The sequence below is a fragment of the Elephantulus edwardii genome, unplaced genomic scaffold (assembly GCF_000299155.1).
Source record: "Elephantulus edwardii isolate Elephantulus edwardi_28Jun2011 unplaced genomic scaffold, EleEdw1.0 scaffold00040, whole genome shotgun sequence".
Classification (NCBI taxonomy): Eukaryota; Metazoa; Chordata; class Mammalia; order Macroscelidea; family Macroscelididae; genus Elephantulus; species Elephantulus edwardii.
This window is the reverse complement of record NW_006399790.1, coordinates 1,542,727-1,614,815: the sequence shown is the minus strand read 5'-3', so window position 1 is coordinate 1,614,815 and position 72,089 is coordinate 1,542,727. Positions and strand designations below refer to the sequence as shown.

Sequence of the window (72,089 nt, the reverse complement as noted above, 5' to 3'; positions counted from 1 at the left end):
TAGCTGAAAGCAGGGAATACCAGAGGAACGTATATCTGTGTTTCATTGACTATGCAAAGACGTTTGACTGTGTGGATCATAACAAACTGTGGCTGAGTCTGAGAAGAACGGGAATCCCTGAACATTTGATCGTGCTAATGCAAAACCTATACTTGGACCAAGAGGCAGTCGTTAGAACAGAGCAAGGAAACACTGCACAGTTCAAAATCAGGAAAGATGTACAACAGGGATGTGTCCTGTCTCTAACTTTTTGATCTATATGCAGAACAGATCATTCAGGAGGCTGGGCTCTATGAGGAAGCATGTGGGATCAGGATTGGAGGAAACCTCATCAATAATCTGCGTTATGCAGATGACACAACCTTGCTTGCCAAAACTGAGGAGGACCTGAGGCATTTGCTGCAGAAGGTCAAGGACTGCATCATTCAATATGCACTGGAGCTCAAGATCAAGAAAACACAGATCTCACCAATGGGCCAATTGGCAGCATCATGATAGATGGTGAAGATATTGTTAACAGCTTCAGCTTGCTTGGCTTCACAATCAACACTCTTGGTACCATCAGCCAGGAAATCAAAATATGAATTGCACTGGGAAAATATGCTGTCAGCAACCTATCCAGAGTACTGATAAGCAATGATGTCAGTCTCGAGATTAAAGTGCACCTGATCCAAGCCATGGTCTTTACAATTACTTGCATGCATCAAAGAGCTGGACAGTGCCTAAGTATAATAGAAGAACCAATGCCTTTGAGTTTTGGTGCTGGAGAAGAGTACTGAATATTCCATAGACTGCTAAGAGAACAAATAGATTCATCTTGGAGAGGGTAAAACCAGGTTGCTCCTTAGAGGCAAGGATTTTGAAGGTCTGTCTGACATATTTTGGACATGTTGCAAGGAGGGACCAGTCCTTGGAGAGGGACATTATGCTTGGGAAGATGGGGGGACAGCGCAGGAGGGAAAGACCCTCGATGAGATGGCTTGATTAGTGACTGGAGTAATGGAGGTAGGTCTGTTGGAGACAATAAGTTTGGCTCAGGATAGGGCAGGGCTTAGAACTGTTGTACATAGGGTTGCTATGAGTAACAAGCAACTTGATGGTACATAACAACAATTCCATTCTGAGAAGAGTCTCTTCATTAATAAATGGTGCTGGGAAAATTGGATTTTGACATGCAGAAGAATGAAGCAGAATCTTTGCCTCACACAATATACAAAAACAAAATCAAAATGCACTAAGGACCTAAATGTACAAACTAAAACTACAAAATTCATAGATGAACATGCAGGGACAAAGCCATCAGGTCAGACCTAACTTTCATTAATAAATTATATAACATAAATAAACAAGACCTTACAAAAATGAAAATCTATTGTTCATTTTAAAAAAAGGTTTTAACAACAGTGAAAATATAAGCTAGTAGTTGGGAGAAGATCTTCGGAAATTACATATATGATAAGAATACACACACACACATATATATAAGCTCAACAACCTAACAACAAAAGACAAATATCCAATCACAAAATGAAGCAAGAACCTAAATAGACATTTCACCAAAGAAGACATTCAAATGACCACCAAACATGAAAAATGAAAAGACGTTCATGGTTATTAGCTATCAGAGAGGCAGTAAGTCAAAACCACAGTGAGATATCACTTCAGCTCTACTAGGGCTAAGAATAAAAAACGAGCAAACAAAAAAGCACATGCTGAAGAGGATGCGAGAAAATTGTAACCCTTGCTCATTACTGGTGGGAATGAAAAATAGTACAGCCACTGTGGTAAACAGTATACCTACCATTCCTCAAGAAAACAAAAATTGGTGGCCTAGTGGCAAGAAGCTGCACTGCAATCCTGAAGGTGCGCAGTTTGAATCCACCAGATGCTCTGCTGGAGGAGGGCAGTCACCTCCTGTACCAGTCGGATCCGATTCCACAGTACACCACAAGAACGAAAGAAAAAAGACCCAAATAAACCCCAAAACCCTCCCCTAAAATTAGAACTACCATGTGATCCACAGGGCCAAATATTGTATAACTTCATTTATATTAAAAATTGGTAAATATATAGAGACTAACGTTCATTAGTGGTTACCAAAGTTGCAAGTGAGGAGGAAAAGGGGAAACTAATAGTGATAGAAAGCTTGCATTAATTAACGGTAGGATTGGACAGTTGATTATCATAACTGCTGTCAATATATTGTACACCTGTAAAAAGTAGAATTATCTTGTGAGTCATGCGTCTTTTACAACCCTTAACCAAATGCTTTGCTTTTCTTGCTCAAGAGGTCTCATTACCTTAGACTACATGGACTTTGGACCGTCTTGCAAAACTATCACTTTTTTTCACAAGTGAGAGAGGCTTTTGATTTCTAAGTCTGCCTGATTTTGCCCCACAAAATATGTTCTATGAGACATCAGTGAAATTATGATTGACATGATGTCATTGAAACAGACTAACCCTTGATCTTCTCACCAAAAAATCACATGGGAGGAGACTGCCCATCTTTCTTCATTGAAGCAGCAACTTCTTACCACTAAGACACCAAAGGTCCCTGATGCTGAAATGCTGTTGTTGTTCTTTCTCTCATGGAGTGGCTAGTGGATTCCAATCCAACCGTGTGCCTTTGGGCTGACATTGCAGCTTCTTACTATTAGGCCACTGAAGCTTCCTTGTTCTAGGTTGCATCTTAAAGGATCTAAAGTAATTTTATCTTGGTCAATACTTTCTTCAAGCATTGCCTTTGTTGCCTTGTGCTTTCTTTTGCCATTAAGAAGAAATAATAGAATAAAATAGTTCACATTTTCTTCAGGATGTATTTATTTAGCCAGGATAGAGAAACTCTTCTATATTCAGTACTTCTTATTTGTTTGAACTTGTCAATCATTTGGAAATTTAAAATTAAAGCTGAAATACTCCAGGGCAGAAGCAAACAACAGATTTCCCAAGGCCTCAGACTGTGATGTCATTGGAATTTTAAAAATCTTACTGCTTTGGAGGTGGCTTTTCATTGGCAATTTGAGTTTATTGACTGGTTGTTAAAAAATATCATACTGATTATCTATACAGTTTGCTGCTTTCATATGCATCACTTTTGTCTTGTTTTAGGTGGTGTAGATTTGTGCCTAACCCTCAGAGTTTTTTAAAGTCATTTTGTGCTATCACTTAAATTTCTTTAATTTTGTACAGGTAAACCCTTGCATGTATTTGAACCGAGAAATTCTCCTTTACATTTTTTTCTCAGTAGTATTTTAATCCATACTACTGTTGAGTAATGAATAAGGATGCCAGAAGAACCGATGCCTTTGAATTGCAGTTTTGGACATGGCATACTCTCTGATGAACTGGAGTTCCCACTTTTAAGAGTTGTAGACTAACCAAAACAAGTAGTTCTTTCACTATGGTCCCACTCCATATTACTGTTACAGAAAACCACTGAAGACTGAGTAAAGCCATGAAGAAATTAGATGGTGCCCCAACTATCAGTAACAACAGTGTCTGGGGTCTTCCAAGCTAGTCATGAAACAAGCAAACATCCACCAGTCCACGCAGAAGGAAGCATACCAACTCAAGTATGATAAAAGGATTTTGAGTAGAATCTATGAACAGAATAAGGACTGTATTAAGAGCTTAAACGCTGAAGCGCTTGGTTTGTGGAAGACTGAGGTCAGCAGAGATAGCCCTAATCCTACTTTGAATCTTGACACAAGTTTATCTGACTTATGAGTACTTTCCAATCCCTCAGCTAGCCTTTACTGATCCTTTGCAAATTCAAAGTAAATTGAGGGAGTGAAGGAAAGTTAGCCAACAGAAAAAGTGAAGCTAGAAGTAGATTAGAACTCTGTAGGCCCAGGAAGGTCAATTTGACCTCGGGTTTGCAAAAAACCCAGGGAATTTGCCTAGGCATGCCCTTAGCTTAACTATCCCCAATATCTGGTTTGTGTTAAAAGTCGGTGCCCTTGGGGAGAGAGGAAACTGTGCAACAATGAAAGAATCTTTTCAAAGAAAAAAGAGAACTGGGGAGGGGATAGGGAAGAAAATGGTGCAACAATGAATGAATGGAAATCCAAGTTTTCTGTAAACTTTTGTTAAAATATCAATAAATAATAATAATAACAACAATAATAATAATGATGTTGGTGTCCTGGTAATTATATCTAAGGGTCATATAGTCATCAATCTTATACCCTGACCAGCACATAGCCAAGTGGTCAAAGCCTCAGAAACAATCCTCTAAGCCTTTCAAATCTGCACATGTGTACATTTCCCAAGCATGGCCCTTTTTCTTCTTCTATAGTCCGGCTTGCAGCAGGAATGGCTGACTGGCCACCAGTAGACACAAACTAGTGATGATTTCCTTTGTTCTCTAATCATATATCAAGAATTTTACAGCTGTGAAGGAGCACTCATTGGCATCATGATGACAGGTTTCTTCATTCTGGATGATTTGTCTATATTCTGTTTAAAGTTTTAAAAAAGAGACTCTATAGAGAGAAAATAAATTGTGTGGCAGATATGCTTATAACAATCACAACACACACACACACACACACGCAGAATAGCTACTGGGGTGCTTAAGCACAACCAAATACTTTATGGGATTTGGTTTCTTGGTTTGGGATTTAGGGTCATGATTTCATGGAACATCCCAGTTAACTGTGTAGTTGTGTTCTATCTTCTCATTCCTTGCACAGTTCCTTGCACTGGTACTGGTACTGACTTAAAAAGTCAAGGTTCCATTCACCTGGAATAATGAAGGAATTTTAAAAAATCAGGACTAGGAGGGAAACAGGGCATGTACAGCTAACTGCCTCCATGAACAACTGCCTTCTGTGCCATAAGACCAGACCAAAACAAAATTAAATGAACAATCAGACATTATGTGTATTGAAATTAGCAATCTGGAATAGGACATCTACTTTGAAGAGATGGGGGAAAAGGGGAAAAACCCAAAATGTGTATGACTGAGTGGATGAAAAACCAATTTCTTTGTTACTTTTCTTTCAAATAACAATTTAAATTAAAAAAAAATCCTGATCAGATGGAGGAAAATAGCTAAGAGAATTTCAAATTCTCATGGACGCTAGATTTCCTGCTATGGAAGGTGGACAAAGTCCTGAAACTACAGTTCTGAGATAATCTTCAAACCTGAAACTGAAAAAATTCCCTGAAGTCTTTTTAAAATCAAAACATAGCTTAACTCAGTAAGAGTTGCCCTGCTAACCCAATGGCTGTCTCTCCGGAGGTTCTAATCTACTAGTGCCTGTGAGGGAGATACACAGTCACCTCCTATTGCAATTTACAGCCTTTTACAGAAAGCTGACAGAGAGTTGCTGTGAGTTGGAAATGACCTGATGGCAGTGAGTCTAAGTTTTGAGTTGAGTGAAGAAAAAAAAAACCGGTCTGCTTTGATCATTATTCCCTTCTAAGAAATAACTATATGAGACCAAACCGACAAGTGCAATCCAAGAGTGCACTTAGTGGATAGTGAGTTTATGTTACTAAGGAAAGAGCAACTCAGAAAAGGAAAGTGAGAAAGGTAGCCGACCTTGAAGAGCGCCACTAACTTGTACATGTAAAAACTGTTGAACTTGTGTATGTTTTGCTGTATATATTCTCAACAACAACAAAACAAATGAAATTTAAAGAAAAGAGAATAATTATAAAGAAACATTTGAACTAAGTAATAAAAAATATCCCACATGGCACTTTTAATATTATTGGTGACAAATATATTTTCTTTCATTATATTAGTGAGGCCATATCAGAATACAGTGCGCCCCAAATCGAATCATATCTGAACGGAAAAAATAAGTGCAGAATAGACATAGATACACAGGGAGAAGACATTAACATAGAAACATAGAAAATCTTCTTAGAATCAGTACCCCAAATTTTACCTTCTTGCCTATTTATTGCAAGAAGATAAATTCTATTTATTAAAGTCATCATCTAGGGTATTTCCGTTATAGCAGTACTGGATAACTAAGACATACACATACTAATATGACTGTGCTATGGTGGTTTCTTTTTTAAAAAAAAAAAACCAAACAACCCCAAACACATATCCTTTTGTCCAAAAAGAAAAATTAAGAAACTGAAAAAAAAAAAAAAGTTGAAACTATACAGGCCATACTTACAGCCCAAGTCAAGAAAATGAAAAAATTACCATTAAAGAGATTTAAAAAAATTTAGGGAGCTCTGGTGGCCTAATGGCAAGAAGTTGCACTGCAACCCTGAAGTGACGTGGTTCAAGTCCACCAGATGCTCCCCTGGAGAAGGAGGGGAAATCTCCTATGCCAGTAGGGTTCTATTTGATGGAATACACAAGGGGAAAAAAAGAAAGTTGTTGTTGTTGTTGTTATGTGCCGTCGAGTCACGTGCGACTCATAGCGACCCTAAGTACAACAGCCCTAAACTCCGCTCTGTCCTGTCCCAATCGCACTGTCTCTGACACTCCCATCCCAATTATCCCAGTCACTGAATCAATCCACCTCATAGAGGGCCTTCCTCTCCTGCACTGTCCCTCCACCCTCCCAAGCATGATATCCCTCTCCAGAGACAGGTCCCTCCTCACAACATGTCCAAAGTATGTTAGACGGAGCCTCAGAATCTTTGCCTCCAAGGAGCCACCCGGTTTGACCCTTTCCAGGACAAATCTCTTTGTTTTCCTAGCAGTCCATGGTATTCTCAATACTCTTCTCCAGCACCACAGCTCAAAGGCATCAATTCTCCTTCTATCCTCTTTGGTCATTGTCCAACTCTCTGATGCATAACAAGTGATTGCGAAGACCATAGCCTGTATCAGACGCACCTTAGTCTCCAGAGAGACACCATTGCTCTTCGGTACTTTTGTACTATGTACAAAAAAAAGAGAGAGGAATTAAAAATTCTTTTCTTACTACTTGCAAAGTATACACTCTTGTAAGGAAGAAATTAAGACAGGTAAAGAAAACACTCTAGAAACTTATGACTAAATAATATGCAATGAGAACACATATAAAGTTGTATTCCTAAGAAAATGACATTAAAACAAAAGAAATGTGAAAGAGATATTTCAATTAGGTAACAAAATGAATGGATAGAAAGTAGGACAAGAAAATTAATTAAGTTGGAAATATACATATGTACAAGTATTAAAATATAAATAAAATTATTAAATGCTTCTTTGAGAATAATCTATTCATTAGCTAACTCTGTGATGGTTCATAGTACGTGTCAACTTGGCAAGTTGCTGGTAAAAACTAGTTATTGTTGTTGATTGCTGTCGAGTACAACTCATAGCAACCCTACGAACAAAAGGCCTGAAGCTCCTCTACAACTATCGGCATTTATCAAAGTTCATAGAGTTTCCAGAGGCATGCTGTTTAGGAAGTGGATGCCACTCCTGCTACATATGACTTAATTAATCAGTGGTAGAGTAGTTCCTAAAATGCGGATGAGCCTCAATCAGTTGAAGGCCTTAAGAATGAGCAGCTAGTTTGTCTCCAGCTAGCAAAATGATATTTTGCCAAAATACTCTTAGTCTTCTGACCTACAGTTTCAGGACTTGGCAGCTCCTACAACGATGTGAGCCAACTTCTAGAAGTAAAATTTTCCTTCTCTCCCTTTCTCTTTTTCTCTCACTGGATCTGCTTCTCTAGAGACCGCTAAGATGACATCTTTTTGTGATAGGACTACACACACAGAAATTTAAAAGCTGGCTAAGGCACAATTAGAATTGGGAAGGCAGTGTGGCTAATTAGCTGAATACATGAAAAAAATACATAGAATTCAATAGCTTTTTATTATCCTTTAGCAGTATCTGGTTAGCTACAGAAACTTGTAATAGGACTTATGTTGGAAACACAGTAAGTTGCTGTTTTGTTATAAAATTATTTTTTACACTCCCACACCCATCCTCACCCCTCTGCTCCCCACCTTGGATCCTCATACTCATTCCACAATAATGGTCTTATACAGTATTTGTCCTTATGAGACTAAGTTCACTTACCATAATATTCTCCAGTCCCTCTCAAGTTAGGTAGTAATTTACAAAATCATTGCTTCTGCTTGCTGCATAGTATTCTGTGAATGTACCATAATTTCTCAATCCATTGCATTGTGGTTGGACATTTGAGCTGTTACCATGTTCTTGCGATGGTGAATTACGCTGCTATGAACACTGGTGTACAAGTCTCTGTGTCCCAGTTCTCATTCTCTTGGTCTATATTCCAAGCAGTGGAATAGCTGGGTCACATGGAATTTTTTTTAGTTTAATATTTTATTTAATTAGATAACTTTCTTTTATTATTATTATTAATGAAAATTTACATATATTTTGGATTTCCATTCATTCATTGTTGCACTTTCCTCTCTGCCCACCTCTCCCAATTTGTTCTTCTCTTTAAAAAGTAAAAGAAAAATTCTTTCATTGTTATACAATCCCTCTCAGGTCCACTATACTATGCAGCCTCCGTTCTGAATAAATTCAGTATTATTGTTGTTGTTAGGTGCAATTGAGTTGTAGACAACTCAGCGACCCTATGAACGAAAGGCCTGAGCACTGTTCATAGTTTCCGGAGGCAAGCCGTTTTGGAAGTGGATGCCACTCCTGCCTCCAAGCTTGTTTTAATTGGGGAGCGTCACCAAACACTGTCCACCATGGGTAACCATTATCACATTTGACACATCAGTGTCACAGTGTTCAGCATGACAGCAACTACTAGTTACCTTTGTACAGCAAATGGACAGACAAGTCCTATATTACATAGAAGGAAGTTTGACTGAAAATCAGTCAAAACCAGGCCTTCAGACCACAGGCCCTGGGTGGGGGTGGAGGGCGCCCTAACTGCCTTTAAATACAAGGCAAATCCAATCAGCTGACACTGAAACAACTAGAACAAATGTAGAACCTTAGGGGTAGAAAAGCCTGGGATTTTATAAAAATTGTTTTGCATTTAATCATATGTATTATACTTGGTAAAACTGTCATTGCTCTAAGCCTGTTATCACCCCATCTTTTCAAGCCCCCATTGAACCTTTCCTATTATTTCACCCCCCCCTCCACCTACTAACTTCTACTATCCCAGTCATTTTCTCTCTTCTCCTCTGCCTCCCCTTTTCTCCTTTCCCTTTTGAACACTTACACTCCATTATCCTATTTTCACAATAGTGGCCTTATGCGATATTTGTCCTTATGTGACTAAGATATTTCACTCGCAGGATAGGATACCCCAGTAGTCAGAAAGCAAAAAATAATCGTATTTAAAGTTTTGAATATTAAAAGATAACAAATGAGACAAACCATGGACTAGCAAAATGTATAACAAGTGTTAAAGTTAAGAGACCTAATGTAAAAATCTCTTTGCTACGTAAACTTTCACTCAAATAAAAATGAAAAAGCTCTCAAAAGCTAACAGATCTAATGTACAAGAAACTCTTAAATAGAAAACCAAACAAAAAACCCCAAGCCTCATTGCCACTGGGTGGGCACTGACTCTCAGCTGACCCCTCAGCGGGTTTCCGAGGTTGTCAATAGCACAGGAGAAAACTGTCCATCTTTCTCCCAAGGATCAGCTGGTGTCTTTGAACCATGAGGTAGAGTTTTGGCTTATAGCCCAACTCACTATGAACTATGCTACTAGAACTCCCAAATAGAAAACAAATTTTAGTATCAGAGAGAAAAAAAGAAAACCAACAAACCCTAATTCAAAGGGCCATTAGACATGTCAAGATATTGCTTTAACTTCATGTGGGGTCAGGTCAATTGAAACAATGACAGCACTTTATTTTCAACCTGTGAGATAGGTTATTTTAAAAAAACCCAAACCCCAGACCCACTGCCATCAAGTTAATCCCAATTCAGTAACTCTGTAGGAAAGGGCTTTCATGCCTGGGATGTCGTTACTGATCAGAAGCCTTTATTCCATAGTTTGCCTGCAGAGTGGCTGGCGGGTCTGAACCTTGTACCTTTCAGCTGGTGGTTAAATGCTTTACTCACTGCCCCACTAGGGCTCCTTGGGATTGGCTGTCACACTCACAGATTGCTGCGGATGTATGGTTTGCTGGGGATGCTGCTGCAACAACATCTCTGGGGGGAGCTAACCAGTCTACCTGGAGGTCGGTCTCATCCCTTCCAGTCCCCAGCTGCACTAAGGAGAGGACAGCAGAGTTTGCCTTGGTAGCTTAGTGGATAGGGAGTTGTGCTGCCAATTCATAGACAGCCATTTCAAATCCACAAGGAGCTCTGGGGAAGAAAGATGGGCACTCTCCTTCCCTGAAACTACAGCTTCTGAAAACCCAGTTGAGATGAGTTAAGTTGGTTCCAACTCGATGGTAGTGTGAGAGGGGAGTTTGAGAGTTTTCTTTTTTGAGAGAGGCAAGTATCAGGTAGAATCATTTTGGCCTCCCGAGTCTCCTAATCCAGCTTTGCTTGCTTAAGAAACCCCCTCAATTAGTGGTCTCTTTGATCTATTTTCTATGTAGTTAGAACTCAGAGGGGTGAATGGATGTGATTAGTCACCTCCCAAACCCCAGCAGATGGCTTTGCAATCTCGATACTTATTTCAAATCATCTCAGGCAAAAGGAAATGGATTCAATCATGAGGGGAAAGCAGACACTTACCTCCTTTGTAAAGCAAAATAATATAGGCCTAATTAACTCTTCCATCTGAGTCAACATGCCTTGAAACTTCTGTGACCGTGCACATGGCTGAATACCCATTTCCAAACAGGTTTTTGGGCTTTTCACTTATCAGCAGGTTGCTAAGATGCCAACATCTTTGTGCCTACTCTTACCAGTTATTCACGTAACACAGGGGACCAAGTGAATGGGGAAAAACATTCTTGGTTCTGACCTCCCTCCAGTAATGGCCTAAGTATTTCCTACTCATTAAAGATTATTTTAAAATCTAATACAGATGCCACAGTGACATGTCACAGTGATCGTTTCATTGGTGCTAGAAGTGGCCAACTACTTGAGGTGGCATCAAATTCACCTTGTGATGTGTTGAAGCTTTTATTGGTTGTACAAGGAAAGCTTCCTCATGTGTGCCTTGCCTATAACAAACACTCCAATTAAGCTAACTTAAAATTGGAATTTTCAATAGCAGCAAAGATGTAAAAAACAACAGGAATAATAGATAACAAGAATTATTTGATGCAAAAGGCAAACAATATACACACAATGAAAGAGCAGAAAACAAAACTGCCAAGGACAAGCTTCATTTTAACCTTACCTGAACAGCTGTAGAAGGTACCAACATGACTGTTTACAAATATGAACAATGTTAGCAACCCTAGAACCATTAATAACACATCCATATAAGACACACAATTAATTTTACTGTCATTCTTTACTTGCCAAGTCTTCCTTCCTCCGATTTACCTTTGAGGTATGTAACTTAAGGAAGGTCAAAAAAGATACACAAGCCTACACTTTAAAATGGGCAAACCAAAGGTATAAAAAGAGTCTGGGCCCTTTTGTTCTTTCCCTACTCATCTCTGGTGTTTTGTTTCAGTTTTGTGATTTTCCCTATCTTCCACACAGGATACTGCACCAGTCATCAAATCCCTCAGGTGCTCCAAGACTGTTTTCCAAACATGAGAGTCGATCTATCAGAAACACTTGGAGGACAGGTTTAACACAGACTGACAGGCCCACTCCCAGAGTCCAATCGAGGTCTGAAAGGAGACCTGAGAATCTGTATCAAGTTCCCTGATGGCCACTGATGCTGCCAGTCTCCAGGTCACACAGTGAAAGCCACTGCTTTGAAATACCACACTTTTAAGATGATGACTGTTGATGCCTTTTAGCTGTGGAGCTGGAGAAGAATATTTGAATATACTGTGCACTGCCAGGAGAACAAACAGGTTCGTTCTAGAGAGGGTGAGATCAGGCTGCTCATTGGAGGCAAGGATTCTGAAGCTTCGTCTGACATACTTTGGACATATCCAAGGAAGGATAAATCCTTGGAGAGGGACACCATGCTTGGGAGGGTCGAGCAACAGTGCGAGAGAGGAAGACCCTCGATGAGACGGATTGATTCAGTCACTGGCGTAATGGGAGGAGGGGTGTCAAGAGACGCTAAGGGTGGCACAAGACAGAGCAGGGTTCAGAGCTGTTGCGCATAGGGTTCAATGAGTCGCTAGAGACTTGACGACACAAAACAACAAATGCCCTTTCTCACCCAATCCTAGCACCTGTGGGTAACAAAAAGTGTTGATCCTGAGATCTGCAGATCACAGGCCTGCTTAGATGCAATTTGTAAAAACAAAACAAAACAAAACAAAAAAACCCCAGACAACCAGCCAAGAAGAGTGAGCAGAGTGATTCTCACCACGTTTTATCATTTAACTCAGCCTTTGATGATTTACTGTTTCAACTACTAGGCAAATACTTAATCCTACATAGTTGAAAAAGAAGTCTCCTCTCCTACATCTACGATGGCTCAAATCTGTATTATTTTTTGACTCTTGAGAACGTTTACCTGACTTTGTATTTCACTGTTTATTTCTAGCACATAAGAATCATTCACTCATAACCATCAAGTCATAGGGATGCTCTTTTGGGTTTCCAAGGCTGTAAACCCTAAAGGGAAGGGACTGCCCATCTTTCACCTATGGAGCCCTACTGGATTTGAACCTTGTGAGTCTTTGGGTTAGCAGCACAACTATCAATTACACCATTAGAGCTCCCTACAATCTATTTTTGTACCCTTGAGTCGCAACCAACTCATAGCTGACCCTCCAGCCAATTTTCTGAGGCTGTAAATAACCCATGGAGCGGCTGGCTGGTAGTGTAATTGCTTACCACTTAGAAGTCTCCAAACTGGGCACAGTAACTCTAGGGCAAGGTCTCCTACTGTGGTGGTGATGATAGTCCCTGCTGACTAAATGTGCTGGGGATTTATACGAATGGAACCTAAGTACTCTTAAAACCCACTTTATGCATGGGGAATTTCTCTCAGGTGAACGGGAGATGCTAATGATCAAATTCTTTATGAAGGTAAAAGAAAAAAATACATTTCAAGGACATACTCATCAATGGACTCACCAATTGCCTCTTAACTTCTCTGAAATATTACTAGCAAATTCACAGGACTGAAAAATTACCTGTATTTGCATCCATGTCACAAAATTCAAAGCAATCAAGCCTTTTTGCATTTCATTGCTGGGTAAAATGAATTAAGAAATGGGGAAATGAAAATAATCCACTGCTTTTGATGTTTATTAGGTTTACAAAAACTGTACATTTTTTTTGTTCTTAAGAAAAAAGCATTAACTTAGTACTGGTATCAAATAGACTAAACATTCATTAACAGGAAAATATTCTGATTTTTATTTTTGCACGTTATTCTCAAGTACACAATTACAATAATGTCACACATCCCTATATGATTTTCTTTTTAGGTATTTTTACTTTTTTTTTACAAAGTGTACAGAGGGAGGGACATACAATATTTAATAGGATATTTCTACAGAACAATAACTTATATTATGTCCTTGTAAAAATTTGTACCTCTTTAAAACATTTAACTGAAACATCCATTTTTTAGCTTTGCTAATCAAAATTGTTTTAAGAGTTAAAACTAGGTTGTAACTAATGTCAGTACATAACAGTGACTACAATTTCATTTTTTCTTTATACAGACAAATACATTTTATCATATCCACTTGACCAAACCCTTAAATACCTTTTAAAGGTTTTAATATTGTGCTTTAAAAACAAAAATGTATGATTCCAGACTATGTAAGGGAAATATAAAGTGTGTAAAGTGGTGCATTCTTTATGTTTCAGTTTATTTAAAAAAATATAATTAAATGACCAATTATTTCTTTTTTTTGTATGAATTTTACAAGACTTTTTTTAAATGCTTCCATTTTCATTTTAAGTGTTTTCTATTATTTCATGGAGAAATAAAAAAACTAAGGGAGATTTTAAAAGAAAAAAACAGATTTCAAGAACAGTATTGCAGGGGAATGAATGACATAACTATAAGTTACTTAAAAAACAAAAACAAAAGCCATGTATGGCAGCAAAGAGGGCATAGCCAACTAGGTGCTATTGATTCAACTCTAACAGCAACAGCACGTGTGTCAGAGTAAATTGTGCTCTGTAGGGTTGTTAATGGCTGAATATTCGGAAGCAGATCACCAGGCCTTCCTTCTGAAATACTTCTGGGTGGGCTCAAATCCATCAGCTCCATGTTAACCATGTGCACCACCCAGGAAGTCCTCAAATGGGTACAGGAATGTCAAGATTCATCCCTTGCCCTTGACCGGCATATAAACTGAAGCTCCAATCAGCCCAAAGCACTCGATTTAAAACTAGACTGAATCAATTTAGCAATTCAAAGGCTTTCCAAATATCAGATGTTTCGATCTCTAACCCTGTAGATACAACTCTTACATAAAAATATCAGTGGCAAAGAGAAAGGTGGAAGGTAAAACTTCGACAGCAAGGAAGGGTGCAGCACCATAATGAAATGACAGAGTAACTATCAAGTGATAAGAAAACTTCAAATCTCTTGAACTGCCAGATACGTATGTGTCAACGGCCAAAACACAGACCTCAAACAGCCTCTTCTGTTCTCCAAGATTTATACTAACATAATCAAATTTGTTAACCGTATTAGCAAAACCAAATTAACTGAGTTGATCTTACAAATTATAATTCCAATTCAGATTTGTTGTTTTTCTTTTTACAAAAACAACCAAAAAGCCAAAATCACCCAACTCTCAGTGAAAAACAAAACTGTGAAAGACTTGGTGGTATTCCAAATAAGGCCTCAGATTTTCTTTATGCACTCAAAGACACACCTTTATCTTCTAATCAAAGCCACCTCGAGTGTTAAGTTTTCTAAGATAGCTAACTGTAACGGGCTAAGAAATAACAACACAGGCTGGACGTGCCATGTGTAAGCTGTCATTAGCACCCATTCTCTGGTAGCTGGAGCTGATACTTCCTCTCAATCCCCCTCACTTGGTGAGACACAGAGCTCTTTCCTCGGAACAAACCCAGGGAGCTGTGTCTGGATACTCATTAGCTTTTCAGAAAAATATAAAGGCATGAAGCTGAAACTGTATGAAAACATTCTATCTAGAATCAACTTCTATTTTTCAATTACCAAAGATAATTAAAGGAAAATACCTTTACTCTTTAAAAATACTAGTGTCCTTATTTTCCTTCTAATTCTTCACCTGAGTAGTCTCTCTGAAGAGCATAATTTACAAAATGCTCTCTCATGCATCCCTGGCTCTTTCATGTTATTGTAAATTTAATACTTTCATTATAGATTTTAAACAACTACTACTTGGGATTGTGTGTATAAATATGTAAAATAAGCAATACACACAGATACATGTTATATATATGTGTATTTATATATAATTCAGGGTACATTTACATATATAAAGTTGCAAAAGATTCTATGAGCCACGAATTACCTCTAGGAGATTCCAGAATTCAGTCCTCAATAAGTCTCATTGGTAGCACACAATCATTCCAAGACAAAGCAGCACAGACAGAATAATAAAAATGCAACAAGATCAAGCAAAAGTTATCAATAAGGTTTTCTAAACACTTACTACGCTGACAAAAGATGTGAATACTCCAAAGAAAGTCAAAGGAAGTATATTTTGTTTGCTAAACAAAAGGAAAATTAAACATGAACCCAGCCAGTCTTTTGTTCAGTAATGCTAGGGATGTAAAAGCTCAAATGGAAACTCTCATTGTCACAAGGTTTGACAATAATAAGACAAGTAAATTATTTCCATGGTATGGTCACTAGGTCCAACTGTAAAATCTCCCATTTATATTAAATGTCTCTTGGTAATTTTACTGTGAGAAATGCATATGTAGGGGGAATGAATCAACATGAAATACTTGCAGTTACCAATCTAAAGTTACCTTAACTTTAAGTTAAATGGTCTTAGAAGAGTACCATCAAGGTAAGCAAGGTAAATATTTAAATAAATAGAAAACTTCTAAGATAGAAAACTTCCATATAGAATCAGGGATTATTTTATTAAAAGCAACTTGCTTGTTGCCACATTTACCCATTTATTAAACAAACTGGATAGAATTCAGAACACACTACTGAACAAACGGTAAAAAAAAAAGTCAACTAGAAGCAGTTAATTCTATTTGTACACAGCATAAATCAATATACAGTATTATAGGTGGACGACACTGATTGGCTTTAAAATGAATTTCAGCTTTAGAATGAATTTCTGCTTCAAGGCCAATATCTTTACAGAAGTCTGTAGAAGTACAGTTAGGGCAGGCCAACTTCTTTATGATGTCGCATTATGTGCTGGTTCTTCTCCGATGGTCTCCGGAACCCTTTCTTGCAGTATTCACAACGGTGCGGATAGTCCTTTGTATGAATGGAAATAACATGCCGCTTAAAGCCAGAGGCATCCGTAGTGCTATACTCACAGTACTCACACTGATACACTTTCCTGCCACTGTGGGTCTTCATATGCTTTTTAAGCTCATTCTGTTGTCGAAATCCCTTTCTACATCTCTTACACCTAAATGGAAGGTCCTTTGTGTGCACTGAGAGGATATGGCGACTTAGAACAAATGGATCTGCAATCTTAAAGTCACAATGTCTACATTGGTGCATTTTTTTGCCCTTGTGGGCAGCCACGTGTTTCTTGAGTTCTGAAGGCCTGTGAAAGCCCTTATCACACATGTCACACTTGTGGGGATAGTCCTTTGTATGAACTGAAATTATATGGCGTTTCAAGTCACTTGAATTTGAGCTCTTGTGGTCGCAATGCAAACACTGGTGTGTCTTGCTTTCTTGGTGAATAAGAGCATGTTGCTGCACCTCTTTGGTATCCGAGAAAGTCAGAAGACAAATGTCACATTTGAATGGCATCTCTTTGCTATGCTTTGTTTTCACATGAGTTTTCAAGTTAGAAGAGTCTGCAGACCTATATTCGCAGTACTGGCACTGGTATGGCTTCTCCCCAGTGTGGATTCTCATGTGCTTTTTGAGCTCTGATGGGTGTCGGAAACCTTTACCGCACTCCACACAAATATGAGGGAAGTTCTTGCTGTGGACTGCCAAAAGGTGGCGATTCAATAACCCTTGCTCAGCTGTCTCGTATTCACAGAATTTACATTTGTGCATCTTGTTGGCTCCTTTTTCTTTATGCACCATTTTGTGGGTAAACAAGGCGCCAGTGTGGGAGAAATGCTTCCCACACTCATCGCATTCAATGGCCTTTTCGGTCTTGCTGGTCAGCTTGTGGCTCTCCAGGTGGTTGTGTAAACTTAGCTTCTTGTTGGTAGTGTAATCACAGTCAGTACAGCGGTATTTCTTCTTGGTCAGGTGTTCAGGATGGTTTTTCATGTGCCTTTTCAAGAAGCCACGAGACTTAAACTTCTTCCCACAAATCATGCAAGGATAGACAGTCAAGGGATGTCCGTCTGGGCCAATAATTATTGCTAACAAAAGGAAAAGAAAGGCACATGAGGGATCAAAGTTCTATTCTGTTTTCTTTAAGAATTTAAATTGTGTTCTGAACCTAAATTATGCTATTTGCTGCTTAACATTTCTTTTACCATTTTTTCAACATATGAGATATAGCCACCTAGACGTAATAAGAACCTGGTGTGGAAAACTCATTCAGTATTACTATAAATCTAACTCCCTCTAGTTGTAAAAAAATGGTGAATGAATATGTAACTTCTATCAATGAGTGACCAAAGCGTTATCAATTTAACAATCTGTGAAAAATTATTCATCAAAATTAAATTCAGTTATCATGTTTTTGCTTTGGTTATTGCAAAAAACCAAGACTTATGCTAATTTTTGGCTGGATCTCCTGTTTCTTTAAAGACTAAAGATATCTAATCAACTTTAATATGCAAATTGGTATACAAGAACAGACAGGACCATGTCACATGAAGTACTTGTCCTGCTGCCGTGTAAATTATGCCTGCTTTATGGCAGCATAATTAGAGTCCTGGACTACATTCATTTGGTTTCTTGAAAGTCAGTGCTTGCTTGTAACATATTTGAGGGATTTCTTTGCATTCCCACTTACAATTACCTAAGTTTAAAAAAACCTTTTTTTTTCATCCCTGTTTGTTCCATCTCCTGTTTCTTTTATCCAAGGAAATCATTCATGAATATCAGTGAATTCTTAAAATTATATTTTCAAATTCAATATATAAAAGTACTACCTAAGGTCTAAAAGCTAAAATGCCATCACATCACCTCTGTGGATACATACTAGAGTGCGGCCTGGTAGCTGGCAGAGAACGCTGCACTGTGCAACTCATGTGCCCTCACCTGTTTGGTACTGCCTGGAATCAGGTCTTCTCCTTTTCTTTGGTTTTTGTTTAGCCAGTCTGCCGAGCCCAGCAGACTCATCTATGTGCAAGAGGGCACTTGCAGTGCCATTCCGGTTTTCAATTCCATCAGAATTATTACCTAACAATGCGCATTAGAAAACAAAATTATACAGTATTATAAATGATAAAGAATAAGGGATTCTTTATTAAATATAACAATGAAAACTAAGCCATGATACTCATGAATGACAGAAATTCCCCATTCTAGGTAATGGGTTTTATTGAGCGCATTTAAAGCACCACTGGAGGAAATGCCTAGCTTCCAAATCTAAAACCCGTATGTCAGGATTTTGCCCCATGAACTCTCCTGTTTTCTCCCAACATTGTAAAGTCATGGGTCAGATAGAGTCAAGAGGAAAAGCTTCAGCCTGAGAACCTCTTCTTGCAATACTTCCTTCTACATAATAGACCCATAAAACAAATGCTTGTTAAAAATAAAGATCAAAAGTAGGCTTTATAATGTTCCTCTACTCTAATTTAAATCAAATAAGCTTTACAGGGTACAGATATTTCCGATTTCTCAAACCTAAGATCACAGAAACTGTTTATAACCATGAACTCACGCTGAAGAGCCAACCAGCTCAAGCCTAGGAGCTGCAAAGTGACTTACCATAGGCAGCTGCCCATGCTATAGGCATGAAGGTTTTTATTTCATTGTCATCTATTTGCTGTTCATGGGCAGCGGCGGCAGCAGCGGCGGCAGCAGCATCCTCCTCTCCCACAATCACTTCCATATAAACTTCATCGGCAATTTCGGCAACATCTGTGCAGGAGAGTATAAAAAGCTTCTGTGAAAAGATCTACATACCACAAGGAAGATAATTTGACTTGAATTCAGGCAATAGACGTAGAAGCTTCAAATGTTATATACCTAAACATTGCTTTCATGGAGTAAACACACAAATATATGTTAATGAATCATAAATTTCTTGATGACTTTCATAACAATCTGTTTTTCAAGCAATACTCTATGTATACATAAAGAGTCTCTGAGGTTTCCCCCTAGAATAGGGCAGTACAACTACCTCTACAATAATGCTACTTCTTTTAAATACTGTGGTTTTTATGTACCAGCGAGTCAGAGTTGACTCATAGCTGAACCTCTAGCATATTTTCAGGGGCAGTATATTGCACAGCAGGAGAGTGGCCATCTTTTTTCCATGGAGCAGCTTGTGGATTAAAACCACATACCTTTGCATTAGCAATCCAATTCTTTACCACCAAGCCACCAGAGCTCCCCTTCAATACTATTTACATTTAAAACAAAACAAAAAAGACCTTATTGAAGCATCAAGTTTCTTCCCACAGAACGGCCATATACTTACTTAAATCTTCATCTTCTTGCTGAGAGTCATTTACAGTCATATAAACCATCTTTTCCCTTGGAACACGAATACTGTTGTTCTGATCAAGTAGTTCAACTCCATGGTCATTCTCAGACTCACTCTCCACAATGTCTACTGTTCCACCTATGAAGGAAGATGACAGCTCTAAGAATTAATCTACAAACTTCATTGCATGCTTCATTTATTGTTTTCTACATACACTGGAATTTCTTGTTTAAAGTTATCTTCAGAAAAGATTTCAAATGTTCTCAATCAAGGAACTTCAGAAGTAACCAGAAGAAGACTGATTCAGAATGTCTAATAGGCTGAAGGTGTCCTCTTACCTAAGTCATCCTCCCCAGGGTCAGCTTTAAAAATGTAGACTTTGATGACTTCAGGACAACTGCCATCTACTTTACAGGGATCAATTTCTGACTCTGCATCCATGGTCATTCCAGAGGAACCATCATGTTCAATCTTGCCAGCATCATCCACTACAAAAGCAGAAAACCCATCACAAAAAATCACGGCATACATGCACAAAAAGTGTTACCATATTAAAATGTACAATCCCTAACTTGCTTCATCTAAAATCGGGAAATATCACCTAGACACGGGGAAGTAAAATTCAATAAATACATTTCCAAAGACTTTGAAAAGGAGATTGATATTAAGGCAAAACTTACTACACATAGAAGAAAATCCTAGTAGTCTAGAAAACTAATCAAAGAACAAACTTAATTTTTGCTAATATACAAGGCAAAAGCATTACTATATTAAGATACTCTTAATATTTAGAAGTGAAGATTGGAAATCATGCCCTAGTAGTAAAATCTAAGTACAATGTAAATATTCTGTCAGCACTACTTTATAGTTATCATTTTTTAATTATCACCACTCACTAATATTATCTGACTAAATCTATTTCCATTAGAACAGTACATGTGAAAATAATAAAACTACAACTGCAAGAAAGGCACACTGCAATAAATTGGCTAATGTAAATTCAAACTCAATCCTCTTAAATTTATATCTACACACAAATAAATTATGTATGGTTTATACAAAGTACACATATACACTTTGGTTCAGGAAAATAGTGAGTGTAGGTCCTTGAGCAAATGATGCAGAATTTCTAAATTTCAAATAAATCTCAGATATATTATTGCTGTCCTACATGCAGGTAGCCTGTGTTACGTTTAAATAAATAAGTCACCCTTCACAACAGAAATACATGTGATTTCCAGTAGCAAGCTCAGGGGATAATACAAGAAATTACAAATTTTAAGCTTTATAAAATTAGTTAAGGATATGTGACACTATGCCTAAGAGATTAAAGAAAAAAAATACACATAAGAAAAAAAAGTTGTCTTTTTTTTAAAGATTGCATTTTAATAAATACCAAAAATATCCATATAATATAAACTTATACACACTGCTGGTGGTTAGCCAATGCAATCTATACAGCACAATAGAAAGCAGAGCAAAGACTAAGGGAGACCACAATCTAGCTAAATTTTCCAGTATAATTTCTCACAAAAGTTGGATTTACTGACGTTGAACTCATTTAAGAATACTGAAGACATGTTTTCTCTGCTACTCGGTTCAGCTGACCTACTCAGTACTGTGATGGCCAAGCAGAAGGGAATAGGATTGAGGTCCAGAAGAGAAGGCTCATTAAGCTTGTCTTCATCAATCCCTCCATTAACCTTTTTCATTAACATTTCTCCCTCTGAATTGTGCTTGCTAGATATAGTTCCTTTTCCTTTTGGATGAACACTTTTGACTCAATTCAATAAAAAAATGAATCACAACTACATGCTGCACTCCAGACTAAGGTGTTAGAGATACAAATGTGGAAAAGTCATGAACTCAAGAAGTTAAGTAGGACAACACTATCTACATTTTACACTAGAGTCAACTGAAGTTTAGAGACAGTGAATCATTTATTCTGAGCCATACAAAATTAAAACTCCAACCCACACTTTTTCCATTTAGAGTATTCCTACTTCTGAGATTTGGAGAATGGATTTATTATATTGTCAGAGGCAATGATGATGAGGGGATGAAGAAGGGGGGGGAAATGTTAACTCCCCAATGATGCTTTCCAGACACAGCTAGTATCACAATCTAAGGTTGTGGTGGTCATTTTCTTGTTTGCTTAAATTTATTTTATTGTGGCAAAATATATTTAACAAAAACTTTTTCTCATTTTAACCACTTTTCAGTGTGCAACTGGGTGACGTTAATTGCATTCACCATGTTGTGCAGTCATGCGGTGGTGGTTTTGATTACTACAAAGTCAGAAATTCATAGTCATCGCTTGTGTAATTTACATTCATTATAAGCCACTGGTAAAGACAGAACTCAGATTTTGACAACTTTGAAATTATATTCTGCAAATTCCTGTCATGGATATCTAAAAATTGCATTTATCTAATAAAAATTCTTGCACAAAAAAATCAAGATAAATATGCTTACTTCAAAAGCTAACATTAAAAAGCAAAAATATAGTGACAGTTTATTAAATCTGGTGTCTGATTTTCACAAACCAAGACTATCCCAAATAAATTACTTGCAGAGAAATCTTGAAAACAGTATCCGGAAATCTTTGTTCTATTTTGTCACTTGCCACATGCAAATTATAAAATTTAATCCATTTACTTCAAATAAAACTTGCAAGACTCCCAAACTCTGGGCACTTTTGTCTTGGTGTATTCTTGATACTGTAATATCACTATGTTTTTTTTATATGCAATTGCTTTCAAAACCAGTGAATCTCTTAAAAGCAGGTCTACTGATTAGGAAGATGACAAGGATGCTCTTTCTCACCAATACTATTCAACAATGTACTGGAAATCCTAACCAGAACAAACCAACAAAGAAAGAAAAGATATCCAAATAAGAAAGAAGGAAGTATAGTAGAACTGTCTCTTTTTACAAATTGCATTACTTCATGTGTAAAATAATAATAATTTTTTAAAAACCCACCTCAAATATTTCACAAAAAAGCTATCAAAGCTAATAAACGAACTCAGCAAAGTGGCAGGACACAAGGTACACACACACACACACACACACACACCAGGGTAGACTGCCATAAATCAGCAGTGCCCAAGCTCAAAAGGAAACTAAACAATTCTTTTAGATAAAGTAGCATCTATAAGAATAAAGTACCTGAGAGTAAATTGAACCAAGAAAGTGAAAGACTCGTACATTGAAAACTATAAAAAAATTACTAGCAAAAATTAAAGACAGCCTAAATAAATGGAAGGACATTTCATATTCATGAATTAACGCACTCAGACAGCCAACCTTCAATTCAATGCAATTTCCATCAAAATTCCAAGAGCCTTCTTTGCAGACATGGAATAGTACATCATCAAATCTACGTGGAACAAGATGGAAAAACTGATCACCAATTTCACATGGAAAGGAAAAAGACCCTGAGTAAACAAAGCAATGCTGAAGAACAAAGCAGGAAGACTCAGTTTCTGATCCCAAATGGTACACAGCCATGGTAGTCAAAACAGCCTGGTGCTGGTATAACAACAGCCAGCACACAGGCCAACAGAACAGAACTGAGACCCCACCCACCTGTGATAGCTGATCTTTGACAAAGAGCCAAATTCCATTAAACAGAAGAGAGGTGGTCTGTTTAACAAATGGTGCTGGCAAGATGGGACATTGATTTGTAGGAAAATTAAAAAGGGTCCACACTATACTAAAAAAAACCACACATCTCATCAATCTGAAGATTAATCAAAGACCTAAATGTGAAATCTAAAACTACAAAGATTACAGAAGAAAATACAGGGGCAAACTTTGGGGCCCTATTTTGTTAAATAGTAAATGTAACTAAAAATTGTCGAAAAGCTGAAACTAAGTTAGATGACTGGGACCTCCTAAAAATGAACAATTTATGTACATCAAAACAGAAACCGAAAACCTAATCCTCAACTCTACAGAGAACAGCAAAGGCCTCAAAGCATTAAAGTTATGTAGAGAGCAAAGTAAGAGACCTCAACCGACCCGATTTTAAACATTGTACACCACTACAGAAATCAAAACAGCCTACTGCTAGTTTAGCAAGAGTCATATAGAACAATGGAATAGAACTGTGAGTCAAGAAATAAATGCACAAACCAATGGTTGGTTGGTTGTTTACATTGTTAAGTCCATTTGATGGAAAAAAATGAATTTTTTTCAAAAAATAGTGCTGAGAAAATTAGATTTCTATATGCAGAAAAAGAAATCTTCACCATATACACATATCACACCTTACATAAAAACCAAATACAAAATAGATTTCCTTATTTCTATTCTGATGTGTAGCCAGCATTTTTTTTTCTGATTTAAGTGAAAGTTTACAAAGATAATTAGTTTTCTATTCACTCATTCACAAACATTTGTTTCCTGACGCATAAAGCTCCTTTGTAAGGAGCTCTGGTGGCCTCATGAGCCTCATGCTAACCCAAAAGCAGATGGTTCAAATCCACCAGCAGCTCCAAGGAAAAAAGATAGGCCATCTCCTGTTAATTTACATACAGCCTCTGGAAACCTAATGAAGGGCCAGTTATGAGTTGGTTGTGGTTAAACAGCAGTGAGTTTGAGTTTCCCTCTGTGATTCTCACGTCCATTAATTTTTCCATCTTACCCTTTCCTGTCTCAGGATTGGTGGACGATTTATCAACAATCTGCATTATGCGGATGACACAACCCTGCTTGCTGAAACTGAGGAGGACCTGAAGCACCTGCTGCAGAGTGTCAAGGACTGCAGCCTACAATATGGATTGAGGCTCAATGTCAAGAAGACAAAGATTCTCACCACTGGACCAATCGGCAGCATCAGGATGGATGGTGAAGAGATTGAGATTGTACACAGCTTTAGTTTGCTTGGCTCCATAGTCAACAGTCTTGGCACCAGCAGCCAGGAAATTAAAAGGCGCATTGCCATGGGAAAGTCTGCTGTTAGGGACCTCTCCAAAGTGCTGAAGAGCAGTGGTGTCTCTCTGGAGACTAAGGTGCGTCTGATACAGGCCATAGTCTTCGCAATCACCTGTTATGCATCAGAGAGTTGGACAATGACCAAGGAGGATAGAAGGAGAACTGATGCCTTTGAGCTGTGGTGCTGGAGAAGAGTACTGAGAATACTATGGACTGCTAGGAAAACAAACAGATTTGTCCTGGAGAGGGTTAAACCGGGTGGCTCCTTGGAGGCAAGGATTCTGAGGCTCCATCTAACTTACTTTGGACAAGTAGTGAGGAGAGACCGGTCCTTGGAGAGGGACATCATGCTTGGGAGGGTGGAGGGACGGCGCAGGAGAGGAAGGCCCTCTATGAGGTGGATTGATTCAGTGACTGGGATAATCGGGATGGGAATGTCAGAGACAGTGCGATTGGCACAGGACAGAGCGGAGTTTAGGGCTGTTGTACATAGGGTCGCTATGAGTCGCAGGCAACTCGACGGCACATAACAACAACAACAACAACAACACCCTTTCCTGCCTTCTGAGAAAAAAAAAATGCTTCCCTGAGCAAATGCTGTGCTTTTCATCTTATATGGTCAATTGTTTTGAGGAGTGCATGCTTCCCTGTTTACTGTTTGACTGAAATTTGAACCATGGGGATGAGTTGTGTTCAGGCTCGAAAGTACTCACACCCCTTTTCAAAATGAAATCTTTTTATGACACACCACACTGATGGAGCCAAGTTTATTTTCTTAAAGTTATTTTGGAATCTGAAATTAAGGTAGCATTAGCAAGATGGAGGTCTCAGCAAAGCAAGAGAAGTCCAGAGTAAATCTGTAACATCTTCAGAGAACTCAGTTTGAAATAGTCTGCTTCTGATGAACCAGGCCTCTTCTGGCAAGCTTTGTCAAAACTAATTCTAACACGTACTGGAAAATCACTGTCCTTGTTTTTACCATGAACAAGGTCAGATTAGCTGTTTTTGCGTATGTTAGTTTGTCACTATCCATAAAATAAAACCTTCAATGACTGGAAAATCTAATCATTCTGGAGTTTTCAAAGTGTGCACTTTTTTGTAATCTGGAGTAAAAGATCTTTTTGTTTTCATAGATCTGTGGGAAATCACATTTCAAATATACAGGCCTACCTGAGATGAGCAAAGCTACTCTGTTTTTGACAAAAGTAGAATTTACCTTGAGAATCTGCCTCACTAATTCAACCTACAAAATTATTCTGAATATGGAATATTATACAAGTGACTTACTTTTAAAAAAAAACAACACAAAACACTTTGATGGTCCCTTAAGTACTCAAAATCTCCCTGTGATTTTAAAACTCCCATTTAAAAATGATTTTTAAAAACAGACAAAGACGGCTTGGATAAAAATTGAGTCAACCTACGTATGATTTCCATTTAAGTACCATCTTTTAATGTAGTAATGAACTAGTTCTTTAGAATAAGGCCTCTCCAAAATAGATGAGCATAATTTCTGGAAATTAAGACTTCTAATAATAACTACCATTTGCATGGCATTTTGCAATTTCCTTTGCATTTCTATGTGTTTTTATAATTTTATTCTCATCTTTTCCAGATAAAGAAATAAAGACTGGGAGATGGTACTGTGACTTGCCAAAAGGCAGTGAAGGGTGAAGAGGGGAGTCAAGGAGTGCCTACAATGAACTAAACTTCACAGGAAGACTTTCAACTACTTTTTAGCCTCATCAACAAAAAACTGGCATAGATTGGAAGGTGGGCAGGCCAAAGAGATGAAGGGAAAGGGAATGGTGCTAATAGGTTCATCTTAAAAAGTAGGATTCAAAAGGTACTGTGTATATTTCATGGAACAACAAAAAAAAAATCAGTGTTGTCTATCAATGTTGTTGTGTATTGCTGAACTGAAACCAACTTATAGCTGACCCTCCAGCAGGCTTTCAGAGGCAGAAAATCCTATGAGAGGAAATTGTCCATCCCTCTCCTGTGGAGCAGCTGGTGGATTTGAACTGCATACCTTTAGAGTTGTAGTGCAGCTTCTTACCACTAAGCAATAGAGCTCCCTATCAATAGTTGAATGAATGAACAAAATGTAGTTTACACATATAATGGAATATTATGCAGCCATACATAATGAGACCTAAGTCTGGTTGCATGCTACATACAACATGGATAAACTATGAAGGCATTATACTGACTGAAATAAGTCAGTCATGAAAGGGCAAATATTGTATTTTATGAAATAGGTAAACATACAGAAACGAAATTTCATTAGTGGTACCAGGGGTGAGAGGGAAGAGGAAAGGCGAGAGGTGCTTAGGAACACTGAGTTTCTGTTAATGATGGTAGAACAATGTGGAAAAAGACAATGCTTTTGGCTATACAACATAATGATTATAATCAGTGACACTGATGTATGTAAAAATTATGATATATGTAAAAATGGTTGAAACTGGTAAATGTTTTATTATATATATATATATATTTATAATTTAAAAAATAAAATTTTCTAAAAGACATATGTAAAGAGCCAAAATTTATAATAACTATTCTAAATCAGAGCTTGGAAGGAGGCGTGGCATCCACTTCCATAATAGCTTGCCTCCGGAAACCCTATGAACCTGGAGAGAGGATGAAAGGCACCCAAGCGTCGAGGACTCTCCTTCATAGGGTCGCTATGACTCGCCTGCGACTCGATGGCACTTAACAACAACAACAACATTCTAAATCAGTGTGGGATATAAGATTAGACTAAAAGCAAACAAAAATCATCATCTATCGTAGTAAAAAGTTAAGTGGAAAAAGTATATAAAATAAAAAATAAAAATCAATAAAGTACATTATTTAAAATTATGGAAATAAGTACTATTAGAAACCACTAACAGAGAATTGGGTATCTACGAAATTGGAGGGGAAAGGGATAAAGTAAAAGTTCTAAACATGTACATGTATAATTTTAACAACAAAAAAACTGCAAATTAAAAAAATTTACTTTAAGTCCATAAACTTATGACTAGTACCAACAAGTAGGGAACTGTTCTGGCAGCAGTTCAAATTCATGAGTTGCTCTACAGGAGAAAGACAGGCAATGCAATCTCTTCCCATGTGATTTATAGCCTCTGAAAACCCACCAGAGGGTCAGCTGTAAGTTGGTTTCTACCAGATGGCAATGAGTATAGTTTTGAGAACAGGTGAGAACTCAGGTGGTATAACCTGTAAGGTGTTACACTGCTAACCTAAAGGCAGCACTGCTCTGGCAGTTCAAGTCCAGCAGCAGTTCCAAGGGACAAAGATAGGTAATTTACACCAGTGCAATTTACACTCTCAAAAATTCAATGGAAGGCCAGCTATGAGTCAGTTCCAAGTCAGCGGCAATGAAAAAGAGACAGAGTCCCAACAAAGTAGACCAAGATTCCAATCCAAGCCTTCCAGAACTGAAAGACAGTTGATATAACTTAAAATTTGAGGAGACTCCAGATGATTTTACTTCCTAAATAAGTTACTCCAAGAAACAGACTGAATAAACACATCTTTTCCACAGATTTAACAAGATTCAAAGCTGTGAATCTTGGATTGATACATCAAAGGTTTTGTTGTGTGTTTACAAGCACATGCCTCAGTATTACTGTGTAAGAGAGAATGAAGCTCTATGAATCAGGTATCTACTGTAGCTTATTGTGTGTGTAGTCTTACTATCTAATCAATCACCTTAACATTTAGTTTCACTCTTACCTCAGATCCAATACAAAGAAAAATTATAAATTTGATATTCTTCAACATCCTAAGGGTTTCTATGTGGGAAGGCTGCAACGGTTCAGGGCATTTCTTTTACAATGAAGATACAATAGATGAGTAGTATTTCTTCCAAAAAGGTACTCAAGTGCACGAGTAACTTTTGTCCTAGGATCTGTGGTAAATGGTTTCCTTTTATTATTAAATCAATGACAATAACCCCAAGACTTAGGTGTTTTATCTCCACTTACAGATGTGAAACCAGAGTATTCCAAAAACTACCATCAATCAGCTGTAGAGAGACATCTGGTCAGAAAGCAAATGTTCCAGGAGATAATGCCACTCTTAGACTTATTTCTTATTTCCTCCAAAGGAACTCTTTTTCTGGGGTTAAAATTTCACTTTCTTTTATTATGCTGCCTATGAAGGACTTCAAAGAATTTACACAACCTGATCACATCTGATTTTTGAAGCTTACCTGGAGAGGTTCAAAGGTTTAATGAACCTCCCGTAAAGGAAGAATTAAAGGACCAGAGACCTTCAAATGCCTGTCCCCAGTTAGTGATGTGAACCATGCAAAATGCCCCAAATGACATTGAAGTGATTAATAGTTAAACCTAGTTAACCAAGGACTGTTTTCTTAATATTATAAATTCAGGAGAAAAGGGGCAGCAGGAGAGGGAATGACTGTTATCACTCCATCCTGTGCCTGCTCTTACCCAAGAATTATTGCCTGGTGGGAGAACACAGAAGTCCTAAGTGAAATGAATCCAGACTTATCTTGATCACCCAAAGAATGCTATCAACTTGAAAAAGACCATATGGATGGTGACAACAGCTCCCAGCTCCTACTGGCTGTGTGGCAGGCCCTCTGTCAGATGCCTCATGTCCAGGATCTATAATTCTCACAACTGCTCTGGAGGTCTAGCGGTATGGAAGAATCTTTACTGACAAGGTTCAAGAGTGGATTTGAACTTGCTCAATCCATATGGCCAAGAAGCAGCAGGGCTGGCAGCCAATACAAAACTGTTGGGACTCCATACTGCAGCCATCACTTCCATACACCACACTCCTTCACTAAGACTGTTCCATACACCACACTCCTTCACTAAGATTCTGAAAAGAAAAGCATGCTCTATCACTCTCTTCTGCTTCCTCTCCATTATCTCACAAGGTAATCATTTGTCCAATGGGCAAGATGACAATTTTTGACTCAAGCAAAACAAAAAAGTTGTTAGTTTCAATGACAATCTGAAGCTTAGATATAGAGATCTTTAATTCAAATTTTTCTTTCTTATTTCTATATTAGAAGTGGTGGCATGATATCAAGAGCCACAAGTAGTACAGTTGTTAACTGCCTGGACAACAGGTTGGTAATTCAAATCCACTAGTTGCTTTATGGGACAAAGACGTGGCAGACTGCTTTCATGAGACTGTGAAACCCTATGGAGCAGTTCTAAGAGTAGGAACCCTTTGCTTTATTTGAGTACTTTATTCTTGATATCAACTTAACCAAAAGTCCACCTAATTTCTATACTGAAAACCCTTAATATACAAATTCCAGTGGTATTTTCTAAATACATTTTGCAGCACCTACAGTTAAAGACATAATACTTTTAGACTGAGAAAAAGAAAGCTCTCATTAAATTTTATTAGAACAAGCTTTAAAGATGTTCACATTTTCTGTAAGATATTCTTAGTTTAGTAAATAAGACTTTTCTCACATTGAATATTTCCATATGGGGGGAGATTATACATATTTTTTTAAATTACAAAATTTATTCTTTCTCACCAAATGGTCTATAAAACATACAGCTAATGAAATGGTAAGACATATATACACATCCAATATCAAAACAAAGAAATAAACTAATGTTTTATCATCATCATTTCTGTTCTAATGGCTCTTAAAATGAATAAACTTAGATTATACTGATCTTCAGAATTTATGCATTAAGCACAGGGCTTGGGCTTCATTTATTCACATTCATTCCTTAAAATATTTCTTAATGTATACCTGTAGTTGTTGTGTGTCACTGAGAACCGACTCATAGCTGACCCTCCTGCAGGTTGTCAGCGGCTGTGAACTACATGGGAGAAGAATGTCCATCTTTCTCCTGTGGAGCAGCTGGTAGACTGTGCTTTAGGGTTGGCAGCACAGCTCCTTACCACTACACCACCAGAGCTTCCTACTGATCACTTAGGAACTAATACCAGATGAAGGAGCTATGGTGGCATAGTCTGTAGTTCAAAGGCTGTGCCTCTCTGGCAGTTCTAATCCACCAGCAGCTCTGAGAGAAAAAGATGGGCAATCTCCTCCCTTGCAATTTACAGCCTCAAAAACCCTCTTGGTAGAGGGTCGGTCCTGAGTTTGTTCCAACTCAACAGTAATGGGTTCAAATTTTTTTTAGTTTGAGTCAACTGCTTAAGACATCTAGATGGCCAAGACCACTAATGTCCCTATCTGCAGGGACATCACTTATGTGTAGTTACACTTATCTACTGTGCACTGCAGCAACCTTATAAAAAGCTCCCAAAGTATACTTTTTGTTTTGTGGCTTGGTCATCCTCAACACAAACCAAAACCAAGTGACAGTAGTATTCCCACTCCAAAGGCAAGGATCAAAAACCAAAACAAAAAAACAAATACATGTTGTCAAAGATGTGGAGCTACTGGAGCCCTCCTCCATCACTAGTGGGAATAAAAAGAAAACTGAACAGTCACTGTGCAGAGAGTCTGGTGATTCCTTAAATTAACCTTGATGAGTCTTCAAATGAACTTCCACAGCAAGCTGGCTTATAATGCTTTTGTAATAGCTACCTTGCAATGCATCAAATTTTTTTCTACCATTTCTTCACGATCAACTTCTAAGACACTTTGCCTTTCAATTTATATACTTTACATACTCAATTATATCTGTTTATCTTTCCTCCAAGACTATGAACTCTAAAATCTAAAACATCAGACACTTTTCATTGTTCTCACATCAAGGTTTATAGCTTATCTTGGCTGATCTTTAAATGTTTCTGAGTGAATGTGAATACAAGAACAAGTGGAAAAATAATAGATATGTTTGGTTTTTCTCATATATGATAAATTTGGGGGGAAAATAATTCTTTAGCTACAAAAATGGAAGGAAAGGGATTCTGAGTTTTTCTAGGTAGCTTCTGCTATAATGAATGAGCTAAAAAAATGTTTAAGCCCTCTTCCCTAATAATTTTCAAGCTCTGTTCAAACTGGGTACTCAATAAAGCAAATTTTAGTACTCACTGGAATTCTATTTGTCTCTCCCATTTGCCTGTATCACCATTCATCCCAAACGCTATCTCTCTCTAACACTATATATTATTGTTGAATGCCACTGAATTATATATACACACATACACATAGATGGTATGCAAAAACACAGGGCATATCTGTGTGTCTGTGTGTGTGTGTGTGTGTGTGTGTGTGTGTAGGCAGAGGTAAAAATGAGACTGGACTTTGGAATAAAGCACATTTGGTTTTAAATCCTCACCCTGAAGAGTAGTGCTGTTGTTGGTTGTTATGTACTAGCTAGGGCAATTACAGGCAAATATCTTACTGAAACTATGTTCTAGTTACTCAATACTTGAGCTAAATCTAAGGTTAGAAAGAAAAACCCAATTTCTGCTTATCATGTACCTAACGATACTAATTAAAGGACACAGAGTTGTCAACAAAATCTAAAGAGTAACATATCATCAATCATGTAAGTAGCACAGACTAAAGACTATTTTCTTCCCTGCTTTGTTGTTAAGTCAGTGCCTGACTCATCATCACCAGAGCTTCTAAACTTTTCCTAATCTACAAACTGGTATTCACAAAAACAGCATCCTGACTATCCCAAGTTGCAAAGGAAAACTTCACAAGACTAAAGACTGTTGCAAAGAGATTATGGAAAGTCTGGTAGCTGTATAAGATAAAGAAGAGCTAAGAACTAACTTGAGTAGTAAGTGGATGACTCAAACACTCCATGTCTCTGAGCAAGAAAAATCCCAAGTACCATCTCGCTAGCCAGAATGGAAGCAAAGAGCCCACAGTGATCAGCAAGGAATCAATGCACTGTTGGATGAGGCATGAGTGATGTCCACAGAATTTCAGTTATCACATTCATACTGTCATTATACCTACTGTCAAAGGGTTTGATGAAGATCTTCTGGTGGTTAGTGTGTTTAATTGATTCCAGTGAACTGCTAAAAAAACCAATCAGTCTTGGGAGAAGTGAAGATGGCAAGACTCTGATCATGTTATCAGAAGGAACCAGTTCCTGAAGAAACACATGCTTGGTAAAGCAGATGACTCTTAACAAGATGAGCTGACACAGTGGTTGTAACACCAGGCTCAAGTACAGAAGGTTGCTATGAATCAGAGCTGTCTCGATGGCAATTAACAACAACAACTGGCAAGCCCATATGCAGAGAATGAAACTGCTCCAGAAGGTTTTCATGACCTATGGAAGCAGATTAACCACCCTGTCTTTCAAGGCACTTCTGGATGAGTTGAATCATCAACCTCTTGGCATAACTATTTTTGCTACCCAGAGAATTCTGATGGTGAAGATAGGTATGTGGGTAAGACACAGCAGATCCTGCTGCCAAGGTACAATCAACTCAGGAGTAATAGCAACATCTAGATGGCAAAAACTACAAAAAAAGATCACCTTGACCTTGTGAAAAAGAGCTGTGTGTCTAGATAAGATTACCAAGCACTACAATAAAACCTGCAAAAAGTCAGAACCTATGGAAGACAGAAATCTATAAGGGAAGGACAACTAACTGGGTGTTTATAAGGTAGGATTCTTAGCAGAAAGAGAAAAGTAGTAAGACTGCACCCTGTCAAAGGCAGAAAACTTGTGAGATCCACAAAAACAAGGCAGTCTCATCGAGGTCTGGTTTCACTGTATAAAGAACAAAGACTGCTTCTTCAACATCACTTAAAATGAGACCTTCAGAGGAAAAGAACACTACCAAGATTAACAAGAAACACTTTATAAAAGTAGTCTCTTAGGCTCTTAAATGACTCACTGACATTTTTAAATGAGAAGGAAATGTTTAGACATCTGTTCATGTTTGTCTTTGACCCATGAAGCGTTTAGAGTCATTAAAAGATACTACCATTTCTAATCATTAAGAAAAGCATTAAAGTTGACTGGTATTAATTGCATCTCAGCATTCTCCATCATGGATAATATCAGGCCACAGTTCCTCTACACACTTACCCTAAAGTCTTTGTTAATCCTAAACTTCTGAAATCAATATAGGCTTTACATTACAAGACACTATAAAAGTAGTACCTTTACTGGAAGGCAGAAACAAGAGAAGTGTTCATTTATTCCAAGACTTTCAACTAGTTTGATTACAAAATCAAAAGAAAGTGAATTTTTTAAATAAACATGATCATTGCTTTGAAGGAAAAAGGAACAATGGTTTGGAAGAGATAAAACCAAGAATGAATAAGGGACTGCATAAAATAAAAAAGATAAAATAAAAATTATTCCCAAAAGTTACCACCCTTAAACCAAAGTTAAAAACAATCTAACCACTTCATTATTGTAAAATAGAAGAATAAGATAGCATTATGTACAATTGTGTGTGTTTCAGAATGCATATTTACATTATGTTAGCTTGGGTATAAAATTTTATTTTAAAAGAAGAGGAATAAATTATCATCATAGTTAAAATACATATGAAAGCAGTTAATGTCTGTCTCTATGTCTTTTTTTTTTTTTAAAGAAACAGGAGAGTTGTATACATTGGCAAAAACTCAAGGCCTAAAAGAAAAATGGCAAAGATTTTTAAAATAAGGACTGTGTATTGAGTGTGGACTGGATAATACAACAATCTAATGCACTATATCAACTCTTACTAAAGCAATTTCTCTATTTTCCTAATGATTCCCTGAGAGGGTTGAATTTCTTAAAAGAGTAATAAAAGCAAGAGATAATGTGCAGTGAATTGTCAAGTCAATGCCTTTTACTCCTTAGCAAACATGCTTAGGAAAACAGAAGGGGCAGAGAATATTGAGAGGGGTCAAGGGGAACTGGGAGTATTTTCTCCTTGGTGGTATTTTACCAGATCTTCTTCCCCTCATAAATCACGATATAGTGCTCAACTTTTTCCAGCCTGTTCCAAGGTCACCAAATCTATCTTGCAATAGAACATCTGGCAGAGGCATTTTCAACTAAGTAACTCCCAACATTCAACAACTTCTCTTCTACCAATCGGAGCCTCACCCTTAACTGCTTTGCAGTCTCAGAGATGTGCTTTTCTCCTCTAGGACTCAATTCCCAGTCCTTTATGTCTGTCCTGAACCCCAGTCCCTTCCCGCTGTCTAGTCCTGCTATACCTGTTCTGATAGTTCTTCCCTAGTCTTCAGTTTTTTTCTGTCCAATGTCCTTTAACTATAAGCTTGACATCCAATCAACCACCAAAATGTCATCCATTTACTGAAAAAAAGGGTAATTTCCACACCTTCACCTACTCCATCATTTCCATTAACTTCTTTCTTACATGTATGCTTTCCTGAAACTCTTATCATTAAGAAAACGTTTACGCTCTCCTCAGTACCTAGCACGCCTAGAAATTAGTTTTACAGTGTTGACAATACTCTCTAGAGGTTCTTTGTTTTTTAAAGTTCCAAAACATTCCAATTTTTAAGACTTTACTCCTGTGTCTACTTCTTAAATACCCAAGGGATCTATATTTGACACTAATTATTTTACAAGCACTCTTTGGGCACCAACTTCCATTTCCATTTAGAATAGTATCTATATTCCGTTGTCCTAAATGTCTTTCTCTAGCCACAGCCTTTTTCAAAAGCACTAAAATTCTTATCTGTAATGCTGAGAAAAATATTCTTCAGATTATTCCCCGCAAGCAATCCAAACTTTTAATAAATCCTGAATTATTTTCTTTCTCACCAAATCTACGTCTCCCCTCTTCTTAATGGCATAACTAGCCACTCAATCTCTGAAAGTAAAAAGGTTAGGATCATCAATGAATTCTCTCTCTCAGATCACTATCCCTATGGTGTCTATCAACAAGTTCTGTCCATATTGCTTCTTAATCTTTTGAATTGAGGTTCTTCTCTTTGTCGCCATTACTAACAATGTATTATTGTTAATGTAGTATGTTCTTTATTTCATAGAAGAATCATTTCAACTATCTTTCTGCAACTAATCTTTCCCTCACCTGTTCTCCTTCAACCCTACCTGCTAACAGAACTTTCCCCCAAAATAAACAATAAATTAAAACAGGACCCAGGATCCACCATATTTCCCCCTATCAGATAGACTGATAAGAACTAAAAAAACACAAATCATTGTTGGTTATAGTATACAGAAATAGACATTTTCTATTTTCTATTTCTTATCAAGCAAAATATTGAGGTAATATATACCACAACTGTAATTATGTATCCCTTTAATTTTGTCTAAGATATTAGTCTAAGAAATGGGACCAAAAGTAAAAGGAAGGTACACAATGGCATCCTGAAGTTCTAATCCTATCCAACAAAGCCTAGATCTTGTGTAAGATTTGTGTGATTTGCCTGCATTGTTTTCTTCATAACCATATCTCTCATCTTGTACAACCAGAACTCGTTCTTGAAGTCAAAAGTCAACCACACCATCCTCTTTCTCCCCAACAGTTATTCTCATCTCTTTATCATATGGTAACCTATAATTCTGTCCCAAGGAAGCCTATAAACATGCAATCATGCTCTGCAGGGATTTCTTTAGTGCTTATCTGTATCTGCAGCATCTCTAATAACATCAGACTCATAGTAGGAGCTCAACAAATATGTGCTGAATGAAGGGGGTTTCTTCCTCTTTTTGCAAAGATTTCTGTAACTCCAACACCTCAGGAACATTAAAAATGCTATTTCCTAAATTGCTGGACTTCAATATATCTTATACTAAATCTTGTAGTAAAACCCAAAGCAAACAGCCTTGTGAAATGATATAAGCAAATCATCTGTGAGCCTTGATGTCCTAATTTGAAGTTTCATTGCTAAATTCCCAAGAGTTTCCATACTGAGTTAAAACTGTGATCTAGCCAACTTGGAATTTTCTCAAAGTGGTACCAAGACAGATGCTGTAAGAAAGCACAATCATCCTCTCAGTTGTTAAACAGTTAGACGTTCCAAAACACCTTTTCTGTTCAATAATCTACGATGAATCTATACTTAAAATTATGTGTTGACGTAATTTGTTTCAATATTATGCCAGAGTTCTTTTCCCTTTTCTGTGGTGTTATAAAAGTAGTATCTTGCATAAAGATTAAGTATGATGTAAGTACTGTCACCTGAATACAAGTATTTCAATAGTCTGTGTATACTTTTTTATTTCCAAGTTGAATCTCTTTAAGTTCCAAGAGAGTTCCTAATTCCATAAAGGCTGATAACAGCCTAACCACAACCATCACCAACTGCAGACTTCAGTTCTAGTCATATCAGTCATCATTCCAGACCAAAAAAACTTTTCTATTCTCTCCTTCTACTATTCTCAATTTTGAGTCACCTCAAGGGATCTAAATTCTAATAACAATGCAGGCAGGTTTATGAGATTTGCTTTCATTTTATAAAAGCATTAAGTGAAAAAAAATTTGCCCTGATGTAAATCAGAAAACTCAGCCTTTGGAAAAAAACTTTGATAATCACTTTACCCCGAAACTTACAGGAGATCATAAGGTAGTCCTCACAGTTGCTTTTGTCATCATCTTGCTGGTCCACAGGGATGCCGTTGGCATCTATGACTGCTTCAGAGGCACAGTCTGCTACCAAGACTTCTTCTGAAACTACATCGGCTGTCAGAGGATCAGTGACAATTTCTGCTTCTACAACATTATCATGAACAACATGTTCAACATGCCCAACATCAGGCACATGTATAGATTCACTTGTCAAAACGTGTTCAGGCATAGACATGGAGGCTGAAGTAATGTCAGAAGCTAAAACATCATCTGGGACTGTGCAGTGTGCTAAAGAAACTTCCTCGGTTACATCAGAGTCCAGCACTTGCTCAGGAATGATGACCGTTTCAGACACATCTGCTTCTTCCATGATATCTGGACACTGAACATCTTCTATAACAACGTCCTCAATAACATCTTGGATTACAACCGAGTCTGGGTCATCAGGAACAAAATTGTGCACGGTTATGTCTGAATCCACAACATCTGAAACAAAAACAGTTTCTTGGACTTCCACAACAATCTGGTCACCATCCATATGTGTAGCGTCAGTGCCTGTAAAAAAGAAATAAATTTCAAGTTAAATGGTAAATTTCAGGTAGCCATGTTTTCAAACACTTAATTTTACATTTCTACCAGAAAAACAGACAAGCATTCCAGTTTTCACAAACATTTCCCCCCCAAAACATTTTTGCTGCTGTTGTTGTGTGCCATTGAGTCAGAACCAACTCATAACTGACCCTCCAATGGGTTTTCAGAGGCCATAAATCGCATAGAAGGAGACTGCCCACCCTTCTCCCACAGAGCAACTGGCAGATTCAAACTGCATGCAATGCAGGTTCTTAACAATAGGCCATTAAGACAGAAGGAAAGGAAGGAAAGGAAAGGAAAGGAAAGGAAGGAAGGAAGGAAGGGAGGGAGGGAGGGAGGGAGGGAGGGAAGGAAGGAAGGAAAGGAAGGGAAGGAAGGAAGAAAAAATCTGTTTTTTAATCTATTACAAGTAGAAAATTTGTATTAACCCCAAATCAACTGATAATTTTCTGAAACACACACAATCAATGAAAAGTATTCATAAAAGAAATATTCTAGACAAACTAAACTGAAATTCATATGCACAGATACTTAAGGGATGAATATTAAATAAGTATTGGAACTTCGGGGACAAATACACCATTTTCTTTCTGCAACTATATCTGCTTTTTACTTCTTTTCTTTCTTGTCCCACCTCCCTCATCAATCCATATTTTTCCTTCTTTTCCATCTCTCCCATGGAAATAATATTTCTTTTTCTTTTATTTATCTTTAATTTTCTTTCTCTTTTCATATTCTTCCCTTTTTCCTACCAATATCCTCCATTTATGACGAGAAATTTAGAAATAATCCCGAGTCAAGGACTTAAAAAGGACTAGGACATAAAAGAAAAGAAGGACAGAAGACCACAAGTAAGGAGGAAAGGCAAGTGACTGAAGAGTCTTTATAAACAAACAACATGAATAAAAGTTCACCTGCTCTGATGTGACAGAGGGTAAAGTTGGCAGGTGAAAGACTTGTCCACAATTTCACCAGGTTACTCTACCTCCCTCTAGCCTCCTCCTTATATCCTCAACTCTTAACCTTCAAGGCACGTCCTTGAATATAAGAAACTCTAATTTAAAAAAAACCCCAAAACTCTAATCTAGTCCACTCTGTAGTTAAGGAATAAAGGCAGAGATTGAACCACTCCAAGTCCAGGAAGATTAAACTACTTAACCAAGATCATAGTTTGCACAGTGTCTGGTGCTCAGTCAATGTTACACTTAATGGATGCCACGAATTGGAATAGAAGCCAAATACCCTTATGTAAGTATAAGTACTTATGTAAGTGTAAGTAGTTTGAAAAGTTTGTGTAAAAATAAAAAAGGTTATTTTTATGTTAAGTAATAAATTGATTAGATTTCCTAGGATATCTGAAGCTTAAGTCTGCATTTATCATTTTTTCTTAAGCATAGATTTCCATCTATACAAAAATACTGTAAAACTTGATTTACCAATGGATTTATAACTGAAGTTATTTTACTTTTTTGCTTATCATTTCTATCTTTGTTTTACTTTAGGTTCATTTTAAGGATGAATAAAACCTTAACCAATTGTTTTTCTATAGGGAGCTCTCTGGTGGCCTAGTGGCAAGAAGCTGCAACTACAATCCCAGAGGTGCACGGTTCGAATCCACCAGATGCTCTGCCGAGGAAGGAGGGGCAATCTCCTCCTGTACCAGTCAGATCTGATTTGACGGTACACGCACACAAAACTTAATAAAAAAAAAAATAAAAATAAAAATTGTTTTTCTGTAAACATTCAGGATTTTATGGGTCAGAGTATATGATAATTTATTATAGTTACCATTTCCTACTTAAAATATAACTCAATAACTCATTTTTTTACTTTTAAATTCTCTTCAGTACAGTAACATTTACATAAAAATAAGCAATAAAAATATAGAAGCTTATGAGTTATCTAGGAAGAAAAATACCAAAGTGTTGATTATAATTACCATGGAAGGGTATTGTTGGGGATATTGCCAGGCTAACTTTGTATTTTTAGGTCATGATTCTGTTTTTATGAGTCTGCATTGCATTGTTAATGATACAGTTCATTTTACATTGATCAGTGTGTTTGCTGCACTGTTGTTGGAATAAACCTAGCATCCTCAAAAAAAAAATACCCTTATAAAAAACACAAATGAGAATAAATCTAGTATCTTAACTCCTGATGCAGAGAAAAGCAAACAAAAATTTAGGAGTCTTAACCTAAAATCTATTCAGCCAATAAATGCTTGAGAATGGTTGAGAAGCACTAGTCCAAGTAGGTGCCTAGTTCAATGCGTGTCATAGGCGAGGCCCACAGAAAAAGAAATGGCTTCATCAATAAACAAGAATAGTCAACAAAGACCAAAGACTATGGAAAATTGATCTTGACTTTGCAGACATGAGGATGAAAAGCATTAAATAAGAGCACTGGTTAAAAGGTCCAAATCAGAGAGGGTTTTGGACATCTATAAGTTTTGTGACCTTGGGAAAGTCATTTAACCTCTTAGTTTCCGTTTCCTCATCAGTAAACTGAGGACATATATCTCATATATCACATATATCCCACAGGATTGTCACAATGAGCAAATGGGAAAGTATGGGGAAATGTTCTACAAAACTATGATGAGAGGTTTCACTATTATCATGATATAAAAATGTAGGCAACTGGCAGATTAAGTGACTTGCTCAAAAATAAACAAGTACCATAAGTATTAAGAACCAGGGCTGGAGGCAGTCTCTGAGAAGGACCTCACTGCTTTCTCCCAGATCTGTAATAAAGTGCTTATAGATATTGCAGGGAAAAAAGAATCAGGGCAAAAATGCCATAGTCTTTCAATCTATCTTAGTCCGTGAGCCATGCTTGCTTGGGGCAAGATTAAGTTATCAAACATGAGTCAAAAGACCATCCCAAATTGCTTTAAAAAATACGCAATGGCCTCTGGATTTAGAGATGGAAAATTCCAAATTTAAAAACTTCCAAATTTAAAAACTGAAAAATCACAATTTTAATTGATCGATAAGATTAATTTCTTTAAAATACTGCAATACAACCAATTAAAAGTTCAGTGGAAAAAGAACATTTTTTTTGTAATTAGTTTAGTATAAAACCATTTTACATTATAAAAACCTAGTGTAATTATTTTATGACATAATCAGACACATGGGTAAACTGAAATTGTGAATACATTTTTTTCCTATTACTAAAACTTTAAGAGCTATTTTTTCATTGCGCCATCTGGGGAGTAAGGTAGCACTCTATCTGCATAAAGCAGAGGCTCCTTTTGGAAACTTGTAAAAGACTTGTAAAAAAGCAGGGCAGGGTCAGAATGTGGAAGACCTTGGGTTTGCACTTTATCTCTTGGGTAATGGAAAACAGAAAAATAACATAATTCATGTTATGTTATGATGAACACTCTGATTGGTGGACTAGATAAAAAAAAGAGGCAAAGGGCAAGGAAAATAGTTTAAAGGTTATCGCAGACTAGGAATGAGATGGCAGAGCCTGTCTACGTGGCAGGAAGAATGAAGAGGCACAGATGTAAACAAGGACCATTTTCTAAGAAAAAACAGGACTTAGTGGTTTAACTGGGAAAGATAAGAACAAGTGAAGGTTAACATTAAGGTTTTAATATTGCTGCATTTACTGACAGAATATGAGAGTTAGTTGTGAGGGAGCTAAATTTCTAAAAAGAGAATTATAATGAGCTAACATTTGCAGAGTAAACATACTTTGACATTTGTAGAGTCTATGAAAGGATAAGATAGTTAAGTGTGAATGTAAACGTGAAAGACTAGCCAATCATCCTCTTGATAACCAATCTTAAATTAGCTGGGAAATGGAACAACCCAAGTAGTATACCTGTTGCATCAAAAAATGAGTTTGGCCCCTGTGGTTGTAATTCAAGTCCATCTTCATCCATGGCCCTTAATTCTCATCAGTCACAGCTCCTAAATCAGAGAATAAATAATGTTTGTTTACCATACATTTTTTTAAAAGTCTTAATTTTTTTCTCTCTCAAGCATTCAAATTATAAGACAGATGATCATTTAAATTTACCTACGTAGTATAAACCATTTCTAGTAATACATGGGTATCTATGTAACAAGGAGAGACACTGGTAGTTCATTGGTAGAATGTAAATGTTTTATCAAGAGCCCTGGTGACACAATGATGAAAAGCTTGAATGTACTGAAAAGTCAGTGGTTCTAACCCCCCCCCCCCCGCGGTGCCTCCACAGGCAAAGGACTTGGCAATCTGCTCCCACAAAGACCGACTAAAACAAAACAAAACTACTAACACCAGGGCTGTAATCTTTGAAACCTTATGAGATAATTCTACTCTGTCCAACAAGGCAGCCAGGAGTTGGAATATAACTCAGTAACACACTATAACAATGTGCATGAGACTAGAGTTTTATTTCCAGTCAACATACCATCGGCGGAGTCTGCTATTGTTACTATGATGCTGAACATATTTCCATGAATCTTCCACCAGAGTAAAATTAGGAAGAAAGGTCTGGCAATCTACTTCCAAAAAGCAGTAAATGAAAGTCCTAGGGATCATCACAGACCCATCCATTACCTACCATGAAGTTGGTACAACTCTATCGTGCACTGGTTGAGTCAATGGAGAGCCCTTTGGCAACTAACATCACCAATACACAACAAAAGAAGGCAGATAAATCTAACAAGTCAACCTTGCCTTGACTTATTCCTAGATGAAGGTATTGCTACATGAAATACACACATCTTGATGAACCTTGGTAGATGCATAAACTTGTGTAATCACTACCCAAACTAAGATACTGAACGTTTTCAGTACCTACGTACTCTTACCCGCTCTCAGTCCATATACTCCGTTAAATTTCAACATAAAAACATTCTGGAGCTTATTAGGGAAAAATTATCAAATATTTTTAATTATTTCTTTTAACTAGAATATGATTAATTTAATGTAATGTGCTATACTCTAGTCAAGAAATTAAACAATGATACAAATTTAAAGAGCATAATTATCTAACAATAACATCTAAGTTACAATCTAAATTATCTTATCTAGAAGAAAAACCTCTCACAGTATAGTTATACTCTCTTGGCCATAGTTGATTGCTGCTGGCTGTAAAGTAGTAAAAGTTCATTTGTGAGAACAATAAAATCAAAGTCCAATCCCTGAGAATATGAAATCATGAGCAAGAGTCTCTCAAGGGACAACTCGGTCAAGTGGCATAAAATAGGTCATAAAGATAATGGTGAGTAGTGTCTGGGGACTTAAAAGCTTTTGAATAGCTACCTAATATACAACTATTACTCCCTACCCATCTGGAGCAAGAAAGAAAAGAAGGAAATCAAAGACTCAAAGAAAAACCAAGGCTACAGGACTAATAGTCTACATGAACCACAGCCTTATTACCTTGAGACCAGAAAAACTAGATGGTACCTGGCCTCACTTACCTAGAAACCACAAAAAGTACATGGCAACTGGCTATCACTACTGACGATTCTGACCAGAAACACACATGGTCCCAGAAGAATGAGAAAAAAATTAAAATTAAAAAATAAAGAATAAGACTAAAATTCTTTTAAAAGTACAATTATGCTGAGTGAAATATCTCAGTCACAAAAGGAAAAATATTGCATTAGACCACTGTTATAAAACAGAACTAACATGGGGGTTGGGAGGAAACTAAGAAAAGGGATAAATGATGATCACTACACTGGAATAGATGAAGAGGAAAAGTGTTTATGTATGACAACAGCCCAGAATAAGAAATACATTGCAAAGAGGATTGGGGGGAGGAAGGGGAAGGGAAGCAACTGTGCAAGAATGAATGAATATTAAAAAAAAGTTAACTGTGTGAGGGGGAAGAGAGGGAGAGAGGATAAAATGTGCAACAAAGAAGGAATGAAAATCTAACTTTTCTGTAAACTTTCATCACAATCACAATTAAAAAAAATTATTAAAAACAAAGTCTAGACTTTACTGGACCAATAGAGATTAGAGGAAGTCTCAAAATTATCACTCTGGGATACCCTTTATCTTGGAACTCAAAGCTCTCCTGGAGGTGTCCCCTATCAGCCAAAAGATAGAGTGGTTCATAAAGTACTGAATGTTCACCTACACTGTGACAGTATAACAGATGTCACTGGATAATATGTGCAGAAATTGTTAAGAACCTAAGGTGCCATGTCAATTTTTTCCAAAATGACAATTGAGAGGGGAGGAAAAGTCACTATTTTCTCTTTCTACTAGTCTCTATATTGATGGCTAAAATGATAATAACTGAATGTAGGAGTCAAGGAAGACCATTTTCCAACTTTGAAATGAACTATGAGAACCAACTTTACAAATAATGACTACCATGAGAAATAGAGTAGAAGAGGCAGGAGATGTACCAAAAGTTTGTTAGCTCCTGGGCCAGGACTATTATGAGGTCCAGCTACATTTCTGCTTTTGAGTTTTCTTTAGCACATTCCAATGACAATTTTTCTCTTTTCCATTTAAGTTGAAAACTTGAAATAAACCCCAACTTAAAAGGTATTCCACTTAAGTACCATTTCAAAAAGCAGACATCAGGGATTGTGGTTTACTCATGTTGTAAGTATTGCATAAGCCTCTTAATTGGTTTTCCTATCACTACTTTTTCACTTTCTAATCCACCCTTTACAATCTAATTAGATGAATCTTTTCTTTTTATGATATTTTGCTGATGACATAAGAATTGTATGCTTCTTATTAAAATTTCAAACAGAAATAAGAGTCATTTTTCAAAAGCATAATCTAGGTAATGTCATTTCTTTTTTCAAAAATGTTTAATGACTCTCAACTCCCACCAAATAAAGTTGGCTTGCAATCTTCTAAAATCTGACCCCAAACTATCTTGCCATCAAATATGTCTCATAACCATCCTTTAAGCACTTTCTCTAAAACACGCATGCACACACATAAAGTTCAAACAAACAAAACCCACCCAAACAGCCATCAAGACTCTTAACTCTACATATGGCAAAGGGTTCCTTCTACATGGAATACTTTTACTCCATAATCTCCACTTTGGTCTATCCTACAAGTCTCCTTCCCTACACAAAAAGAAAAGGCTGGAAAGAATCCTGCCTTGTTCTGAATTTCCCCACAGCAGCACTTGATCTTTCTCATACTACTTGTTTGCCATATTACAATTACTTATTTAATTCTCTTCAGATACTAAACCATATATACATATATATGCACACCTTGAAGAAATACCCATAATTAACATTTATAAGCAAATGTCAACTCTGAGATGTTTCATCTCAAGAAATAACGTAAGTATCATGCAATGTATTTAAACGGCTTCAAAAAGAAGAGCATGATTACAAGATCAATAAAACAAAAAACCCAAAAAGCTCATCAACCTTGAGAAACAAAGTGTGCATGGTCTGGGGAAGCTGTCGCTAGCTTCTCCCCACTACAATTAACTCTGCCTACAGGATTCTTTTTCTCCCTTTAAAAATGGAATTCTAAAGTGACAAATATGTATTTTCTAAGCAAGTGAAACACTACTACATGAAATTACATTATTAAGAAGGCAATAAATGTGATCTGTTAAAGTACTTAAAAGCCATTCCAACTTCCCCACACAAAACCAATTTCATCAGGTTCAACCTGCCGAATAACTTTTCTTTTCTTGCCATTCATCCAACCCTAACTTTCTTTACGAGTTCCACATGCATTTTTTCATTGTTTTGAAATTCTCTCTTTCTTGGTGATACCCTAGTTCTCACACTTTCCTAGCTGACTACTCTGCCTCGCCTGGACCCTTACTACAGTCCTGCCCAAAGTTCTGTGTACTCAGCCTTCTTCACTTCTTTTAATTCCTCCTATTCCCAAGATTTCTACTTACACTTGCTAATAGGACCTGACCACCCTATTTTCATTTGGATAAATCCTTGATTCCTCCTGGCATAACCAATATGGCCTCTTCTTCCGTATCTCTATTCAGTCTTATTGTCTGGTGTTGTAAACTCTTCCACAGTTTAACTTAATCCAAAAAGGAACTCTTATTGCATTCTCTTTCTCACTGATTTGCTCTTTATCCTACTGACTGAATTTCTATTTTAAAAATATTTTAATTCCAAATTAAAACTGGTTGGGGCGTTTTCAGCAATTTTTTAGGGGAATGGGGCATGGTTAAGTTTCTCAACGTTCTGAGGATTTAAAGTTTATTCTAGCCCCTATAGTAAACTGTTTCCTCTGGTGTTTGTTTTAAACTGCTGGCTTTCCTCAAAAGTATGAATATTCTTGGGTATCTATAAATAAAGACCTGCACTAAAGTTACTTTTTGATAGCTGGAGTGTATTTCTTCTGCTCAAGTCAGAATCTATTTGCCTAGCAGTCAATGAATTCTGGAGAGAAAGTGACCATGCTACCCAACAGGTTTTCCTTTAATGGTGGACTGGTAATATCCTGTTCTTTACAATAGTGGTAAAGCAACTCTACTTTGGAGGGTCCTGTGTCCAAATGTGTGGATTTCTGACATTCCAGCACAAAAACCACTGGAGACATCTATAAACCAATTGGTGTCAAGCAAATTTAAACACACAGACCCTGGGATTTTTCAATGCCTATGGTCTTGTATAAGTTAATCACCAAGCCTTTCTTCTGAGGTACCATGGGGGAGGTTTACACCATGAACCTTTCAGTTAAGCAGCTGAGTACTTACCAATTTGTGCCACCTAGAGAACTGTAAAGACATTTCTACTCCTAGGTAATTGGCTTGGCTTTCCATTGCTTTATCCAGCTATGACAGAGGCTTGTCATCTTAGGACTTCCATTACCAGCTTCTCTCATTGGGGATATCATAGTATGTCAATTTTACTATACACTTTCCTAATTTCCATAGCGGCTATAGGTTAAAAAGACTCAGTTGGGTTTTGGTGTTAAATGATTATCAATCATTTGCTTTCTTCAAGCAGAATCATATTCTGGTCTGTGAAGAGATCATCCCCCAGCTTTTCTTGCTTCTCTGGATTTATTTCTATATCTCTTGTTCAATGTCATTGTGGAAGGAAGTAAATGTATATATGTTTTCTCTATGCTATGTTGAACTTGAAGTCACTATGTTTGCTTGTTTAAGTAAAAAAAAGGAAATATTTTAACACAAGCAAACTAACTGTACAATTTTTTAAAAAATCAATAGCAGGCAGGAGTTACTCTATCAATACTTGACAGATCAAATAAATATTCAAAACACAAGGAGATGTGAATAATTATAACATTAATCTAACAGTTTTCATTCAACCTTCATTCCAGAGAATAGAATGTTCTACTTTCAAACAATCTTACCCATACCTTGTGTCAAGAGAGGAAAAGAAAATGCCTGCTGTTGTAAATGTCAGAGCCCTGTCCTTTCCTGTCTTATCCATCTTAGAACCTTTGTATGCTGTGTTCAAAATTTAATGTCAAATTTTTGTTACAGATTAGTTTTTCCATGGGATTATTCTGAACCAATTAGTAATTTCAAAGTTTTGTTTAAAGTCCGAGTTCAAACTTTTCACAATCAATTAAAATTTAGTCCTAAAATGGAAAGTCTTCTTAAAGCCTTATTTTTCAAAAGCCCTATTCATGCTCCAATTAAGAGCTGCCAAAATACACTCTGAACTAAACTGCAGTGTTGTGTTACCAACACTAAGCACTAAACTGTTTTAAAGGTCTTTGTCTCTAAAACCGTAGTTGGATGTTGGGAAATGCATACACTTTCTAACTTGTTTTTAGATATGTAAAATAGCAACACCTCTTTAATTAAATACTGGCATTAAATGTATTCAATAATTTATCAATCACTACATAACAGTCATAACAGAATGAGTATAACAACTCAACGAACACATTTTTATTTAATTAGTGACTTTTTTTTAGGTTTACTGGCTTTTACTAAGTTTGAACAAAAATCCTACTTAGCTTTCCTCTAATGGAGTTTTCCGTCCTTTTTTACTGATGTACTAGGGTAGAATGCATCAAACACCTGAGGTTAACAACTTTAAGACAGTATTTAGACATAATATGAAATGAATATTAAATTATACTGTATATGGAATCATTAAGTTGAATAAAATTGTCACCAGAAAGTTTTAAAAGGCTAATTTCTGTCTAGTACATTAGAGGGAGAGAATTGATATTATCATAAATAGCTTTCTTAAGTTTATCCTCTCTCTTTCACCTGCCATCTTCCTCCAAACTGGACATTTAAGTCATCTTGAACTGGCCATTCCCAATTATTTTTCTTATATAGCACTTCTTAATAAATAATGAGTCCTTGTATTAGAAAATCTTTCTGTTAATATCTAACAATTTTGGTTTGTTCATCAGGAAAATTGTATTGTTTCTTTCATGTTTTTATTCAAGTAGTAGTAAGCCCTTTCCTTAATTTTCTAGTGATTAGGTATAAAAATTATATGTTGTAGCTACATAGTTTTAAAGAGTATTTTAGATATTCTTAAACTATGAGACTTCTTTAAGGTATTGCCAAATTATCAACACTTTGACTAATACCGACACTACTCTTCATCTTAACCTCATGAACACACAGTACCACTATCACTCTATAAATACCTCAACCATGTAAATAACACATACACAAGTAATAATAGGTGTAGAACAAAGCCATATTGACGGGGGGAGGGGGTATCTGGCAGAACATGCCATGTCTCTTGACATTTCTAAAAGTTAATGTCAGCTTCATTCACCTCCACTCAATAGTCAAAAAATGCTACTCTGGATCATATTTGTATAATAAAGGCAGAAGACACAGTCCAAAAGCCATGGATCAAGTTTGGTAATACCCCGGTATTTGAAAAATAAGCATTTGAAAGTATGGGTTTTCTTGAGTGTAGTTTCTTAGTGGGGCCTGAGAGCCCTGCTATGTAGCTGTTGTGCATACTCAGGTATGCTGTGCTGGAAACAAGGGGAGGGTCAGGTACAGACACAGCATCTAGTAGTGGGCAATGCCATGACCACAGTGCCAGCTCCACACGAAATCAGGTGGCAAAACAGTGCCCAAAGAGTCCCCCTGATGGCCAGCTGGATCTCTCTGACCCAAGCAAGGATTGGTTCCATGGCTCTCACAGGCTAGGCGATTCAACAGCAACGCACAGTTGGGAGGCCAGTCAGACAGCAGGGTGGAATGCATGTGGCTGTAGCACAACAATCTAGCCCACCTGAGACGCTTCTCCTTGTCAGAGTACCCAGACATGTGAGCATCCTTGACTGGGGGTGTCCACCCCGGCAAAGTAGTTTCTAAGTAGAAAAGTGATTTATTCCTATAATACAGAGAATGGTTTGCAAAGCAGGTAAAGAAGGCATGAAGATGAAAACATTAAACCTACTGCACAGAAAATTAAAGTAATCAACATGTGAAAAGATTCATATAATACACTCGTGAAAACAATGTGGAGGAGGGTACAGAGTATCAAAAACCTTAAGCTTTATTTGTGTGAAAACACAGTAGTTACCATTGTTGTTGCTGTTGTTAGATGCCAAGGAATCAACTACAACTCACAGTGACCCTGTGAACCACTTATGGAAACTGTCCTATCCTGTAGTCACTGTGTCACTACATCTCATTAAGGGTCTTCCTCTCTTTCATTGACCCTGTCTATCTTTCCTACACCTTTACCTTTTTCTAAAGACTGGTCCCTAATGTCCAAAGTATGTGAGATGACGTTTCACCATCTTTGCCATAGTTACACTTCCTCTAAGGCTAAAATATATTAATTTTCCAAAATACCTTACTCTGGAACTGTGAGGTTCTATAATCCTAGTGTTAGAGTCAACACCATTCTCTGTACATCTTAAACACTGGCAAGAATACTTTTAAAAAACCTAGGATGCAACTTCTAAATGGACAGTTACCAAACTTGGGCACATTTTTACATTTATCTTATTTTTACAATGATTTTCATATACTCATTCACATACTTTGTGTTTTATTCATGTATGTTGTGTTTTATACAACCAATCATTCATATACATTGTTTTATAGAATTATGTATCACTGATCAATATCTTTATTTTTAAAATCTTTCTTTTATCACCCCAGACATTTATCTTTTGCTAATTACTGTAGAAGTATATTTCACATGTATAACCCTTGAGTCATTAAAAAAAGAAAAGGAAGAGAAAGAATGAATAGGCTAGCTAATGTAGGGGCTGGTTTCAGTGCACTCGCGTCTCTCAAGATCAGCAATAAGCCCCAGCCCAGGTTGAGTATCAGCAAACATCTAGTTCATGATGATTCTCTGGAGCTTGGGAGAAAACCAGCTTATTTACTTTTTATTTTTTTTTTTAAAAAAAAGGCGAAGAAGAAACTAAACTAGGTTCTTTTTTTAAGGAGCTGTGGAAGACAATAAAATATCACTAAATAATAATCTAAAACAATAGGAGCTAAAGGGAGAAGACACATAATTTGAAAAAAGAAAAACACAGATATTTAAAGAAGAATTTTAAATGCATAGGAAAATGGTCTCTATTTCTATGGACGCTCACTGATTAAAAAGGTAAATGACAAAAGTAATCAAGTGCCAGCCATGCTACAACATGGAAGAGCCTTGAAAACAGTATGCAAAGTGAAAGACATTACCTACGAAAGGAACAATACATGAGTCCATGTCTATCAAATGACCAGGATGAACAAATCTATAGAGGCCGAAAGGGAGTTCTAGTGGCCAAGTGGTAAGAAGCTGTGCTGCAATCTCAAAGATGTGTGGTTCAAATCTAAGTGCTTCTGAAAGCCTGATAGAAGGTCAGCTATGAGTCAAATTCAACTGGACGGCATACAACAACATACAGGCATAAAATAGATTAGTGGTCACTGGGGCTAAAGAGAAGAGAGAAAAGGAAGTTACTGTTAATGGATACAGGGTGTCTTTTGGGGGTGATAAAAATTTACTAAAATTAGATAGTGGTAAGGATTGCACAACTATAAATCTACTAAAAACCACTGTATTTCTAAAGAGTGAATTTTAAAACCACTTTTTCCTCAATAAATCTATTGTTTAAAAAAATACACAAACATATACAGTTCTCAAAGCTGTCTATTCTGGTACATGAGGTTGGGATGGGAGAATTATTTTAGTATAACTTTATAGAAAAGAAGACATGCATTAAATAAAAAGTAAAACACAAGAATCATTTCACCTAAAGCCAATGTCTAAGACAAGTGTTCACATTAATCCTATTAATGTTTAACATTGTATAGCAATGGTGTCTCTCTGGAGCCTAAGGTGCGTCTGATACAGGCCATGGTCTTTGCAATCGCTTGTTATGCATCAGAGAGTTGGACAATGACTAGGGAGGACAGAAGGAGAGTGGATGCCTTTGAGCTGTGGTGCTGGAGAGGATTATTGAATGTACCATGGACTGCCAAGAAAACAAACAGATTCATCCTAGAGAGGGTTAAACCAAGCTACTCCTTGGAGGCAAGGATTCTGGGGCTTCGTCTGACATACTTTGGACATGTTGTGAGGAGGGAGAGGTCCTTGGAGAGGGACATCATGCTTGGGAGGGTGGAGGGACGGCGCAGGAGGGGAAGACCCTCTATGAGGTGGATTGATTCGGTGACTGGGGTAATCGGGATAGGTGTGTCAGAGGCGGTGCGGTTGGCTTGGCGCAGGATAGAGCAGGGTTTAGGGCTGTTGTACATAGGGTCGCTATGAGTCACAAATGACTCAACAGCACATAACAACAACAAGGAATTTATCTGTAATGAGAGAACATGAAGAGAATCATAGGACTACTTGATCTCTATGGACCACTGTGCCCTCTACCTGGAGAACAGAACTACATGGTTACATGGCTATCACTACTAAACGTTCTGCATCAGGACCCAACAGACGCATCCAGGTAAGGGAGAAATATGTGGGCCCTAAAAATCAAGTTCTTTTAAAAAGTATTTGTTAACTAGACCAAATGAGGCTAAAAGTCCCTGAGATTATTGCTCTGAGATGTTCTTAAAATTGTGAATTGAAAAACAGCAAAGGATCAACAGCAATTTAAAATCATACCTGAGAAAGCGTCGGAGCAGGGAGATTAAACAAATGGAAATGAAACATCTAGAACAAAATTATTAAGAATATAACCTGTATCACTGATCATGTCTAAAAACTGGGATGAAATTGGGTTTTGTTTAGTATATTTTCTCACACACACCTTGCTGTGACGACCTCCCAAAGCTGAGGTGAGGAGCCAGCGGCCGGGACTAGTATGGTGGCCTAGTATGGTGGCCGGGACTTTTAAGACACCCGTCTCTCTGCTCCCTCCCCTCAAGTGCTAGGGCGCCACCGTGGCCTGGAGGTGCACTTCCAGGTGCTGTGGAACACATACCCCACAATTAAGGACAGATCTAAACTTTGCTCTATCCTACACAATCTGTGTCACGCTCAAGCCCACTGTTGTAGCCACTATATCAAATCCATCTAGTTGAGGGTCTTCCTCTCTTTTGCTAACCCTCCACCTTTCCCACTATGATGTCTTTTTCCAGGGACTGGGCCCTCGCTTCTGGCTGCACTTCCTCAAGACAAATTTATTTGTTCTTTTGGCAGCTATTCAACACAATCAAGACATCGATCTTTAAAAAAAAAAACAACAAAACAAACAAACCACAAAACCTTCTTGTAAGATGTAGAGTCAACTACAACTCATAGTAACCCTATAAACTGGAGGGGAAATAAAGCCAATGGAGAAAATGCATAACATATTTTCAAATTATAGAATTTTTACTTTCTGTAGTCACAGAGGCTATAAAAAGCCCTAAAGATGATTTAAAACTTAAGCCAATAATATCTCTTGACGCTTTCTTAAAACCAACCTATGTTGTTGTAATTGTTGCTTGGTACTTCTGAGTTAGCTCCACCTCAGAGCAATCCACAACACACAGAAGGAAACTTTGAAAATGGCACATCTACTATGCATAAGCCCGCTGGTGCAGTAACTGTCAACCCACCTCTGTGAATGTCTTCCTGTCTTTTGCTGACCCGCTATTTTTCCCATCATGATGTTCTCCTCCAGGGATTGGTCCCTCTGACCAACAAGCTCAAAGTATGTTTCATATAACTAATAAAGATTGTCTGTCTTGAGCATTATGCTCTTTTCAAGATCTATTTAGATGGGGTCAAACTGAAAAAAGCAACTAGAAAAAAAGAGAAAACCTAGAGGATATTAAATTTACAGCATGTGTAGGAACAACTAACTCAGAAGAGGAGTAGCTGAAATGCGAAAAAAGTTATCAATATAATTAAACATGCAAAAATTACTGAATTCAGGTATGTTCTTCTATGTAGATTCTCAACAACAACAACAAAATGTTATAAAAGAGAGAAAAACTGTACAGAACTGCTAACCAATATAATTAGGTGAAATAATAAAATGCAAACTTCTATAACTATTATTTCAAAGAAAAAAGATTAATTTACATATAGGAAACCTAAGAGAACCAAGAGAAAAACTATTATTAGTATGAAATCATAGTGTGCCAGCATAAAATTAATATGCACGAAGACAAAAATGATCTAAAAATTAAAAATGGAAAAGTCCCCTTAATAAGATTAAAAACTCTATTAAGTAAATTTGAAGGGGGGGAAGGGCAAATAAGTAGATAAAACAATGTTGAACTTTAACATGTTAGATACTAAACATGTCAGAAGATGTGCCAATTCACTATTTAACCTCTACAACCTTGATCTTGACTAGGTTGAATACTTATGATAGAATATGTGTCAATTCTTTCTTAATCTCTACACTCAACCAAAATTTCAATATACCTTTCCTGTAGATCAACTATGAAACTAGTCTGTTCCACTGGTCATCTTATTTTTTGTCCACTATTTTGATCAGTTTAGTTTTGATTTATGGTAGTATCAGTCTTCTAATTTTTTCCCCCAAGACTGGTTTTGCTATTCCTGGCTCTTTGCATTTCCATATTTAATTAAAAAACAAAACAACCCTAGTGGTGATTTTTATTGGAATGGCAATGAATATATATCAGTTTAAGAACTCACATCTTTAAAATACTGACATTTCCAATCCATGTGTATTTTGTTTGTATTAATGTAGATCTTCTTTCATCTCCCTTAGTAATGTTTTATTTTGAAGTCTTATGCATGCCTTGTTAGATTTATTCCAAGGTATCCGATGTCTTGTGACATTTTAACTTTTAATAGTTCTTAAACTGCATTTTCAAATTGTTTGTTGCTAATATAGAAAAGTGAAAATAATTTTTCAATTCTGCAGCCACATTAAATTCATTTATTCTAACAGAATATACAGTAGCTTATTTTGGATTTTCTACATAGAGTTCTGGTAGCATAATGAACAGAAAAATTAGGCTGCCAATTCAAAGGCGAATGGTTCAAATCCACAAGCTGCTCCATAGGAGAAAGAGCCCATCTTCTCCCAAGTAGTAATACACAGCTTTTGAAAACACACTGGATGGTTTCAAAGTTGGTGAGTTTCCAAAGATGGTGAGAAAACTCAATGGATGAGTGAGTCTGTGAGGGCCTCTACAGCATACTGAAGAGAAATTATAATAGGAAAGCTGCGTATTGTTACTGTTAGAAGAAAAGCTCCTGGGAAATCACTCTTATTTATGATTTGTTATCAGTACTCTTTATTGGTTTAAAACAATTTTTCATTTTATACGTAGGTCCCTGAGAGGTTTCTTTTTACATAGTGAATAGGAGTAAATTTTATCAAATGATATTTCTGTATTTACTAATATGATTATATAATTTTTATCTTTGTTCCACTAACATGGTGAATTATATTGCTTTTTAAATGTTAAATCAACCTGGATTTATTCTTGCAATAAATTTAATTTGGTTGTGAAACTGTCTTTTTAGATATATGTTAGCTTAGTACTTATCTGTCCAGAATTTTCCCAACCATATTTTATAAAAGTTCTTTCCTGTTAAATTATTTTATTTGGAATATTAATTATATTAGTACCATGAAAGAAGTTGGTAAGTGATCTCTCTTTTCCTATTCTCTAGTGGAGTTAGCATAAAATTTGTGTTAATTTTTCCTTAAATGTTTGAAAGAATTCATCTATGAAGCCATTTGGGCCTGGAATTTTCTTTCTCGGAAAGTTTCTAATTATGGATTCAAGTTCTTTAAAACATATGGAACTAATTTTTCCTTCTTTTTTTTCAATTCTTCTTGTTTTGGCAAGTTGTCTTTGTTTAGGAACTTCTCTATTTCATCTATGTTGTCAAGCATATTGGCACAACACTGTTCATAATATCTCATTATGTTCTCAATGTCTGAATGTTTAACTCCCGAGGCTGGTAATTTGCACCATCTCTCTATTTTCTTCATCAGTCTTTTAAAAGAAATCAATGTTGGTCCTCATGGACTTTTCCTAAAAGTCATATTTTATTGATTTTTTAATCTTTTTCATATTTTTATATTTCTTTGGGCTTAAATTCTTATGTTTTTTTGCTAATGTAGTAAGATGGGAGGATACTTATGATTTTTCAGTCTAATTATGTTCCCAATAACTGCTTCAGCTACATCCCACACATTGTGGTATATTTTCATTATCACTTCCAAATATTTTCAAATTCCTATTTTTTATTTCACCGTTGCTCCATACATTACTTAAGATATAATTAAATATGTAGCAATTTGGAGTTTTCTAATTCTTTTGGTTTCTTATAAGTAAATTCCAGTGTGGTCAGAGATGTTCCTTGAAAACATTGTTTTAAAACTTGCTTTACAGCCCAGCATATAGTCTATTTTTGTAAAAGCTCCAAGTTAACTTGAGAAAAAAACGATATACAGCTGTTCAGTGTAATGTTCTATAATGACAAATGGGTCAAGTTATTTAAGCTCATTTTAATTTCCACTATCCTAATTTTTTCGTTTCCTTACTATATCAGTTACTCAAAAGGGGTGTCTTAAAATTTCCAAATATTACTTTGGATTTATATACATTTTTCCTGTTAGGTCTGTCAGTTTTTCTGTGTTCTACACTGGCCATTTATCTCAAGATCTCAATGTTTTGTTTTGTGGGGTTTTGTGTGCCATAACAACCATCTTTATTGCCCAAGAACTGAAAATATGGACCGCTTCATTAATTTGTGTGTCATCCTTACACGGGGGCCATCCTAATCTTCTCAGTATCGTTCCAATTTTAGGATATGTGCTGCCAAAACAAACACATCAATGTTTCTTCTAACTTCTATTTATCATGTTTCCCTCTAACATTTTAAACTTTTATTTCATTTTCATTCCCTTTATCCTAAGTAATGTTTTAGCCACCATTTTTTTCCTCATTGTCCTCTTTCTGCCCATCTGTTTATTACCTGGCATAGAAAATGTCATTTTTTCCCTGCCCACAAATGAGAGCTTAAAAACAAAGTAGAAATACTGATTCTCTTTCACTACATCAACTGAAGTAAGCATGTTTAAATATAAGTATACTCCTTTAAAGAAAAGAAACAGAACAATTAAACTGTTTTTAAGATAGGGAGAGAACAATTCGGCACAACAGAGGCAGGAAAAGGGAAGCAAATAAAATTCATGGCAAACATTAAGACAAAATAGAATACAGGCAATAAATCCAGAAAGGCTTTCTATAAAAGTGATAAAGAGCTGTTGAATTATAGTCTTTCAGTAGATATTTTTATTTATTCTTTAAATAGAATCTTTTTTAAAAAGATAGGGTCTTTTCAAGAAATAAACCTAAGACGCAACACAGAAAAGTAAAAATGACAGAAAAAGATGAACCAGGCAATTGTCAACAAAAAGACTGTAAGTATCAGAAAAAAGGATAAAATTTTATGGTAAATACTATTAGAAATAAATTATATGATTTCTTAATGATAAAAAGGGGGAGAAATCTGCAAGTAAAGTAATCCTGAATTTAACACCCAAGAACACTATTTATACATGTGCATTTGTGTGAGGGTACATAAACAAGAAAAATTTCTAAAATTACTACAAAGTGACATAGATGAAAAAATTTGCAATATAAAAGAATCGAACAAAAAGCTAACAAGAATAATCTAATATACCTACATACGATGTAGCAAACCATATGTGAAAGATTTCTAGAAAATGGCCTCTTACAAAAGCAAATACAAGAATTCTCTTTTTCAAAGTTCATTTTACACCACATGGCTTTTACAAAAGACCTACATCATATGTTTTAGAAAGAAATTCTAAAAATATTTTTGCTTTAACCAAAAAAAGACAAAACGAAAAAGTAGGGGTCAGCATTTGTTTTGCAGTGAGCTGTCACAGAGGAAGCATGAAATCCTCATAGAGGTATATAGTCAAGCTCTTTCCCCAGGAACTAAATCAGCAGCTCATCACCAAGTCACCATACCTTCAAACTGTCGGTGAACACTAGTATTATTTTCGGCTTTATGTGTTATATGGTACAATTTCGTAGGTTATTTTCTCATATAAAGTAATGGCAATTGCTTCTTCACATTGTTCTATTTTGGCTTAGGAAAGTTTTCCTAAGAATGTTCAACTTGAAGAATGGAGGAAACCTGTACAAAAAACAATATACAATGTTCTTCAACTATAACACAATATAATTAGAAATGTCACAAACATAACCAAAATAATCTCATAAATTTAAAAGCAAACTTTTAACTAATTCAGTGGGCAACAAGAAAAGTAATTATGGAAATAACATACTTGGAACTAAAACCATAACAACAATCATAACAAAAATAAAATTCATACAAAATTATAGCATTCAGTTAGAGCTTACAGGCAAATTCAGAACAATGAATTATTTGAAAATACTGTTAAATTAGGCAAGCTGCTGGCAATATTGATCAGAAAAAAAGACCAAATTACTGAAATCAGAGGTTTTATAACAAAGGAAACTTTTCTTTTACACAAATATATTTGAAAATTACTTCTCTAGAAAATCATTCATTTTGCAGAAGTACCAACAAAAAAACTCAAAGCCAAAGAGACTTATTATCATAAAAGAAATTATTAATCAAAATATAAAAATCTACTCACAAAAAGACACCATGTACAGTTTCACAGATGAATTCTAACTTTCGAGAAACAAGTCATCTCTACTTAACACAATCAACTTAAAAAAAAAAGGAAAAAAAAAGAGGCAAAACTCCCCAATTCATCTTCGGAAGTTAACATAACCTTATTATTCAAACAAGAACTACATGAAACAGGAAAATTACAAGGCAGTAATTAACAAAAGGATGCAAATATCCAGAGAATATAAAAACAGTTTAAAATCTAATGTGATTCATCACATCAATAGATAAAGTAAAAGCATTAGAAAAATCAACTCCTACTCATGATAAAACTCCCACATTTCACTAAATCTAAGAAGCACCATTATTTTATACGCCACTAAGGGGAAAAAAAACCAACCTACTAATTAAAGGGATACCATACTTGGTTACTTAGAATTTCTCATTTTACATGTATTAAAACAATTTTTTAAAACTTATTTAGGCAAAAACAAAAACAAAAAACAAACTTACTTAGGCAGATTTCTACCGTATATGTGTACCATAGAAAGAAAAACAGAACTGAAATCAGAGTAGAATTCCTATGACTTCACATACAATCACTTTTCTACTCAAAGCTGTTTAATGGTCACCTCTTTCCTACAAGATTGCCCTTTGCCAAAAGAAGTGATGATGATGCAGCATTTCTTAAACTGCTCCATTATTATCTATGGGATTTTCTTTCAAGTCACAGACACTCACTTTGCAATTTCTTCTGCCTTCAGTTCTATTGCTTGACATATAATAACAAAATGTGTTGTACCAACAATGCACATAATTTATTACAATTATGCCAAAATGAACAGCCCAAGGTTGTCCAGGTGCAGGCACTGATAATTATAATTTCTACTTCTGGACAAAAGTGATTATAAATCACCATGAGTTGAGAACACAGTCTTTTTTTTGAGCTGTTAAAATGTAGGGGGTGAGAACTGCATTCTGAAATCCAAGAAATATAGTGATGTGAAAGTTCAACAAGGTTACATAATCAATACACCTAACTCAATAATGATCCTAAATCATAAGCAATAACTAAACAAAAATTACAACTAAAAGAGAATCTTATTCATGACAACTAAACACAAGATTTAGCAATAAATCAAATAAAATTTGTGCAAGAGAATTATGAAAGCAGTATAGAATGCCCAGAATCAAACTATTCACAACAGCCTCCACAAAAGAAAACCAACTACATGTCCATCACCAGATTAATGGATAAACATAATATGCTCCATGTACACAGTGGAATACTCCTCAGTCAGTAAGAGAAATGAAAACTTGATGCATGCTACAGTATGGAAAAGAGAGCTTGAACACATTATGCTAAGTGGACTGAATCCATCACAAAAAGGTCAAATACTAGATGATCTCATTCATATAAAACAAACAAGAAATGGCAAACGTATCAAGAACAAAGTTTATTAGTGGCTACCAGGAGAAGAAGAGAGGGGGAAAATTAGAGAGGTTAATTATCATGAAAACTCATATTGATAAAGGGTAGAGTTGCACAACCACTAATTATATTTGTTATCAATAAACCTGATACACCTGAAAAAATCTGAAGTGTCAAATGTGATATGTTTACAACAACAATACTCCCCCCAAGTATTTGTTAAGGCTGCTTATATAGAACCAAACATCACATGAAATTTGGTTCCTTGATTTGGATATTTAGGGTCATGATTTCACGAGATATCCCAGTCCAGTGATCTAACAATGTGTTTAGTCCTTCTGTTCTACCTCCTAGTTCACTGTGTAGTGCCAGTTGTTTTGCAAGTGGTCATTTACAGCACAACAAATAGCTTCTATACATCTGGAACAAATGAGGGGAGAAAAGAGAGTCAGGCAGGAGTAGGAAGAGCATATGGAATGTGTAGCTAAGCACCTCCATGAATAACTGCCTCTTTTACCATAAGACCACAAGAAATAGATGACGACTAAGTTACCATTACTCAACATTTTGGATCAAAGATTGCACAGCAAAATCCCAAGGAGGGAAAATCAGAAAAAAAAAAATTCAAAATCTCATGGACTTTTTGGAGCCTTCATGGCTTGCTTAAATGAACCCGTGAAACTATTGCCCTGAGATAATCTTTAAACCAAAAACATTCAGGTATCTTAAAATCAAATCATTTACCTAGTAAAAAATGCCTGCCTTGAGCATTATGCTCTTTTAAGAACTATCTACCTGGGATCAAAGTGACAACAGGAACTTATTAGGCAAGACTTTTAGGGGACAGTGTTGCTCTTGAGTACATGAAGTACTCAAAGGTGACAAACCCTCACCTAGGGGTTTTCAGAGGCAGTAAATCACAAGGGCAGAGGGAGTTGCCCATCTTTCTCCCTCCACTAGCCACGAGAGCTACCTGAGAGTTCCCGTAGGGTACGGTGAGTCTATGTTAACAGAAGGAAAACAACTTAAGGAGGGTAAAAATAGTTACACAACTGAAAGAACGTAATCAATGTCACAGATTTGTAAATGCAGAAATTGTTGAATTGGTGTATATGAATGTTGTGTACATCCTTAACAACAACAAAATAAATACTCTTTAAAAAATATTTCATTATAAAGCTATCACAATTAAAGCAGGATAGTATAGATATAGCGATAAGCAAACCAACCAGTGAAATGAGAAAGAAAGTGGAAATGAGAAATGTGTCTATGTGGGGCTATGATAGGAGTTGCATTATAAATTAGTGGAGAGAAAGGCTGAGTCATTTGATAAATCCATGTGCAAAATATAAAACAAATAACACACAACAAATTACCTGAATATGAAAAAGTAAACATTAAAATTTATATAAAAACATGAGTATCCTCATGACTATAGAACACCACAAGATGTAAATGGGGGCGGGGGAACCAACACAGAAAACCACACCAAAAACAGAAAACTGGGTATCTTCAAAGTAAGACATCCTATTTAAAATATGAACAAGTAAACAAATATCTTTTACAAGGCACAGACTAGAAAAAATATCCTCCACGTACATAATCAGCAAATCTTTAGTACCCAGAATATAAAAAGAAAATTCACATATCAGTAAAAGACAACAAACTTATAGGAAAATGGAACAAGGATTGCTGTTCTCAGAAAACTCAAATGGCCAGAGAAAAAGGATCAACCTCACTAGTAATCTAAGAAATACAAAATTACAAGAGCAATGAGATAAATTTATACCTAACAGATTGGGGGAAACAAGCATAAAGTTGAATTTTTTGGCAATGATGTTGAAAACTGAAACACAATTTGACAGTTTGGCAATTACCAGCAACCCTGACAATGCACAGACTCTTCATAACAACTCTATTTCCATTATAATCCCAAGAGAAAAGAACCATGTACAAAGATGTTCACAGCAGCATTGTTTTAAATTGCAGAAATCTGCAGACAACCATATCCTTAGGAATGGGTAAACAAACCCACACAATATTTATATAAAATACAAGCAAAATAAATAATCTAGATTTTCAAGCTTCGTGCCAGGTGTATTGTGAACGCCAAAAAAAAATTGTGAACTCCAAAAAGCTTTTATTTATATGGGTTGTATCTATAGATATTTAAAGATTAAAATTGAGACATTTAAAAAACCCGGCTGTGTACAAAATAGAAACTCACTATGTGTAAACATAACTGACATTTATGAAAAATAATTATTCTTAAGACAATAAAAGCTTAGTGAATAGAGTGGCACTATTTTACATTTCTGCAAATTTCTTTAATGTCTGGCTTAATAGAGGACAGCTGGATTCCCATTAACTGCTTCTGCATTCAATCTATTATATCACGTGTCATGTAGCCTCTAGAAAGCACCACTGTACAGTATACTTGTACACAGTACAGAGGACTAAGAGTGAAAAAAGCAAATTATGATTATAAAAATAGCTTTGATATCATGGAGGCCCTGAAAGAATCCTAAGGAAGGACCACAGTATGAGAATCACTAAACTAGAGCCACATGTAACATGGATACATAAAAAAAAACCACAGTAGGTGTGTGTCTGTTTACAATGACAATTTACCATTTTATACAAAGCAATACTTGACACTGTTCTGTGTACATATGAGGACAGCAGTTACTTCCGCTGAAGAAAAGCCCAGAATGGGATGTGTTGGGGGGATACTCTAGAACTGGATCTGTGGGTTTTACTTAAACAGAAAAAACAAAAACAAAAACAAACCAGGAAGCAAATATGTAATATTACAACCTGGTTTTAGTTGATACTTGTTTTACAACAATTTTTAAATATTCCATAATTTTAAAAACTTTATCTGTTTTTTAAAAAGCCTAATGGCTGTGAACTTCACAGTCATGATTCTTTATAGTTTACCTTTTCCTGAGTAGAAATCAAGATGCCTGGATTTCACAAAATGTTGCTTGGAAAGAGTTTGACAGGAAGGAGAATGAACTGGCCATATTCCAATAAACTGAGGTACATATGCTGGGATGGGGGACTGGAATTTATGATGACTAGAGGTCCTCTGGCTTGATCTGGTGCCCTTACTATTTACACCTTTGACCAAAGAACATACTGACTGAATGCTTGAACTCAACTGGAAAAACTACTCAATTATACAAAATTTTCTGCACCCAATAATTGAGATAACTCTTTTTAGGGGATAATAACCATGTGCCATCATGAACCGCCTAAGGACAAAGCAAAATGAGAATCTGTCTCTACATCCACAATTTAAGGGGGGGAAAAAAGACAAAAATATAAACAGTAAGGGAGCTATGGTGGCCTAGTGGTTAGAAGCTGCACTGCAATCTCAGAGGCACGTGGTTCGAATCCACCTGATGCTCTGCTGGAGAAGGAGGGGCAATCTCTCCCTGTACCAGTTGGATCCGACTTGACGTACACATACACACACAAAAAAACCAACCAAAACAGCAAAACAAACAACCAAAAACCAGTAGAATAAAGAGGGGAGTGGAGAGTCACTGCTTTAAGGGATATGAGATTTCATTTTGGGATGCTGGAAATGTTTTGAAAACAAACAGAAATGGTTATACAACACTGTGACCATACTAAACTCATGGAATTACTGACTTTAAAATGGTTCATTTTATGCTGTGAATTATCATTTTTTTAAAAATTACCTATATAAGATCAAATGCTAAATTGAAAAACAAGTAGCTCTATTGGTTTTGTGGTAAAGGGTTGTGCTGCCAACCCAAAGTCATGTGGTTTGCATCCACCAGCTGCTCTGCAGAAGATGGCAGCCTCCTCCCATGATTAACTGCCTCTGAGAAGTGGCTGGAGTATCAGTTATGGATCGATTCCAACTCAACAGAAAACAATATTAACAAAAAAGGAGCAAGAAGCTAGGGCTCTGGGTCAAAAAGAGTTTTTAGCACTGCTGTTGGTCATGCATGTGCAGGAAGTGTGGCTGCAGCCAGAGTGAGCGTGGGGTGCAGGAAGGCACCTTGTGGACAGGGTTAGTAAGCAACTGAAGTATGAGATGAAAAATCAGAAGGGAAGGTGGATACGATAAAGGACAGTGAAACAAGGGGAGGAGATCAAAGAAAAAGAGGCAGAAAGTTGACCTAGAAGGAAATCAGACCTTTAATCAAGGAAAAGAATCACGGAAGACAGAGGCACTCAGTTTCTGAATCACAGAAAACGGTTAGGTGACACATCCATTAACATGCTATGAAATCGTTTCCCACTTTTGGAAATATTAGACTCAGGAATAGGTGGAACAAAAAGAAAAAATGTGTTGGTAGAGAAAAAGAGAAGAGGTAAAGAAATGGAAAGATGAGCAAACTTCCCGCGGTAGAGCCAGAAAGTAACCATGCGAGAGACGGGATCACTGCCTGCTGGGTCCCAAAGGAAGCACGTTGGGGTGAGGAGGACAGGAAGAGCAACCAGGCTTGGAAGGAGGGCAATTCTAGGTGGAGATAAAGGAAAAGCATGAAGTAAGACAGAGGGAAACATCTGGATCCATCAGATGGCCACCTAGCCTTTACAGTTAAGTAAAAAATTAGGTAAACTTTGCTAGGAGTGAGGGATTTCAAGAACAAGTCAAGAAGTTCTGAGAGCAAAAACAGTTTGGAAGTGCCAATGTGCCAAAGTAACACAAAAATTTATTACTGACATAAAGTAACCACTTAACAAGCATATTATAACGTTTATTTGAAAAAAAAATTTGATAAAACTTCCATGCAAAAACCACAATAAAAAAGACACTTATATGTATCTGAAAAATACACTCAACTGTGTATTTTTAGGAGTTGGCTGCCTTTGACTCAATTCCAATTCCAAGTGATACAGAACTGTCTCATAGGGTTCTGGAACCTGTAATCTTTATGGGACGGTGTCCCAGTCATGCTAATTAAGCACTTGGTTAGCAGCACTAAAGTCAGCAGTTTAAATCCACCAGCAGCTGCTCTGTGGGAGAAAGTTTGCTTCCATAGAATTACAGCCTTGGAAAGGCTATGGACCAATTAATTCTACTCTGTCCCACGGGGTCTCTATGAGCAAGGATCAACTTGACAGCAATGGGTTGTTTTCACTCTTCATAGGAGCAAGCTGATTGACAAGTTATTCAAATGTCTGAATCATTTCTCTTATGCTGGGTTCAAACTACCAGTCTCTTGGTTAGCAGACAAGTGCTTACCCAGTGTGCCACCAGGGCTCTTTTGGAAAATCTGCTAATAAATGCCTTATACATACAAAGTGGTTATCAGGTCCGTTTTCAGATTGTCAAATTCTCCCTCTTCAAGCAAAAAGCCACTTCTGATGGAAATCCTAAATCATACACTTACCTTGTTTTGTAATTACATGACTTGAATCTAATTTCATCTTAAACATCCACTGTTGGTGTACTGGAACCATCTACTGTAGCAATATTGTGCAGTAATAGAATTCTAACTTTAGTTCTTCTATGTCTTTGGCAAATATAACTGGTTCTTCCTGAGCTTGGTTACTTCTAACCCCTCAGCAACTACAGCCCCCCCCCTTAGGAAATCACTTCTAATTTGTCTACTGCAAACCACTATTTCTTATAGCTTTCTAATCAACAGCCCTTTCTGATAATTAGTGAATCTAAAATTCCCTGGGCTGCCTCATGGCGTGTCAACCGCTGTAACCTGTTGCAGTCCAAGAGAAGTAGCAAATCTAGCCAGTTTCTAGCAAACATCTATGTTCCTTATAGGTAGGTGTCTATCACAAAATTCTAGGCAACAAGTTTCCCATAGGTTTCACATAATTTCTGCATCCAGGATTGTCGAGTATTAATCAAAACATGAGCTAGAGAGCTTGGCTTAACCAGAAGCTTTTGTTACTCTCTAAAAAAAAAAAGATGGTTGTTTTCACCAGGGGGAAAACATGCCATGGCAAAAAGCCACTGTTCCTCTAACTTTATAAAACTTAGGTCTTAGCAAATTACCAGAATACCTATTGGATTAAGTCCTTATTTCTGTAATAACCCACTGCACCAATCCTGTCATTTTTAACTATGGCAAATGAAAGCAGCAACCCTTCCCTACTTGTTTGCTATAGGAATTATTTATTACTGCTGCACAAAAGGTTATTTAGGGTTAGAAGTTAGGATAGAAAAAGGAGCACCTGCCTAGTAGAAATGGATCATTAAAAAAAAAAAAAAGGAACATTACTGATCATCTTTCTGGCAGTGAAAACCCTGATCATCTTACTACTCACGCTTGTTATTTCTCAATGTTGGAACTCTTCCGAGTCCACTGGTTGGAGCCAGAACTGCTAAGTGAGTACAGGGCACAGCTCAGGTGTGTCATCACTCTGCTACGTGAGGGTCCCTTGCTGCTCCTTCGCCCTGTACTGAGTGTCAGTCCCTTCACTGGGTTAAGCAAGCTCTTGTGCAATCTACCTTTCTGAGGCTGAATTCCCACCACTCCCCTATCTATACATACCATCCAATCCAGCCAGATCATAAACATTCTAAGAAAGCCTCACCCTTGAAATGCCCTTCCCCCACTTCTTCCTAACAAAATCCTTCAGAAACATTCTTCCCCCACTTCTTCCTAACAAAATCCTTCAGAAACCTTCTCAAAAATGTCACCCACGCCAGGAACTCTTTCCTGATGCTCCGAATGGAAATGTCTCCTTCGCCCGCTCCTCTAGTAACTAGATGTACCTTTCCCGCAGCACGTAGTGCATTTTCACCTTGTCTCATTACCTTAAGATGAAATTCTTGCAGCCGTAGTCTGCACTACCAGAACCTTTTAAATCTTTCTCAGCATGAGTTTTACCAGGATAATGGTATAGTGCAGTCAAAAGTATCTTAAGGGATGAGATTCAACCTTAATGCTTTGTAAAAAATGTAAATATCATGACAGGTACATGAGCAATAAATATGGCATCAAATTATGTTGTCCTTCAATCATAGGAAGGGGGTGGAAACCTTTCTGCCTTTTCTTAACTCTGAAAAACAGCAAAGAGCATAACGAGGTTCATTAAAGTCTAAATGATACGAGAATTCCTTAATGGCTTAAAAGCAGGTTTTCAAGTCGGTTCTAAATAAGTAGGAATAAAAAGACTTCTTCACAATTTTACAACTGCGCTTTCGTGCTGTGTAATTTTCACTCCCTCCCCCCTATTGGACAAAAGACTGGTGAGAAGTTCTTTGCCATCAAATTTTATTTTTATTTGTTTATTTAAAAACTCAAGGACGCAGTAATAATTGGAAAACAATCTCATACAAGGCACCCTAAAAACCACGCTTTTTTTTCCGTTTTATGGGAGGGGGAAGTCTCGGTGTCCCCTCTGCCTCGGTGGGCAGAGATGCCTGGAGTGCGTGAGCCACAGACACGGGGCCAGAACAGAGCCGCGGCGCCATGGGCGGCGGCAGCGGCGACCGCCTGCGGCAGCACAGTTAAAATGCAGCGGAAGCAGCAGCCGTCAGTCAGGGGCTGCAGCAAGCAGGACAGAAAGGTGGCGCTGCCGCCGAGGACCTAGAGCCCAAGCTCTCATCATGGCGGCGAGGGCAATGGCCGCTGTGGGAAGCGAGCACGCCCCCTCCGCGCGCTCACGCCACCGCGCCGGGCCTCCGGGGCCCGTCACCGGCGCCGCCGCCGCCGCCCGCTCTCCGGCCCCCCCTCACGGGCTGTAGCGGAATTTTCTCTCCTGACACCGCCTTCAAGATGGCGGCTCCCCCTCCCGGCAACCCCCTCAACCGTCTCCTGCAGCAGGCGCCGAACCGTCGCCATCTTGTCCCCCGTCCCTCCCCCCCTCACCGATATTTACATAGCGAAAATCGGCCCGGCCGGCCTGCGGCCTTCACCTCACGCCTGCAGCCTTCGCCTCCTCACCAGGCCTCGTTCCCGCGCAATGCCCAAGGCCGGCCGCGGGCCGACCCGGCGGCCCCTGGCCGCCTCACGGGCTACCGGGCGACCCTCCCCCAACTCCCGCCCGCTCACGGCGGCGCCTCCGCCGCCGATCGGGGCAGCTGGGCTCCTCCCCGGGCCTAACTGCGGCCTCCTCGGGGCCTGCTCGGCGCCACGCGCCACGCCGCCCGGCCTAGCGCGGGAGGGCGCCTCGCGGGCCGCCGACCAGGCCGGAACCAGGCCGCTGCGCGCGTGCTAGGCCCCGCCGGCGCCCGGGACTCACCGGACGGGCGTGCGGGCGGTCGGCGACGGTGGCGGGTGCTGCAGGCCGGCCTTTCTCTGGAGCACTGGGCCGGGCTCCGGCTGGTGGGGCGGGCGGAGGGAGGGAGGAGGGGCCGAGCTCGTAGCTGACAAAAAGCGGCCCAGCTCCCCGGCACGGGCCCGCCGTCAGCACGTCACGTCACCGCCCGGGAGAGAGACCCAGGAAAATGCGGAAGGGTAGAAGGGCCCCCTCCTCCGCCCGGTGGGTCCCCCTGGCGCCCCGGGTCGGCGCCACTCACGCCCCGCAACCGCGGAGCCCTGTGGCCTCCTTGCGGCGGGGTCTCCTGCGGCCTGAGTCTCCGTGACAGCGCCCCCCTTCTTTCCACCTCCGCGCTCCCGCCCGCCACCGCCGCCACACACGCGCCGCTGCCGCCGCCGCCGCCTTGGCCGTAAAGCCCGCGCGGGGCCGAGCCTCGGAGAGGCTGGCGGCCCGCACCCGGCCTGGCCGTCCCCCACCATGTCCCGTGGGCCGCGGCCGCTCCCCGGGGGCCTCCCCGGGGACCTACCGCTTCTCTGCGCCCGTCCTGGCCGAGGCGCCTGCTCGAGTTGTTTTGCAGGCCCTCAGACCCCCGCCCGCTGTAAATGTTTTTCTTTATCCCCGTGGCTGGGGAGGAAGATAAATTTAGCAACCCCCGCTGTCCCCTGCCTTCGCTTGAAGAGAAAAAAAAAACCACCTTTGAAATAAAATGAAAATGGACTTGCCAGTCCAAATGAGTGCGTGGGCAAGAGGTGGAGAAGGGTCATCGTTTTTTAAATTAAGCATTCAGTCAAAGCTAATTGATTTTACAAGTTGACAAATGATTAGAGTCTTACATTTTTTTAAATGATTGCGCACATTGCAATAGCCAGGAATTTATAATTACTATTTTCTATCTATACATCCATATCTTTCTGATTTGAGGAGGCTATAAAGTATAAGTGTTGTGTAATTGTCCCATAAATAACGACTTTCCCACGTATCACGGTAAATATATATGGTACCATAATTGGGCATGAGGAAAACTGTTTATTAAATACAGCGTTTATCATCTCCAAAAACGTGTCTTTTGCGTTTTCATTTCAATTATATATCCTTTCCATACTGAATTTGGAACCCAAATGTATTGATTGGTGCGTGACTAGCAAAAGCTAAGTAGTATGCTCTTAAATCTACATTAATCCAAAATTTGACATGCTATATGCCTCAAGCTAACCCTGTGCAGCTTTAAAGAATGGATTTGGAATTGCCCTAGAGCGTTTCCAGGGCTGGAAATGTTTTCGAAACCCGACTGCCATATCTTTCTTCCCACGGACCGGTTGGGCGGGTGGGTTCAAGCAGCTGACACTCAGTTAGCAGCTGCGCAGTTAACCACTGCACCACGTGGGCTCTTAAACACCTCCCATCCAGCACCAAATGTTAGACCGTTTTAAATGTTAAAGACCGTTTTAGATGCTAAAAATCGTTTTAAACAATAAAGGACACAAATATTAGAAAGGAAGTGGCATACTGGCGTGAAATCTCTAAAGACAGACCGTGTATCCTAGTTCTCTAGCACAGCACGTAAAAACTCCCAGAATGCAAGCTGTCGGTTCTCAGGCATTTTGCAATCAGGGAAGGCTTTCAAAACGGAAAAACAAAGGTACAGTGAGAAATCCCGGAGAATGTACTAGACAGTTCATTTTCCTCTCAAAGCTCCAGCTTTGATTGTTTTTCAAGTTAAATTTCGCTGCAAAAATTATAAATAACAACATATCTTTATGATTTACAGAAATTTCTGTCAGACTGTGGTACAGATTATTCACTAGGGTAAATAAAAACTAAGCAATATTTTTTTTTTTTTTAGTGGGGGGAAAAAAAAGATGAGAACTAGAGCTCTGGTGGTATGTAGCCCTTAGGGAGTTGCCCTGATAAGGCAAAAGCGGTGCCCCTCTGACAGGACCGTTTGAATCCAACAGCCGCTCTATAGGAGGAAGATGGGCAATCCCTGCGAATTACAGCCTCTGAAAATTCGCTGGAGTGTCAGCTGTGCAATCACTTCTAATTTAAGCACTAAATAATACGTTTTGGGACGTGACAAATGCTGCTTGTTTAATAAAATATGTCCCACTTATGAAACAAAAAAGCTTGTTTAAGCAGGTTTTAAAAACTACACACACACAAAACCAAAACACAAAACCCTACCATGTATATTTCATTAACACTCTTGCCAGCGAATCAGAACTCATAGCTGACCTTCCAGCACGTTTTCAGAGGCTGTAAATCACACAAAAGACATTGCCCATCTTTATCTCTTTATTCAGCTGGTAAATTCAAACCACTAGCCTTTTAAGTGGGCAGTGCAACTCCTTACCCACTAGGCAACCAGGGCTCCCTAAATTTATTCTAGAAGGTGGGACATTTGCTATTTATGAAATAATTACACAAAACTTACTTTTTTTTAACTTGTTTAATCTGCATTTCATTCCTTTATTGGTAATGATTTAGATTTTATAGGCAGGCTCCCAACTTCTGAAATATGTGATACATAGAAAATACACATTTAAAATCCCTTTTCATTGCAATGTGGGCAACCATTTTCAAAATGTAATACTTTCTTCATTTGGTTCGTAAACTAATAAAATCAACTAGCTTCTCTGACAAAGCTTTTTTAAAAGTTAATAAAATTTCAAATAATTGATAACCTATGTTTAAGCACTTTCCAAAGGCCACTGTTTACAACTGTGGTATGTCAAGAATAGGGTCTCACATCATCCATTCAATTTAAGTAGACCGTTCAGAATACAAAAACCTAATGTTAGTATTCTTTTAGTTATTCCACAATTAGCATCAAATAATTCTAAGTCAACCACTATAGATCACTTAAGAAATTAGCACTGAAAGAATATAAAGGAAAACATGTTTTCTCACTTTAAAAAGTCAGGACTTTAGGTATTGATAGTTTTAAATAGTACTTTGTCATCACTTTTTGTACATAAAAAGTGTGTTCACTTTTGTCAGGAAACGAAAAGCTTTTTAGTAGATGAACCTCTATTACAATCGAAGACAAATTATTTTATAAATGATTGCACAGATTAAATCAATTGTATTTTTATGAGTTTACAAAGAAGAGTGATTTGTACTTTCAATGCATGCATGAAAGGCTGTAAATAACAGTATCTGATTAAAATCATCTCACTAGAAGTACTGGTACTAGTCTTTACAGAAGGACATCATGCTTGGTAGAAGGTTAGCAAAAAAAAAAAAAAGACCCTAATGAGATAGATTGTCATAATGGTTGTCACAGTGGGCTCAGACACGGCAATGACTGTGAGGCTGGTGCAGCAGGATGAGCCAGTTTCTTTCTGTTGTATATAGCTTTGCTAAGAGTCATAACTCACCAGCACCTAATGACAAAAACCCACCACCATTTAGTCTATCCAGAATCACAGTGACTCTGTAGGACCGAGTAGAACTGCCCTATTAGGGTTCCCACGGCTATAAATCTTTATGGAAGCAGATGGCCATATCTTTCTCCCATGAAGTAGCTTTTGGTTAGCAACCAACACTGTCACCAGAATCCCTTAACAACAAAACCCTTTTAAAACTATAAAAACAGGCACGATAAAGTGAAAGCATAAGATATGAATAGAAGCGATCAAAAATCATTTTATGATATAATAAAACACAAAATATCATTTATGACTAAAGCCCTAATAAGACCTTGCTTACAGCTAAAATAAGTGAAAGCATTTGGCATTCAAGTACTAGATGATTATACAATTGACACCTTGGCTTAAAGAAGCTCTTTTCACTGCATTAGTATTAAAAGCCTATAGAATTCTGGGCACAGAGCTTAACAAAGGCATGGTACTTGCTCTTGGGGAACTCCAAATAAGGAATCTGTGTATGGCAGAATCAAAACATTCTAAAGCACTTTCATTTTCTCACTTAAATAAACACATAATAAAGGAAAAATTTACTTAGGGAGATTGAGAGCAGAACAGTTCAAAAGCATATGCTGTGAATACAAAATAGCTAGCCCCAAAGCAGTCAAAGGAATTTTGATTATGTGCAAAAATTTATTTGTTCCTTTCAGAGCTGTTAATGTATATCAGAGAGTTAAAAGCATTTACTCAAGGTCTTGACAGTATTTTAATAACAACTTTAAAAAAATCCCTGACATGTTTATAGGTCCTTGAGCCAGAAACAATACCAGGCCTTTCAATCTTTTTTCCATAGAAAGATTAGTGTAAAAAAAAAAAAAAAGAAAGAAAGAAAAAAAAAGGTTGTTGGTTTTAGCTTCACATCCCAGACAAATGGGAATCCAAACAGGAGGGAAGGAATTATTTGTGTATGAGAAAATATAAACCTTCACGGATAAAATTCATTATTTTATATCCAAAAAGCTCAGAAATATTTACCTTCCCTTAGAAAGGCCCTGACAAGCTCTGATGGACAGTGTTCAATTAGTAACTGAAGAGTTGACGGTTTGAATCCATCCACTGTTCCATGGCAGAAAGAGGGGGCAGTCTGCTTCTGGTAATTTTCCAAAGCCAAAACCCAAACTAACTGCCATCCATGAGATTCTCACTCAGGTAACCCTAATAGGACGTGGCAGAACTTCCCCTGAAGGTTTCCAAAGTTGTCCATCTCTCCTTCAAAATCTCACTTAGTACCTGAGCACTTTTGACCACTGACTGGGTCACCAGGCTCCTCCATCAGGTTCACAGCTTTGGAAACCTTAGAGAAATTCTACTCTGTACTATAGAGTCACCGTGACTTGGAATTAATTCCATGATAATGGATGTGGTTTTTCT

General features: G+C 37.5%; 1 protein-coding gene across 1 annotated transcript; it reads right to left on the bottom strand.

The window, feature by feature from the left end:
* Positions 1-15,924: 15,924 nt before the first annotated feature.
* ZFX (zinc finger protein, X-linked) lies at positions 15,925-41,605 on the bottom strand. The gene is made up of 7 exons (XM_006885038.1): positions 41,515-41,605; positions 37,075-37,644; positions 20,028-20,177; positions 19,684-19,827; positions 18,969-19,121; positions 18,297-18,437; positions 15,925-17,446 (listed from the first exon to the last, which is right to left on the bottom strand). Exons 1-7 carry the CDS (start codon positions 41,573-41,575, stop codon positions 16,263-16,265), a joined length of 2,403 nt encoding a protein of 800 aa, XP_006885100.1. The 5' UTR covers positions 41,576-41,605; the 3' UTR covers positions 15,925-16,262.
* Positions 41,606-72,089: the final 30,484 nt, after the last annotated feature.

Excerpts from the sequence above, each read along its gene's own strand:
- ZFX (XM_006885038.1), bottom strand. The coding sequence starts at position 41,575 with ATGGATGAAGATGGACTTGAATTACAACCACAGGGGCCAAACTCATTT. Across the intron at positions 20,178-37,074 it reads GGACTACCTTATGATCTCCT|TGGATGATGCTGGCAAGATT; the intron begins GTAAGTTTCGGG and ends CTGCTTTTGTAG. Across the intron at positions 19,828-20,027 it reads CCCTGGGGAGGATGACTTAG|GTGGAACAGTAGACATTGTG; the intron begins GTAAGAGGACAC and ends CTTCCTTCATAG.